At 37.5% G+C, this 69131-nt stretch overlaps 5 protein-coding genes across 5 annotated transcripts; 3 read left to right on the top strand and 2 right to left on the bottom strand.

Annotated features, from left to right (window-relative positions):
- Positions 1 to 11600: 11600 nt before the first annotated feature.
- On the bottom strand, positions 11601 to 12819 carry Smp_184780 (hypothetical protein; the record flags this gene model as incomplete). The annotated part of the gene is made up of 1 exon (XM_018790764.1): positions 11601 to 12819. Exon 1 carries the CDS (start codon positions 12255 to 12257, stop codon positions 11601 to 11603), a length of 657 nt encoding a protein of 218 aa, XP_018646003.1. The 5' UTR covers positions 12258 to 12819.
- Positions 12820 to 26168: 13349 nt separating this feature from the next.
- Smp_112910 (hypothetical protein) lies at positions 26169 to 26906 on the top strand (the record flags this gene model as incomplete). Its single annotated transcript, XM_018790766.1, has 1 exon — positions 26169 to 26906. One exon carries the CDS (start codon positions 26169 to 26171, stop codon positions 26904 to 26906), a length of 738 nt encoding a protein of 245 aa, XP_018646004.1.
- Positions 26907 to 28319: 1413 nt separating this feature from the next.
- Positions 28320 to 28640, top strand: Smp_109320 (hypothetical protein; the record flags this gene model as incomplete). Its single annotated transcript, XM_018790767.1, has 1 exon — positions 28320 to 28640. The coding sequence occupies one exon, from the start codon at positions 28320 to 28322 to the stop codon at positions 28638 to 28640; it is 321 nt and encodes a 106-aa protein (XP_018646005.1).
- Positions 28641 to 29420: 780 nt separating this feature from the next.
- On the top strand, positions 29421 to 30216 carry Smp_108600 (hypothetical protein; the record flags this gene model as incomplete). Its single annotated transcript, XM_018790768.1, has 1 exon — positions 29421 to 30216. The coding sequence occupies one exon, from the start codon at positions 29421 to 29423 to the stop codon at positions 29841 to 29843; it is 423 nt and encodes a 140-aa protein (XP_018646006.1). The 3' UTR covers positions 29844 to 30216.
- Positions 30217 to 52816: 22600 nt separating this feature from the next.
- Smp_110040 (hypothetical protein) lies at positions 52817 to 53872 on the bottom strand (the record flags this gene model as incomplete). Its single annotated transcript, XM_018790769.1, has 1 exon — positions 52817 to 53872. One exon carries the CDS (start codon positions 53870 to 53872, stop codon positions 52817 to 52819), a length of 1056 nt encoding a protein of 351 aa, XP_018646007.1.
- Positions 53873 to 69131: the final 15259 nt, after the last annotated feature.

Raw genomic sequence — 69131 nt, forward strand, 5'->3', positions numbered from 1 at the left:
GTGTTCCTTTATGTTGTACACAACAACGGGTTAGACTGAATACAGTCACAGTGTGGCGTGTGCTACAGATTCAAGCAGCGAGTCCTTGTTTCAAATATAAGGTGGATATGCTGGAACGAGATTTAACTACCACAGTGTTACAAGCTGCAATGATTAATGGCTAAATGTCAATACACCTCCTATCCTTATTACTGATGATTGGAAGACAGCATCAGATAATCACAGTGAAGGAGGTCAAGAGAATAGAACGAAACCAAACTGATCGGAGAAGTCAAGTGTGCCAACTCAACCTAATCAAGCGTTCCTCAATTTTTATGTCACACCTAAAATAAGTAACAATATATAATGAATAGGATAAGCGATCAGCACACGCACACACACACACATACGATTATTTAAAAACAGTCAGAGTTAATAAGCCAATAAGTGACAAGGTCAAAATATGTGATTTGAGAAGAATGAATAGATTGGTCTGTTCAGAAACTACAACAGTTCACGTGTGCAGCAGGAAATTTGTGTGAGATAATTAATGGGTCATGCATGCTATGTATGTTGACGAACAGGAACAAATGGTGAAACGACAATTTTACAGGCAAAAATGGTATTGTACAAATTGTATTGAATTGATGAAAAGTGCAAATAGTAAGAAAACTAATTACAAAATAAACAGAGGCGTAACCAAAAGTGGTTTCATAAAAAGCAACCTATCCAATGGAATATAGATTATGTTTTATCATCGGAGTACGAGATCGTCTATTTGACATATTTTACTATATTGCATATCGTTTCAATTGGAATTACTAGGTGAAAGTGATCTAGGTCAGGTGTACTATTCAATGAGGAATCACACAGTATCTCAGAATGTTTGGAAAATTTTCTTATTGAAAATATTACATCTCAGATGAAGACGCTGAAGGCTGACATAGATTACAATTCTCTTCATAATAATGAAGGATGAAGAATGAGTTTCTATAGACTATCGTCAATGTGAGGGATATAAGCTTACACAGTGTTCACAATAACTGATAGAAATAGTCAGTGAGATCTATCAAGAATCTCCAGAAAACAGAATATTCGAAAATATCTTCCCCTGTGATGATGTTCAGGTTGATTTTTGCTGCCTACAACAAAAGTCGAAGCATTATTGATGTTGGAGATAAAGCGGTGTCAACAGGAGCTGCACTAATTCCACAACCCTAATCATATGATCTAAAAGTAGTATATTACAGCAGGAAGTATTCTACCGGTGATTTCAGTTTAAACATTCCCTATAAAATTTACATAAATGAAACAGAATAGTCAATACTAGATTTGGAATTTTCGGGAAGGCTGAAAGTGTAAACGTCATTATTAGCTTCCAAAGAAGAATGTGATGCTTTACTTAAAAATTTGATAGCTGCGTGTGCTACCAGTGCTACCAGTCACATTGTTTGCCAATATATGAATAGTGGAGATTTGGAATAAAGCACAGAAACACCAAGGGGAGTCGCATACAAATTAACTCGAATTACACGTCTGACGATTGTTTGTCGCATTATTTTTATCATCATATTTACAGACTAAATCAAAGGTCAATCAATTAATCTACAGCTAATTGATTAGCATTCAATTCAATTGTATCGATCGTGTAAATTCAAATGTAAATTAAATGTATTAATAAGCATGCAACAATCAGAAAAATCAGTTGAGTGTTGGATACGCAGGAGACGGCTGTTATTTGTCTTCTGCGAATTTCATTGAAAATATTACAATAATGCTGTTCATCATAATCATTATTACTCTTTTGGTTATGCTGACACTGTTTAGGACACTGATTGACGAAATTATTACAAATATAATGATGAATATGTTCTATGCTGCTGTTGCTGTTGCTGATGCTGATGCTGATGCAAATGCTGATGCTGCTGCTGCTGCTGATGATGATGATGCTGCCGCTGCTTATGATGATGATGATGATGATGATGATGATGATGATGATGATGATGATGATGATGATGATGATGATGATGATGATGATGATGCTGCTAATGCTGCTGCTGCTGCTGCTGCTGATGATGATGATGATGAGTTTTGTGACGATGACGATGATGTAGCTGATGTTGAAGAAAGAGATGATAAAGATTTTGGACATGATGTGTTTTGTGACGAAGAAGGGGAAGCGGATGATGATGATTATGGACATGATGAGTTATGTGAGGATATGATAAGGTTTGTGATGACAAGGATGTTGATGATGATGAGGAGGATGAAGTTGAAGAAAGGGATGATAAAGATTTTGGACATGATGCATTTTGTGTCGATGACGATGATGATGATGTAGCTGATGGCATTTTGTGTCGATGACGATGATGTAGCTGATGATGAATATAAGGGATATGATGAGTTATGTAAGGAGTTATGTAAGGATATTGATGATGATAATGGTGAAGATGATGAAGTGGATGATGAAGATTTCGGATACGATGAGGTTTATTATGATAATAATAATAATAATAATAATAATGAAGCGAATGATGAAGATTGCAAATTTTGTGTGAAGATTGTGATGATGATAATGATGATGAAAATGAAGCGGATGATGATGAAGATGATGGAGAGGATAAAGTAGATTACGGATATCATGAGCAGTGTAACGGTGACGATAATGAAAATGATGAGGCGGATGACGATGATGATGATGATGTGTATGGGACTGATAAATATAATCCTGATAATGTGGATGATGTTGATGTTGTGAATGATGATGTTAATAATAATAATTGTATTATTTATGATAATAATTTGTTTAATCTAACTAATCGTTTCAATGCGATTTGATAATAATTCTTATTTTTATTTTCTATCAATTCTCCTTTGATTGGTATAGGATGATGGTATTCAAAGAAGGAGAATACTAGAATGGAACAATGAAGAAGAATGTGATTTTGATTGTGTACAAATTTGATTTTACATTGTATAATATAATCTTAAAATAATGCACATTTGTGTTTTCATTGTGTTAATCGGTAGATAGTGAATGTGGGCAGCTTAGAGCGTACTAGTTAAAGTCTGACCACTGTGTAAGTTCAGTGAAGTGTACGAGTTGCTCGGTTGTGTAGCTGTGGTAATTGTACTAATTGATGATTCCTTCGTACGTGATTGCGCTCTGATCACGAATTGCGAATATAATACGTTCATTTGTGCTCACCTAGTTCTGACTTAACTGCGCCTGTAGCTCTTCTAGAGTTACTGCCGGTCCCAAGCCCGAGTAACGGAGGAGGGTTGGGCATGAGGTTAGCGACCCCATCCCGTAGAAAAGCTAACTCGCTAAAAAACGCTAATCAGAAAAATTAATTCAAACCATTTAAACTCTGCCTTGGGAGTTGAATGAATATTTATGACGTCTCATGATGAAAGCCGAAATTCTTCGGAAGTCACGAGACCGATGCACCTTCTAACAACCAGAGCAACACTCTTTATAGGTACATGGAACGTCCGGACAATGTGGGAGACAGGAAAGACCAGCCAAATAGCAATGGAATTGAGGAGATACAACTTGGCACTACTCGGAATCAGCGAAACCCATTGGACACAAACTGGACAACAAAGGCTAGGTACAGGAGAGATGCTGCTGTACTCCGGTCACGAAGGGGAAAACGCTCCACACACTCAGGGAGTTGCTCTAATGCTGTCCAAAGAAGCACGAAATGCACTTGTTGGATGGGAATCTCATGGACCCAGGATAATCAAAGCATCATTCAGAATAAAGAAGCAAGGGATCACAATGAACGTTATCCAATGTTATGCACCCACCAATGATAGCAACGACGATGATAAACATCAGTTCTATGAAAGGCTTCAATCAATTATAGAGAAGTGCTCACGAAAGGACCTCACCATCCTGATGGGAGATCTAAATGCTAAAGTTGGAGTGGACAACACAGGATATGAAGATGTAATTGGACGACATGGATTAGCAGAGAGAAATGAAAATGGGGAGAGGCTTGCAAACCTATGTGCATTCAACAAATTGGTTATAGGCGGCACAACATTCCCAAACAAACGTATACACAAAGCTACATGGATCTCACCGGACCACACCACAGAGAACCAGATAGATCACATCTGTATCAACGAAAAATTCCGAAGATCAATGGAAGATGTGAGAACCCGGAGAGGAGCTGACATAGCTTCAGATCACCACTGGCTGGTTGTGGCCAAGATCAGACTGAAGCTTAAGAAACACTGGAAAACTGGACAGCGTGGACAGGAGAACATTATGGAAACTTCTTCGACACTATGGAGTTCCTGAAAAGATTGTCAACATTATCCAAAACTCATACGATGGACTACAGTGCAAAGTGGTGCATGGAGGACAGCTGACAGATGCATTTCCAGTAAGGACCGGAGTCAGACAAGGCTGTCTACTCTCCCCATTCCTCTTCCTTCTGGTGATTGACTGGATTATGAAGAATTCGACATCTGACGGGAAATACGGAATACAATGGACAGCTCAGAATCAATTAGATGATTTGGACTTCGCAGATGACCTAGCCCTCCTCTCTCATACACACGAACAAATGCAGATGAAGACAGCAAATGTAGCAGCAGCCTCCGCATCCATAGGCCTCCACATTCACAAAGGAAAAAGCAAGATTCTCAAATGCAACACGGAGAACACCAACCCAATCACACTTGATGGCGAAACTCTGGAAGAGGTGGAAACATTCAAGTACCTGGGGAGCATCGTTGATAAACAAGGAGGATCGGATGCAGATGTAAAGGCGAGGATTGGCAAAGCAAGGGCAGCATTTCTACAATTGAAGAACATATGGAACTCAAAACAACTCTCAACCAATTTCAAGGTCAGAATCTTTAATACGAAAGCCACGTGAATCTTTATTTTTATCAGATAGATTAATTGGCAAAACTCTGTGGTCTGTCCAATATACTTTCTTATAACAAGGTACCGACATCGTATTCTTAATTGTATTGTTAATAGCCTTCACGCTGGAACTTGATAATTAGGTATGGGTTTCTAATGTTACACGGAAAGATATCGGATGAATATCTCAAATAATAATAATAATAATATATTCTGAAAATAATATTTACAGAATTCACACCAGTTTACAGGCATGATCAGATTGTTATAAAAATCAACATTTAATGTAGAGAACAAACATGAAATATAAGAAAGTTTTATGTTTGCTGGTTTAGTAATTGATAATTAGCTTAAATATGGCATATGTCACGGCAAGCCAATGCAACACCAGGGAACTTGTCATTTTTTATTAAGTGGATAGCCTGATGATTGATCAACATTGTTCTGTAAGGTTATTTCCAGTGCCAGAGCAAGTTATTATTAATTATCTACAACTAGAGAAAGTAAGATTAAAGCAAAGAGCACGGAACAACAAAACAATGATAGCAAGTAAGAGGTTAAACATTTAAAGTTCCTATAATCTCACTTGTGGAGTAAGATACACTTGCATGCGCTAGAGCATTTAATGCATTTTCAGAGGAACAGAAAACAATAATTGAGCGAACAAACAATGGGAGAGAGTTTAACATACGGATAGTTTGGGGTAAATTATTCCAGAGCATAGAAAACTCACAGGTAAAGTAATTCATGTAGAGAGAAGATCTAGAATATGTTTGTTTCGCTAAAGACAAGGAGTTACGAATGTCGTAATGTGGGGCTTTAGCATATTGAATCTCCTGACTGGATGTGAAGGAGAGTTTGTTAAGTATTTTGAAAAAGAAGATAAGATTAAGTTTGAGTCTCCTCATCCATAAAGGGTCAAGCCCTAGTTTACTACACCTCGAATTATATGTCAAGACACTATCAGTTCCAAGAGTACGAAATATAAATCGTCTCTGTACTGATTCCAGTCTTAATTTATCCTTTATGCGCGTGCTAATAAGGAGAAACGCGCAGTATTCGAGGAGTGGTCGAACACAGACTTTGTACATTAGAATACGAGATTCGCTGTTATGAAGGTTTCGAGTTATGAAACCTATAAGGCGTTGAGACTTGGACGTTTGTTTCATTATCTGTTCAGTAAACGACAAGTCGTCGGAGTACCTAAGTCCTAGATCTACTACTGTGTGTAACCTAGATAACATTTCCCCATTTATGGTAAGATTGAGGTTGAGTGATGTATCACCGAAGCATAACCAACCACATTTAGCTGTATTGAGCTCCAGTTGCCATTCCGAGCACCACTGTGCTACCTTGTTAAGCTCCGTGCTGATACAATTTCGAATATTGCTCAGCTCATGTGGAGAAAGTGAGTACACCACCTTAAGATCGTCTGCAAACAAAAGGGACTTACCCACACTAAAACACTCACAAATATCATTAATGAAAACTAAAAAGAGCAAAGGACCTAAGACACAACCCTGAATTACCCCACTTCTAACAGGGACTGAGTTCGACAATGAAGAGTTGATTTTAACTATTTGATGTCGATCGCTGAGGAAGGAATCAAACCAGGCTAGTAACGGGTTTTCGACCCCATAAGATGCGAGTTTACCTATGAGAAGTTGGTGGTTGACCATGTCGAAGGCCTTAGAAATGTCCAGGTATAGCACTAATACTAGATATCCTTGGCTACGAAGCGAATAGACTAAATTAAAGAAGTCAAAATGACATGTCATACAGGATCGATTTTTAAGAAATCCATGTTGCGAATCATCAATAAATTGTTCAGTCAATAAATAGTTGGGCAGTTCGTCACTAATAATTTTTTCCATAATCCTAGAGATAACTGGAGTAATATTTATTGGCCGATAGTTGTTCATGTCAGTCTTATCTCCGGATTTGTAACGTGGTATGATGTACGCGGTTTTCCAACGGTCAGGATAAGAGCCTGATTCCATAGAGAGAGTAAACAGCTTAAGGAGAAGAAGTTGGATATCTGGACCACCATATTTGTAGAGAAATGATGAAATCCCGTCTGCACCGTGACCTTTCGAAACCTTGAGCTTATTTGTAACCTTACTAATTTTCAGACATGTGAAGGAGATAGATTTAATTGAGTTACCAGTCAAGCATATAACTCTAGAAACAAAGCTATTTAAGGATTCTTTCAGGACACAGTGTGACCTACTGTAGCCCTGGTAGAGAAAAAGCCTGTCTACATCACCTTACCATTTAGAGGTGATTCAAATAGTCTTTCATTGAAACAAAGGCTTAATTCTGTCTTTCATCAACAAAACGTATTGTTCAGTGAAGGTCATAATCAAAGAAAGAACGAGCTCCATGCTTCATTCAAAACCTAGACGACATGAAAACGATTGTGTCACATCCCACTGCATTTACCAGTTTGTTCTCTCCTTAAACCTATCCTGGTAATATATGCTTATTATCCAGAGTGACTAGGTGTCAAATTGTTTTCACATTATTTTTATCATTACTATCCTTGTCTACTTTTACCCCCACCACCACCACTTATTTCCAGTCTAGTTGACCTTCTACTTTTTATATATATAAATGTTCTTAACAAGTATATTATGTGTGATCAGATTGTTCGAAATGTATTGCACTAATATTGCACTATCACATAGTTCTGATGATAATCTTCGTCTTCTTATTACATTATCGAAACAATCTTATAGTAAGGAATACTACTACTTCTGAAATTATAACGTTATTCTGTATTCATATAAAGGATACATAAATGACACACAATATAATGGGAAATCGAACAGAATTACATACGATGTGATTGAGCAACACTCTCCTCCTGTGTATTTATGGGAGCTGAGAGAAAAGCAACAACACACCTGAATCAAGTATGCTTAAGCAAAGTGTGGAAAACCTATCTACAAAGCAGTTATCGTTTGTGTGTGCATCTACGAAACTCGTAAATTTGACGGTACCCAATTTTAATTGTGTTCCTTTATGTTGTACACAACAACGGGTTAGACTGAATACAGTCACAGTGTGGCGTGTGCTACAGATTCAAGCAGCGAGTCCTTGTTTCAAATATAAGGTGGATATGCTGGAACGAGATTTAACTACCACAGTGTTACAAGCTGCAATGATTAATGGCTAAATGTCAATACACCTCCTATCCTTATTACTGATGATTGGAAGACAGCATCAGATAATCACAGTGAAGGAGGTCAAGAGAATAGAACGAAACCAAACTGATCGGAGAAGTCAAGTGTGCCAACTCAACCTAATCAAGCGTTCCTCAATTTTTATGTCACACCTAAAATAAGTAACAATATATAATGAATAGGATAAGCGATCAGCAAACGCACACAGTTAATAAGCCAATAAGTGACAAGGTCAAAATATGTGATTTGAGAAGAATGAATAGATTGGTCTGTTCAGAAACTACAACAGTTCACGTGTGCAGCAGGAAATTTGTGTGAGATAATTAATGGGTCATGCATGCTATGTATGTTGACGAACAGGAACAAATGGTGAAAGGTTATGCTTTTTAAACGACAATTTTACAGGCAAAAATGGTATTGTACAAATTGTATTGAATTGATGAAAAGTGCAAATAGTAAGAAAACTAATTACAAAATAAACAGAGGCGTAACCAAAAGTGGTTTCATAAAAAGCAACCTATCCAATGGAATATAGATTATGTTTTATCATCGGAGTACGAGATCGTCTATTTGACATATTTGACATACACTTGCAGGCGCTAGAGCATTTAATGCATTTTCAGAGGAGCAAAAAGCATTAATTGAGCGAACAAACAATGGGAGAGAGTTTAACATACGGATAGTTTGGGGTAAATTATTCCAGAGCATAGAAAACTCACAGGTAAAGTAATTCATGTAGAGAGAAGATCTAGAATATGTTTGTTTCGCTAAAGACAAGGAGTTACGAACGTCGTAATGTGGGGCTTTAGCATATTGAATCTCCTGACTGGATGTGAAGGAGAGTTTGTTAAGTATTTTGAAAAAGAAGATAAGGTTAAGTTTGAGTCTCCTCATCCATAAAGGGTCAAGCCCTAGTTTACTACACCTCGAATTATATGTCAAGACACTATCAGTTCCAAGAGTACGAAATATAAATCGTCTCTGTACTGATTCCAGTCTTAATTTATCCTTTATGCGCGTGCTAATAAGGAGAAACGCGCAGTATTCGAGGAGTGGTCGAACACAGACTTTGTACATTAGAATACGAGATTCGCTGTTATGAAGGTTTCGAGTTATGAAACCTATAAGGCGTTGAGACTTGGACGTTTGTTTCATTATCTGTTCAGTAAACGACAAGTCGTCGGAGTACCTAAGTCCTAGATCTACTACTGTGTGTAACCTAGATAACATTTCCCCATTTATGGTAAGATTGAGGTTGAGTGATGTATCACCGAAGCATAACCAACCACATTTAGCTGTATTGAGCTCCAGTTGCCATTCCGAGCACCACTGTGCTACCTTGTTAAGCTCCGTGCTGATACAATTTCGAATATTGCTCAGCTCATGTGGAGAAAATGAGTACACCACCTTAAGATCGTCTGCAAACAAAAGGGACTTACCCACACTAAAACACTCACAAATATCATTAATGAAAACTAAAAAGAGCAAAGGACCTAAGACACAACCCTGAATTACCCCACTTCTAACAGGGACTGAGTTCGACAATGAAGAGTTGATTTTAACTATTTGATGTCGATCGCTGAGGAAGGAATCAAACCAGGCTAGTAACGGGTTTTCGACCCCATAAGATGCGAGTTTACCTATGAGAAGTTGGTGGTTGACCATGTCGAAGGCCTTAGAAATGTCCAGGTATAGCACTAATACTAGATATCCTTGGCTACGAAGCGAATAGACTAAATTAAAGAAGTCAAAATGACATGTCATACAGGATCGATTTTTAAGAAATCCATGTTGCGAATCATCAATAAATTGTTCAGTCAATAAATAGTTGGGTAGTTCGTCACTAATAATTTTTTCCATAATCCTAGAGATAACTGGAGTAATATTTATTGGCCGATAGTTGTTCATGTCAGTCTTATCTCCGGATTTGTAACGTGGTATGATGTACGCGGTTTTCCAACGGTCAGGATAAGAGCCTGATTCCATAGAGAGAGTAAACAGCTTAAGGAGAAGAAGTTGGATATCTGGACCACCATATTTGTAGAGAAATGATGAAATCCCGTCTGCACCGTGACCTTTCGAAACCTTGAGCTTATTTGTAACCTTACTAATTTTCAGACATGTGAAGGAGATAGATTTAATTGAGTTACCAGTCAAGCATATAACTCTAGAAACAAAGTCATTTAAGGATTCTTTGCTATTTGCAAAATTACCACTGAAAAGGTCTGCTATAGTTTTTGGGTCATATATAAAACTATTATTATGCAGGATGCATGGTATATCAACATTTTGAGTTGATTTAGCACGTTTATTGTAAATGTGGATTAGGTTTTGCACTTTTGAGCTAGTACGTAGTGCTAATAGCTCTTCATTGATGGCTTTTAACCTATGTTTCTCTTTAATTTGGTTAAAAATTATTGTTATTTGTGTGACTGCCGTGAAGTCGTTAGATTTAAAATAACGTTTCTTTAGGCGTCTTAGTTTATTACGATATTTAGCTGGTATATATAATTCGTGATGTTTACTAATCCTGTAAATCTTAATTGGTGCACAGGAGTCTAGACAAGAGTTAACAATCAAACAGAATATGTTGATGGCATCTGTCAGACTATTACATGAGAAGAATTCATCCCAGTCTGAGAGTTTGATCAGTGAGCGCAAGAGGTCCCAGTCTGCATGCTTATAGTCTCTATAATTGCAGGTTCTTTGAATTGGTCGGTTGTAGGAGGGATAGATGGGGAGAGCACAAGCTACCATCCTATGATCACTGCTTTCAACTCGTTGTATACTTGTACAGATAGGGGAATGGTATCTCTACTAAATATTAGATCAAGTGTATTATCACCCCTTGTTGGGGTACGAACCCACTGTGACCAGCAGTACAGATTAAGGATTGATAAAAATTCATCATTGCTAGACTGACAGCTACCGGTACTCCAGTTAATCTCAGGATAATTGAAATCACCAGTGATAATCTTAGCGCTGAAGTTTAGAGTAGATGCGTGTATAAATGCATTGATTATACGATCATTCAAATTATCAGTACTATCAGGAGCTCTATATATACAACCTAGGAGTAGACTATGGTTTAGGGTATTGATTGATATCCAGATCGATTCTGGTAAACTATTCAAGATACTATCTTCAACTTTGTTAGTTGTCAAGGTATCCTAAGCAAATATAAGACAACCGCCTCCTCGCTTAGTTTCTCTGTCACAGCGATAGAGTCGATAGTTTTGGATATTTAATTCGGAATCGGCCACTGCTGGATAACAACACGTTTCAGTGATAAGTATAAAAGAAGGCTTGGCTTGAAAGGCTAAGGTTCTCAAGGCTGAAATTTTGTTCAGAAGTGAACGTGCGTTAATAAGTAATAAGTTTAAAAAGGGAGAGTGTAGTGTAAAAAAAACCGAGAGCATCTTTATCGAGGGTATGAGTTCTAGCTATGCCTGGACTATGGTTTAATGTGTTTTCCGGATCGCATGGGCTATAGCATGAGCGAATTGTAGTGCTAGTGGAACAAGGGATCTCTGGAGGCCGAAAAAAAATCCTTATTTTGGTGGACAATTAAGACAGGTGCCTGTATGTTGGGGTTGCGTTGATGGTGCATAACCTAGTATACCATCTTCCCCACTGCAAGAGTGATGATAAGAGTTACATCTTGCAGGTTTATTATCTATAACATTTGGGGGAAACCATGCGGCACGTTGGTTCATTCCCGTCTGTCTAATAGTAGGCCTGCTTACATGATGATTGTAGTGGCCGTCTCGTGTAACGTTTGAACGAAATGTGTCCTTATAACCTCCCTTACGGTGAGTAGGGTTAAGCATGGTTTCAGAAATTAAACTTTTGTTTGGTAAGGCCGTTGAAATATTTTTGGTATTCGGTCTAGAACCAGAAGGTTTTTTATTTACTTTCTTCTTAATTGGTATATTCTTTTTAGGTTTAGCAGTGTTTTTATGAGCCTTCACAATAGAATCAGGTGTTCGATCCTTGGCTTCCGATATTACACTGGAAAGAATGACATTAGAGTCTACATCAGATATGTCCTGGTTATCTAGGGCCACTATGAGTATGAGAGGCAAACTAGCACACTGCATTGGTATATCAGTACACCGACTAACATGAGATAGATTAGCTGTACCAGTGGGCTCAGCTTCTGGCGCGATCACATTTGTTGTGACCTCAACAATGTTATTTTCGTTCATGGTACGCTTTTGTGTTAGTCTTTGATTGGTGGTTTTGTCTGAGACTATACGAGCGTTTTTAAACTTCGTATGCGCACAGACTAGCTGTTCAGATTCTTTCAAACGTTCCGCTAATAAATGGGAATCAAATCTAAACACGATAGGGCACGGGTATTTTTGATGCTTTTTGTTAAGTCGGATACATTGGCATGGATTGTCCTGGAGATTAACTGCCTTTAGTATCGAGTTTCTTACAGTTTTAATGGCAACTTTGTCAGGTATATTATATATAACCACATTATTTCGAGAGATTATTCGCTTGGTGACTTCACTAGCTATCAAGTCAATAACGGATTCTACTTTGATCCTGTCTTCGAATTCAGAAGTAACTATATCCTTGGACAACAGTAGTCGAAGGGGTGACAGTGTCTTTAGTTCAAATTTAAGATCATCATGCTTAATAAAGAGCCCGCAAGTGACTCCACTTAATTGCTTAAAGACAGAGGCTAATTCGCTCTTAATAAGATCGATACCATCTGTTCGTGAGTTAGAACTCATTATTAAGTTAGACATGGAGTCATCCAGCAACATGTGTGGAATAAGTCCACTCCCACTATTATCTAGTGCAACAGGAGTTGCAGAGCATGGGGTATAGATAAGACCAGAGTTGTTAATATCTGAAGAAATAGGACTTTTTCAAGCTCGTTTTTGTGTCAGTCAAACCACTTTTCTTCAAGGGTTAACTGAATGTTATTATTGATTTTTAAACTGTGGTTTAACGATATATAAGGACTTTGTAATAAATACCGTGTGATCGTAACGCAAACTCCAAACGTACCGCAATAGTTCCTTAGCTTTATGTAGTGAGGATACAGACATATCTTCAAGATAACGATAACTGAACTCATTTGATACTAGATGAGTGATAATTACAGTGTTTATGCATATCTGATGCAAGGCCATCTATGAGTACACATGAAAACTGTTTGTTTAAACTTCAATTAAAGAGTGGTTTGTATTAGATATCGGAACGTTCTGAACTATGGTTTAAGCGCTTTGTGGCGTTAAAAGAATCAATGAATTTTTCGCAACCGCAAATGAAATTATTTTCATGCATGGGTTCAATTCAGTTGATAAGACAATGTTTGTCAGACAAGCTGCCTATTATCTGTGGTCACACATGACCTGAAAAATGAGAGAACTGATCAATTTTGTTTGTCCCTTCGACATATACATACATAAACACATATTTGTAATATCAGAAACATTCCGAAAGAGTGATCTATTACTGTGAAGTTCCGTCCATAACTCGTATTAAACTACAATTCACATTCTGTCAACATGACCTTTTTCACATGTTTGATAGCATTTGAAATGGATTGGAGTGAATCTATTTTTGCTGCAAAACTAACGATTCTTCATAAAAAACTTTAATGATTGTCTGGAAGACCAAGACAAACTGCAGTTGTAAATGGTTCAGTGTTGACTCAAAAGTATGTAAGCTATGAAAAGCTGGAATTCAATATACAAAGCAGGAATCTTATCTCACGAAAACAATTGATGTATGCAACCACCAAATCTTGATTCAAAGAATGCGGAACGAGTGTGATGTCGGTGAAGATAACTGTGGTTTAGATCATTCTTAAGACAAAGCTTTGAAGGAAACCATTGACCCTACTCTACACATATCAACAAAAAGATCATAGTAGAAAACCTAATCAGTCTTGATGACACCTTTTTAACCATAGTTTGTCAATCATCATTTACTAACGAAATATGGAAGTGTTTAACTAGGTATTGATAAAATGTTTCGACAGATCACTCTATCAAATTTAGCATTCACACGGAACTCATAGTTGACTACAATGATCACAATATCACTTATGTGCACTACTATTTATCTACGAGTTATTATGAGCCTCTCTAATCTTGTCGAATTCTTTACATTGAAGACTATTACATCGACTATTTAGTTATGAATGAGTGCATAAGTGTCTGTGACAATTCATATACAGATATTAGGTATATCATCGATCGAGATCTTAAGATTTAGCAGTTTTTTACTAAATGTCAAACATTTATCAGGTGTTCTTCTGCTTCCTTCCACTTCTTTGTTTATTGTTTTATACTACTTATTCATATTCAGTAAGAAGTTGTATACTTAACAATTTCCACATTTACATTGTAACGCAAGTTGTACTGTAACATTCGGAAACGTTCCCATATACTTATAATGTTTATTGTACTTATCATTGTATTTGTCATTGTAATTACTGTACTTTAATTACTGTAACGGTTATCCACAGTTGCGGATTTGTTTAAACACAACAGTTTCCATATTGTTTGCTCTTGGTTCGAGTTTCGATTGTTCATAAACTGTTGTCCGATTTCGACACAGCCATCGGCTGTCTTTGTACTATGGAAGCCTTTACTATTCCATTCTTGAACGACGCGTTAAACGCCTAGACACCTCACAAGTTGAGGTTTGTAATTAAACTTTGTGTTTATATAATAATAGAACCGCTTTTGTAGACAAATCGTTGTTTTGGAACTTCGATTTTGCGCGTATCTCAATCGGGTCATTTGGACGCTTTGATAGAATTAACACTAACCTAAAATTCAGTGGTCCGCAAATGTGTTTTTCATCAAAACGCGTTGACTTCAGCTTGAACTGGAAGTAATCGAAATCATGGTCACTCATCAATTTGCCATAATAATGACGATTTAGGATGATAATGATGATTATGATAAAGTATATGAGACTGATGAATATTATCATGATAATGTGGATGATGTTGATGTTGTGAATGATGATGTTAATAATAATAATTGTATTATTTATGATAATAATTTGTTTAATCTAACTAATCGTTTCAATGCGATTTGATAATAATTCTTATTTTTATTTTCTATCAATTCTCCTTTGATTGGTATAGGATGATGGTATTCAAAGAAGGAGAATACTAGAATGGAACAACGAAGAAGAATGTGATTTTGGTTGTGTACAAATTTGATTTTACATTGTATAATATAATCTTAAAATAATGCACATTTGTGTTTTCATTGTGTTAATCGGTAGATAGTGAATGTGGGCAGCTTAGAGCGTACTAGTTAAAGTCTGACCACTGTGTAAGTTCAGTGAAGTGTACGAGTTGCTCGGTTGTGTAGCTGTGGTAATTGTACTAATTGATGATTCCTTCGTACGTGATTGCGCTCTGATCACGAATTGCGAATATAATACGTTCATTTGTGCTCACCTAGTTCTGACTTCATGGTCGGTTGATTGCTAATGTGAATATTCTCAACTTACAAGCAAAATTAATTCACAAACATATACTTTCATTCCGAGAAATTAAAATAGTATGTAGTAACTATGGTGCAGTGAATGAGCTTGATTTCCAGTCAAGTCTATTTCCGGAAACGAGATGAGTTATCCACTACTCCCGATGGTATTTTGTGGTCAAGTGATGGCGTTGTTATTCTTCATCCATTACGTAAATCTGTCCTTCAAGATCTTCATAGTGGACATTTGTTGGTTGAGAATATGAAATTGCTAACAAGGCTCACGTGTTCGTGGTCGGAAATAAATCCAGATATATATGGTAGAGAAAACAATTGTGGAAGATGTCATAAGTCGGAGAGTCGTACTTCGAAGTGTACTCCATGACAAGTATCGTCTGAGTACTGGAGAAGAATTCATGCAGACTATTGTGGTTTATTTATTATTGTGGTTTAATTTGTAGGTGGATTACATGTATAATATAGTAGTGGTGTTCCAGTGTCTGCTAGGGATCCCACAAATTTCCAACATCAAGTGAGTTCAAATGCGATTTAATTGTATATGGGAAAACCAGTGCTTTTCTGTGTGTTAATAACAGTAGTAATAACAATAATGATAGCATTCTCAAGTTAGGAAGCTCTGTTGAATACCTTGTCAAGACCACCGAAGTTGAGCATCAGGAGTGGGTAACAGACACAAACTGTCATGGCTTCTCCTTAGATATATTGTTCTGCAAAAAACAATCGTTCACCTGAATAAAACTCACATTCATGGTGTTCAACACAGCACGAACTGCAAAGTGTCAGTTCAGACAAATGGAAAACTGACCAATCCATATGGTTGAACCAGTAGGGAATACATTAAGCAATCAATAACTGATTAGTTAGAGATCAATCAGTGAAATACACTAAGAGAATTGTGCAACTCACTTCTAGTTACTCGTAAGTAGTGTGTGTAGATGTCATACACAAATCTCTCAAATTGTAGTCCTTCATACAAATCGTTCACATTCACAAATAAATCATGCACAAACTAACTATACATTCGTACATCTGTCTTTCATTATTTTGACTCAGTTTACTATAGATACTCTCCATTGATTCTTCAATTTCATTCGAATTATTATTATTATTAGTAGTAGTAGTATTAGTAGTAGTAGTATTATCATTTTTATAGTAGTATTATCATTTTTATAGCACTGGACATTTGGGGAAGTTAGTTTCGAGATCCTCAGGTTACCTTCCACTGATCGAATCATCCCGTGTCGATTGTAATGCGGTAGTATTTCGTTTGCAAAGTATTTATTTCACTGTGATATGTAGACATAGTTATTTATGCAAACGACTCAGTTGATAAATCGATCACGCGAATTCGATCAGTGTTATGGACTAGGACAAAGATAACAGTGGGCACTGCTATGTGACCAATCAATTGTTTGAATTTTCGTATGGCTAAGCCTTCAATAAACCTCAGTATACGCCCCTCTTTTACACTTTTAAACAACACAACAAAAGCCGAGTTAAGATCAATCTTATGACCTGTTTCGATTATATGTTTGGCAATAGAGGATGATGGATGTTTATCCTCTACTCTTTTTGGGTCATTCGACTCTATTTGTTTTTTCAACCATTATGGTACATGTTCACCCACACTAATTTTCAGATCACCATTGCTCCTCCCTATGTATGTGTGACCACACACACATTTAAATTGGTAAACGCAGTGGGATGTGACACAATCAATAGGCAGTTTATATTTTCCTTTCTTTCACCGATCACTAAGATATCATCCACATATCTCTTGTAAAGTGACATGTTTCCAATTAAGTCTTCAGACAAATTTTCCACATGTGCCATAAACACATCTGCTAGTAATGGTCCTAACGGACTAACCATAGCAACCCCATCAATCTGACCAAAGTATTCGCCTTCAAAACTCAACTCAATTGAACTTTATCAGTACATAAAAGTAATAAATCTTTAAGAATTTTTAAGGTGATAGGTAATTTAAGGTTGTTTGAAAATATATAGTCACATAAAATGTCAATAGTCTTTATTAAAGGTACATTTGACGTGAATAAGGAATTCACGTGAAATGAGCACATAGTTTTTCCTTTGATATTAATGTCACCGAAATGATCGATCAATTGAAAAGAATCCTTTACAGAATACTTACATAAACGTCTTCGAATAGGATGGAATAATTTTGTTAGCCATTTGGCTAGGTTATGTGTGGGTGATCGGCACATTGATAAAATTGGATGTAAAGGAGTATTTAATTGATCAATTTTGGATAGTTCAGATATAAATGAGGATACTCAGAACCCATAGGTTTTAACAAATTAAATTCCTCTTTATCAATAATATTCATGTGTAACCATTTTTCCAGGTTTGAATTTACTCTTCCCTATGAGTTTGTTAATACCTCCCAATTGAACATCAAGCATGAATTTACTTTCATCACTGAGGATGGATAACATTATATTATAACATTATATTCACATTTGTTCATGATAACCACGCCTGATCCTTTATCAGGCTTCAACAAGACAATATCAGTGTTTGTTCGTGGTTCTTTTAGTGATTTAAAATGTTGAGAAGTTAACATGCTTCTCTGCTTTGGTCCAACATTATGAAATTGGTGTGCTATATCCACCAGTTTAGCTTTACACCAAGACATTAATCGGGAATGGTTGTCCTCGTAAATTTATCAATAGATGGAAATTTCAGGACACAGTGTGACCTACTGTAGCCTTGGTAGAGAAAAAGCCTGTCTACATCACCTTACCATTTAGAGGTGATTCAAATAGTCTTTCATTGAAACAAAGGCTTAATTCTGTCTTTCATCAACAAAACGTATTGTTCAGTGAAGGTCATAATCAAAGAAAGAACGAGCTCCATGCTTCATTCAAAACCTAGACGACATGAAAACGATTGTGTCACATCCCACTGCATTTACCAGTTTGTTCTCTCCTTAAACCTATCCTGGTAATATATGCTTATTATCCAGAGTGACTAGGTGTCAAATTGTTTTCACATTATTTTTATCATTACTATCCTTGTCTACTTTTACCCCTACCACCACCACCACCACCACCACCACCACCACCACCACCACTGACCTTCTACTTTTTATATATATAAATGTTCTTAACAAGTATATTATGTGTTCGAAATGTATTGCACTAATATTGCACTATCACATAGTTCTGATGATAATCTTGCACTATCACATAGTTCTGATGATAATCTTCGTCTTCTTATTACATTATCGAAACAAATTATAACGTTATTCTGTATTCATATAAAGGATACATAAATGACACACAATATAATGGGAAATCAATGACACACAATATAATGGGAAATCGAACAGAATTACATACGATGTGATTGAGCAACACTCTCCTCCTGTGTATTTATGGGAGCTGAGAGAGAAGCAACAACATACCTGAATCAAGTATGCTTAAGCAAAGTGTGGAAAACCTATCTACAAAGCAGTTATCGTTTGTGTGTGCATCTACGAAACTCGTAAATTTGACGGTACCCAATTTTAATTGTGTTCCTTTATGTTGTACACAACAACGGGTTAGACTGAATACAGTCACAGTGTGGCGTGTGCTACAGATTCAAGCAGCGAGTCCTTGTTTCAAATATAAGGTGGATATGCTGGAACGATATTTAACTACCACAGTGTTACAAGCTGCAATGATTAATGGCTAAATGTCAATACACCTCCTATCCTTATTACTGATGATTGGAAGACAGCATCAGATAATCACAGTGAAGGAGGTCAAGAGAATAGAACGAAACCAAACTGATCGGAGAAGTTAAGTGTGCCAACTCAACCTAATCAAGCGTTCCTCAATTTTTATGTCACACCTAAAATAAGTAACAATATATAATGAATAGGATAAGCGATCAGCACACACACACACATACGATTATTTAAAAACAGTCAGAGTTAATAAGCCAATAAGTGACAAGGTCAAAATATGTGATTTGAGAAGAATGAATAGATTGGTCTGTTCAGAAACTACAACAGTTCACGTGTGCAGCAGGAAATTTGTGTGAGATAATTAATGGGTCATGCATGCTATGTATGTTGACGAACAGGAACAAATGGTGAAAGATTATGCTTTTTAAACGACAATTTTACAGGCAAAAATGGTATTGTACAAATTGTATTGAATTGATGAAAAGTGCAAATAGTAAGAAAACTAATTACAAAATAAACAGAGGCGTAACCAAAAGTGGTTTCATAAAAAGCAACCTATCCAATGGAATATAGATTATGTTTTATCATCGGAGTACGAGATCGTCTATTTGACATATTTGACATACACTTGCAGGCGCTAGAGCATTTAATGCATTTTCAGGGGAGCAAAAAGCATTAATTGAGCGAACAAACAATGGGAGAGAGTTTAACATACGGATAGTTTGGGGTAAATTATTCCAGAGCATAGAAAACTCACAGGTAAAGTAATTCATGTAGAGAGAAGATCTAGAATATGTTTGTTTCGCTAAAGACAAGGAGTTACGAATGTCGTAATGTGGGGCTTTAGCATATTGAATCTCCTGACTGGATGTGAAGGAGAGTTTGTTAAGTATTTTGAAAAAGATAAGGTTAAGTTTGAGTCTCCTCATCCATAAAGGGTCAAGCCCTAGTTTACTACACCTCGAATTATATGTCAAGACACTATCAGTTCCAAGAGTACGAAATATAAATCGTCTCTGTACTGATTCCAGTCTTAATTTATCCTTTATGCGCGTGCTAATAAGGAGAAACGCGCAGTATTCGAGGAGTGGTCGAACACAGACTTTGTACATTAGAATACGAGATTCGCTGTTATGAAGGTTTCGAGTTATGAAACCTATAAGGCGTTGAGACTTGGACGTTTGTTTCATTATCTGTTCAGTAAACGACAAGTCGTCGGAGTACCTAAGTCCTAGATCTACTACTGTGTGTAACCTAGATAACATTTCCCCATTTATGGTAAGATTGAGGTTGAGTGATGTATCACCGAAGCATAACCAACCACATTTAGCTGTATTGAGCTCCAGTTGCCATTCCGAGCACCACTGTGCTACCTTGTTAAGCTCCGTGCTGATACAATTTCGAATATTGCTCAGCTCATGTGGAGAAAATGAGTACACCACCTTAAGATCGTCTGCAAACAAAAGGGACTTACCCACACTAAAACACTCACAAATATCATTAATGAAAACTAAAAAGAGCAAAGGACCTAAGACACAACCCTGAATTACCCCACTTCTAACAGGGACTGAGTTCGACAATGAAGAGTTGATTTTAACTATTTGATGTCGATCGCTGAGGAAGGAATCAAACCAGGCTAGTAACGGGTTTTCGACCCCATAAGATGCGAGTTTACCTATGAGAAGTTGGTGGTTGACCATGTCGAAGGCCTTAGAAATGTCCAGGTATAGCACTAATACTAGATATCCTTGGCTACGAAGCGAATAGACTAAATTAAAGAAGTCAAAATGACATGTCATACAGGATCGATTTTTAAGAAATCCATGTTGCGAATCATCAATAAATTGTTCAGTCAATAAATAGTTGGGTAGTTCGTCACTAATAATTTTTTCCATAATCCTAGAGATAACTGGAGTAATATTTATTGGCCGATAGTTGTTCATGTCAGTCTTATCTCCGGATTTGTAACGTGGTATGATGTACGCGGTTTTCCAACGGTCAGGATAAGAGCCTGATTCCATAGAGAGAGTAAACAGCTTAAGGAGAAGAAGTTGGATATCTGGACCACCATATTTGTAGAGAAATGATGAAATCCCGTCTGCACCGTGACCTTTCGAAACCTTGAGCTTATTTGTAACCTTACTAATTTTCAGACATGTGAAGGAGATAGATTTAATTGAGTTACCAGTCAAGCATATAACTCTAGAAACAAAGTCATTTAAGGATTCTTTGCTATTTGCAAAATTACCACTGAAAAGGTCTGCTATAGTTTTTGGGTCATATATAAAACTATTATTATGCAGGGTGCATGGTATATCAACATTTTGAGTTGATTTAGCACGTTTATTGTAAATGTGGATTAGGTTTTGCACTTTTGAGCTAGTACGTAGTGCTAATAGCTCTTCATTGATGGCTTTTAACCTATGTTTCTCTTTAATTTGGTTAAAAATTATTGTTGTTTGTGTGACTGCCGTGAAGTCGTTAGATTTAAAATAACGTTTCTTTAGGCGTCTTAGTTTATTACGATATTTAGCTGGTATATATAATTCGTGATGTTTACTAATCCTGTAAATCTTAATTGGTGCACAGGAGTCTAGACAAGAGTTAACAATCAAATAGAATATGTTGATGGCATCTGTCAGACTATTACATGAGAAGAATTCATCCCAGTCTGAGAGTTTGATCAGTGAGCGCAAGAGGTCCCAGTCTGCATGCTTATAGTCTCTATAATTGCAGGTTCTTTGAATTGGTCGGTTGTAGGAGGGATAGATGGGGAGAGCACAAGCTACCATCCTATGATCACTGCTTTCAAACTCGTTGTATACTTGTACAGATAGGGGAATGGTATCTCTACCAAATATTAGATCAAGTGTATTATCACCCCTTGTTGGGGTACGAACCCACTGTGACCAGCAGTACAGATTAAGGATTGATAAAAATTCATCATTGCTAGACTGACAGCTACCGGTACTCCAGTTAATCTCAGGATAATTGAAATCACCAGTGATAATCTTAGCGCTGAAGTTTAGAGTAGATGCGTGTATAAATGCATTGATTATACGATCATTCAAATTATCAGTACTATCAGGAGCTCTATATATACAACCTAGGAGTAGACTATGGTTTAGGGTATTGATTGATATCCAGATCGATTCTGGTAAACTATTCAAGATACTATCTTCAACTTTGTTAGTTGTCAAGGTATCCTAAGCAAATATAAGACAACCGCCTCCTCGCTTAGTTTCTCTGTCACAGCGATAGAGTCGATAGTTTTGGATATTTAATTCGGAATCGGCCACTGCTGGATAACAACACGTTTCAGTGATAAGTATAAAAGAAGGCTTGGCTAGAAAGGCTAAGGTTCTCAAGGCTGAAATTTTGTTCAGAAGTGAACGTGCGTTAATAAGTAATAAGTTTAAAAAGGGAGAGTGTAGTGTAAAAAAAACCGAGAGCATCTTTATCGAGGGTATGAGTTCTAGCTATGCCTGGACTATGGTTTAATGTGTTTTCCGGATCGCATGGGCTATAGCATGAGCGAATTGTAGTGCTAGGCCGAAAAAAATCCTTATTTTGGTAAGGTTGTACTTATTTTGGTAAGGTTGTACTTGTTTTGGTGGACAATTAAGACAGGTGCCTGTATGTTGGGGTTGCGTTGATGGTGCATAACCTAGTATACCATCAGAGTTACATCTTGCAGGTTTATTATTTATAACATTTGGGGGAAACCATGCGGCACGTTGGTTCATTCCCGTCTGTCTAATAGTAGGCCTGCTTACATGATGATTGTAGTGGCCGTCTCGTGTAACGTTTGAACGAAATGTGTCCTTATAACCTCCCTTACGGTGAGTAGGGTTAAGCATGGTTTCAGAAATTAAACTTTTGTTTGGTAAGGCCGTTGAAATATTTTTGGTATTCGGTCTAGAACCAGAAGGTTTTTTATTTACTTTCTTCTTAATTGGTATATTCTTTTTAGGTTTAGCAGTGTTTTTATGAGCCTTCACAATAGAATCAGGTGTTCGATCCTTGGCTTCCGATATTACACTGGAAAGAATGACATTAGAGTCTACATCAGATATGTCCTGGTTATCTAGGGCCACTATGAGTGGCAAACTAGCACACTGCATTGGTATATCAGTACACTGACTAACATGAGATAGATTAGCTGTACCAGTGGGTTCAGCTTCTGGCGCGATCACATTTGTTGTGACCTCAACAATGTTATTTTCGTTCATGGTACGCTTTTGTGTTAGTCTTTGATTGGTGGTTTTGTCTGAGACTATACGAGCGTTTTTAAACTTCGTATGCGCACAGACTAGCTGTTCAGATTCTTTCAAACGTTCCGCTAATAAATGGGAATCAAATCTAAACACGATAGGGCACGAGTATTTTTGATGCTTTTTGTTAAGTCGGATACATTGGCATGGATTGTCCTGGAGATTAACTGCCTTTAGTATCGAGTTTCTTACAGTTTTAATGGCAACTTTGTCAGGTATATTATATATAACCACATTATTTCGAGAGATTATTCGCTTGGTGACTTCACTAGCTATCAAGTCAATAACGGATTCTACTTTGATCCTGTCTTCGAATTCAGAAGTAACTATATCCTTGGACAACAGTAGTCGAAGGGGTGACAGTGTCTTTAGTTCAAATTTAAGATCATCATGCTTTAATAAAGAGCCCGCAAGTGACTCCACTTAATTGCTTAAAGACAGAGGCTAATTCGCTCTTAATAAGATCGATACCATCTGTTCGTGAGTTAGAACTCATTATTAAGTTAGACATGGAGTCATCCAGCAACATGTGTGGAATAAGTCCACTCCCACTATTATCTGGTGCAACAGGAGTTGCAGAGCATGGGGTATAGGTAAGACCAGAGTTGTTAATATCTGAAGAAATAGGACTTTTTCAAGCTCGTTTTTGTGTCAGTCAAACCACTTTTCTTCAAGGGTTAACTGAATGTTATTATTGATTTTTAAACTGTGGTTTAACGATATATAAGGACTTTGTAATAAATACCGTGTGATCGTAACGCAAACTCCAAACGTACCGCAATAGTTCCTTAGCTTTATGTAGTGAGGATACAGACATATCTTCAAGATAACGATAACTGAACTCATTTGATACTAGATGAGTGATAATTACAGTGTTTATGCATATCTGATGCAAGGCCATCTATGAGTACACATGAAAACTGTTTGTTTAAACTTCAATTAAAGAGTGGTTTGTATTAGATATCGGAACGTTCTGAACTATGGTTTAAGCGCTTTGTGGCGTTAAAAGAATCAATGAATTTTTCGCAACCGCAAATGAAATTATTTTCATGCATGGGTTCAATTCAGTTGATAAGACAATGTTTGTCAGACAAGTTGCCTATTATCTGTGGTCACACATGACCTGAAAAATGAGAGAACTGATCAATTTTGTTTGTCCCTTCGACATATACATACATAAACACATATTTGTAATATCAGAAACATTCCGAAAGAGTGATCTATTACTGTGAAGTTCCGTCCATAACTCGTATTAAACTACAATTCACATTCTGTCAACATGACCTTTTTCACATGTTTGATAGCATTTGAAATGGATTGGAGTGAATCTATTTTTGCTGCAAAACTAACTTACGATTCTTCATAAAAACTTTAATGATTGTCTGAAAGACCAAGACAAACTGCAGTTGTAAATGGTTCAGTGTTGACTCAAAAGTATGTAAGCTATGAAAAGCTGGAATTCAATATACAAAGCAGGAATCTTATCTCACGAAAACAATTGATGTATGCAACCACCAAATCTTGATTCAAAGAATGCGGAACGAGTGTGATGTCGGTGAAGATAACTGTGGTTTAGATCATTCTTAAGACAAAGCTTTGAAGGAAACCATTGACCCTATTCTACACATATCAACAAAAAGATCATAGTAGAAAACCTAATCAGTCTTGATGACACCTTTTTAACCATAGTTTGTCAATCATCATTTACTAACGAAATATGGAAGTGTTTAACTAGGTATTGATAAAATGTTTCGACAGATCACTCTATCAAATTTAGCATTCACACGGAACTCATAGTTGACTACAATGATCACAATATCACTTATGTGCACTACTATTTATCTACGAGTTATTATGAGCCTCTCTAATCTTGTCGAATTCTTTACATTGAAGACTATTACATCGACTATTTAGTTATGAATGAGTGCATAAGTGTCTGTGACAATTCATATACAGATATTAGGTATATCATCGATCGAGATCTTAAGATTTAGCAGTTTTTTACTAAATGTCAAACATTTATCAGGTGTTCTTCTGCTTCCTTCCACTTCTTTGTTTGTTTTATACTACTTATTCATATTCAGTAAGAAGTTGTATACTTAACAATTTTCACATTTACATTGTAACGCAAGTTGTACTGTAACATTCGGAAACGTTCCCATATACTTATAATGTTTATTGTACTTATCATTGTATTTGTCATTGTAATTACTGTACTTTAATTACTGTAACGGTTATCCACAGTTGCGGATTTGTTTAAACACAACAGTTTCCATATTGTTTGCTCTTGGTTCGAGTTTCGATTGTTCATAAACTGTTGTCCGATTTCGACACAGCCATCGGCTGTCTTTGTACTATGGAAGCCTTTACTATTCCATTCTTGAACGACGCGTTAAACGCCTAGACACCTCACAAGTTGAGGTTTGTAATTAAACTTTGTGTTTATATAATAATAGAACCGCTTTTGTAGACAAATCGTTGTTTTGGAACTTCGATTTTGCGCGTATCTCAATCGGGTCATTTGGACGCTTTGATAGACTTAACAGTTCTCAACTTTGGTCTCATTGGTGTGGATACAGTTCTGAACTTTGGTCCTAATTGGTAAAGATACTTGCTGTAACTAATTTGGTCGGAATCGAGTCTGGTTCATACATCCCAACGATGACGAAAACGAGAAGGATGAAGTACAACGATGACAGTTCCCAAGACACAGACAATTCTAATGCTGAGAATATTATTCCTTCAGTTTCTAAGGTGAATTCACCTATTTCTTTAAATCTTGCTCTTGATAATGTTTTACTTAACCCCAAAGACAGCTGTTCTGTAAGGGACAACTATGTAGAGACTAGATGTAGCATAGAAGACGGAGTTGTTTCTAGGGAAAAGGAAGTAGAAAAGATTGAGTTAGAGATTAGGGAACTTCAACTACGCAAACGATTGTCAGAGTTAACCCCGAACTCTTTAAGCCAAGTGAGAAAAGCAAGAGAGATCAACGAGTCATTGGGGTCTCGATCTGGGGACGTAACACCAGCAGCCTCGTTAAGGCGCCAATACACTACTGCACATTTGAGCGAAGCGGTGAAACTCAAAGCACAAGCGGATAGTATCAAGTCACTAGTTATGACAGCCAGTTTACCTAAGATAGAGGTTATGAGATTTGATGGAAGTCCTTTGGAATTTTGGACGTTCATAAAGGGATTCAAGGCTAACATTGCCGACAGAGTAGAGGATGATACTCAGAAATTAATGTACCTGATACATTATTGTGAAGGCGCAGCTAAGGACGCTATCGAGCACTGTGTTTTATTACCAGAAAGAGAAGGTTATACCAAAGCTATTAGCATTTTACACGAACAGTTTGGCAAACCACATGACATAGTAGAAGCGTTCTTAACATAATTGTTAAATGGAACGCCACTAAATCAAGACGATGTATCGGGACTACGGAAATTAACAAGACTCATGACTAACTGTAAGATAGCCTTGACACAGATGGGCAGAAATGCCGATCTGAATTGAACAACCGGTCCGCTTCTATTAGAGCTACGATCCATACATGGTCGAGTAAAGGAAAAGTTCATTGTGTAATTTGCTGTGATACCCACGAAGTCGTATCTTGCCCACAACTGCTAGCAGTAAGACACAACGAAAGGCTAGAATTACTGAAGAAGTTTAAACTTTGCTTTAATTGCTTAAAACCCAATCATCGAGCAAAAGACTCGGCAATCCGTGTTGTGTGAAATTGATGGCTGCAAGCGACGTCATCATAGAATTCTTCACAACGCAGAACCTGATGCTAAACAAACATGCTGTAATTCTACTTATTCTGCTGGAACGTATTTAGGATTTGTGCCAGTCAGGTTACATGGTCCCACAGGACATGTGGATACCTATGCATTATTGGATAATGGCTCAGACTCGACACTAATGCTTAGTGATGTGGCAAAGCAGGTAGGAATTTCAGGTACAGTGACAAGATTGAACATATCTTCTGCAATTGGAGCGTCATCTCAGAACTCTGAACTTATTAATTTCGAAATCGAATCTTTAGACAAGACTAATCGAATCAAAATCGAAGGTGCATATGCTATAAACAACCTACCTATTAAAAGGGCAGAAATCCCACCAACGGACTTCCAAGAAAGATGGAAACACTTGAAAGGTGTACAGCTACCCACCATAGCTTGTGACAAGGTTGGTTTGTTACTTGGTGTTGACGTTCCAGAGGCCCACTGGGTTATCGATCAGCGTATCGGGAAACCTAAACAACCCTACGCATCACTAACTATGTTAGGATGGGCTTTATTTGGACCGACAGGTCAACTTGATAAAACTTCAGCCTTCATAAACTGTTTAGAAGCAAAAGGTTCCGTCGAGGAGGCTATTCTCAAATTAGTTGAACATGAATTTTCTGAAAATAAGTACTCTGATAAAGTTGCCATGTCCCTATGTGATAAGACCATTATGGAAATTACTGACAAACAAACAGTATTGCTTGATGGACATTATCAAGTGCCGATGCCCTGGAAAGTGGATTGGGACTCACTTCCAAGGAGTAGATGTAGTTTCATCATAAGCAAGTCTAGAATAGCACCCCTGAAATTTGTCAGTGTTTCTCGTCTTGAACTACAAGCCTCAGTACTGGCAGTGAAGTTGATGAGGCAAATAGTAGAGGAAATAAAGCTAAAGGACATGACTGAAATCTACTTCTGGACTGATTTTATAATAGAATTAAATTACATACTTAATACGACGTCACGTTTCAAGTATGTAGCATCATCCATCAATCCTGCTGATCTAGCTTCCAGAGGAATGTGTAAGTATGACCCTAACCGTATTAAAGCTTGGCCTTCAGGTCGCGAGTTCCTAACGACTGAGAAAGATAAGTGGCCTGAGTATAGACGAGAAGAAATATTAAAACTCCCAGTCAAGCTAGAGTTAAAGAACGCCACAACCTTGGACACCATGACTACAGTTTTTCCCCTTGATAAATTTATATCCCATTTTTCGTCATGGATTAAACTCAAACAAGGCACAGCTTGGCTCATCAGATTCAAATGTCACCTCTACAATAAAACGATCGTAAGGGGACCCTTTACGCCTAACGAATTGGATAATGCCGAGACTTATTAAAATACATAAAAGCGCAAGACTTTGAGGAAATTAGACAATGGATTAAACGACACAAGCATTCTGATAACATCCTGTCCAAAATTCATGTTATTGATAAGTTACGTCCAATCTTGATTGACAACCTGATTCGCGTAGGAGGACGTTTGAACTGTAGTGATCTCCCGTTAGAGCAAAAACATCCGATTATTCTACCTAGCAAACACCCTATAACGGAGCTTATCATTCGTCACCACCATCAAGCTGACGGACACATGGGGGTGTACTACACACTAGCCTCCTTGCGCAAAGGGTTTTGGATCTTAAAGGGAACTACTGCAATTAAGAGGATCATACAAAAATGTATAGGCTGCTGTATTAGATCAGCCAGGCCGATGTCACAACTGATGGGAGACTTGCCACCTACGCGGATAACAACCGACTTCCCGTTCGCAACGACAGGAGTAGACTATTTAGACTCAATCATGATTAAGGAGGGACGCAAACCTCGAAAGTGTTACGGATGACTGAACAGTAGAGGATAGAGAGACTCTTCAGAGTGACTGTGTCTAGAGTAAATTGTACCATTGTCACCTCTGAATGTTTTTACGTTAGTCCTCAATCAGCGAAAGTAAGGAAAGACATGCTGTCTTTGGGGGGCAGTGTTAAGTTTGTCTTACATTGTTCCTAATCGCTCTCCTTCCACTTCTTTGTTTATTGTTTTATACTACTTATTCATATTCAGTAAGCCCCCAAAAGCCCTGGTACGGCCGAGAGTGGGGAGAGTCTACTCTCCCTCTCGAAATGCTCGCACATGGCCAGCGAATATATAGCCTCTGCCAGGGAAGTCCTACTCACTGCCTTCTCGTGGCGGGGGTGTTGTTTACGAAAGTGAGGGGACGAAAAGCGAATGTCCGGCGCTTTTTGTTAAGTCGGATACATTGGCATGGATTGTCCTGGAGATTAACTGCCTTTAGTATCGAGTTTCTTACAGTTTTAATGGCAACTTTGTCAGGTATATTATATATAACCACATTATTTCGAGAGATTATTCGCTTGGTGACTTCACTAGCTATCAAGTCAATAACGGATTCTACTTTGATCCTGTCTTCGAATTCAGAAGTAACTATATCCTTGGACAACAGTAGTCGAAGGGGTGACAGTGTCTTTAGTTCAAATTTAAGATCATCATGCTTTAATAAAGAGCCCGCAAGTGACTCCACTTAATTGCTTAAAGACAGAGGCTAATTCGCTCTTAATAAGATCGATACCATCTGTTCGTGAGTTAGAACTCATTATTAAGTTAGACATGGAGTCATCCAGCAACATGTGTGGAATAAGTCCACTCCCACTATTATCTGGTGCAACAGGAGTTGCAGAGCATGGGGTATAGGTAAGACCAGAGTTGTTAATATCTGAAGAAATAGGACTTTTTCAAGCTCGTTTTTGTGTCAGTCAAACCACTTTTCTTCAAGGGTTAACTGAATGTTATTATTGATTTTTAAACTGTGGTTTAACGATATATAAGGACTTTGTAATAAATACCGTGTGATCGTAACGCAAACTCCAAACGTACCGCAATAGTTCCTTAGCTTTATGTAGTGAGGATACAGACATATCTTCAAGATAACGATAACTGAACTCATTTGATACTAGATGAGTGATAATTACAGTGTTTATGCATATCTGATGCAAGGCCATCTATGAGTACACATGAAAACTGTTTGTTTAAACTTCAATTAAAGAGTGGTTTGTATTAGATATCGGAACGTTCTGAACTATGGTTTAAGCGCTTTGTGGCGTTAAAAGAATCAATGAATTTTTCGCAACCGCAAATGAAATTATTTTCATGCATGGGTTCAATTCAGTTGATAAGACAATGTTTGTCAGACAAGCTGCCTATTATCTGTGGTCACACATGACCTGAAAAATGAGAGAACTGATCAATTTTGTTTGTCCCTTCGACATATACATACATAAACACATATTTGTAATATCAGAAACATTCCGAAAGAGTGATCTATTACTGTGAAGTTCCGTCCATAACTCGTATTAAACTACAATTCACATTCTGTCAACATGACCTTTTTCACATGTTTGATAGCATTTGAAATGGATTGGAGTGAATCTATTTTTGCTGCAAAACTAACTTACGATTCTTCATAAAAACTTTAATGATTGTCTGAAAGACCAAGACAAACTGCAGTTGTAAATGGTTCAGTGTTGACTCAAAAGTATGTAAGCTATGAAAAGCTGGAATTCAATATACAAAGCAGGAATCTTATCTCACGAAAACAATTGATGTATGCAACCACCAAATCTTGATTCAAAGAATGCGGAACGAGTGTGATGTCGGTGAAGATAACTGTGGTTTAGATCATTCTTAAGACAAAGCTTTGAAGGAAACCATTGACCCTATTCTACACATATCAACAGAAAGATCATAGTAGAAAACCTAATCAGTCTTGATGACACCTTTTTAACCATAGTTTGTCAATCATCATTTACTAACGAAATATGGAAGTGTTTAACTAGGTATTGATAAAATGTTTCGACAGATCACTCTATCAAATTTAGCATTCACACGGAACTCATAGTTGACTACAATGATCACAATATCACTTATGTGCACTACTATTTATCTACGAGTTATTATGAGCCTCTCTAATCTTGTCGAATTCTTTACATTGAAGACTATTACATCGACTATTTAGTTATGAATGAGTGCATAAGTGTCTGTGACAATTCATATACAGATATTAGGTATATCATCGATCGAGATCTTAAGATTTAGCAGTTTTTTACTAAATGTCAAACATTTATCAGGTGTTCTTCTGCTTCCTTCCACTTCTTTGTTTATTGTTTTATACTACTTATTCATATTCAGTAAGAAGTTGTATACTTAACAATTTCCACATTTACATTGTAACGCAAGTTGTACTGTAACATTTGGAAACGTTCCCATATACTTATAATGTTTATTGTACTTATCATTGTATTTGTCATTGTAATTACTGTACTTTAATTACTGTAACGGTTATCCACAGTTGCGGATTTGTTTAAACACAACAGTTTCCATATTGTTTGCTCTTGGTTCGAGTTTCGATTGTTCATAAACTGTTGTCCGATTTCGACACAGCCATCGGCTGTCTTTGTACAATGGAAGCCTTTACTATTCCATTCTTGAACGACGCGTTAAACGCCTAGACACCTCACAAGTTGAGGTTTGTAATTAAACTTTGTGTTTATATAATAATAGAACCGCTTTTGTAGACAAATCGTTGTTTTGGAACTTCGATTTTGCGCGTATCTCAATCGGGTCATTTGGACGCTTTGATAGACTTAACAGTTCTCAACTTTGGTCTCATTGGTGTGGATACAGTTCTGAACTTTGGTCCTAATTGGTAAAGATACTTGCTGTAACTAATTTGGTCGGAATCGAGTCTGGTTCATTCATCCCAACGATGACGAAAACGAGAAGGATGAAGTACAACGATGACAGTTCCCAAGACACAGACAATTCTAATGCTGAAAATATTATTCCTTCAGTTTCTAAGGTGAATTCACCTATTTCTTTAAATCTTGCTCTTGATAATGTTTTACTTAACCCCAAAGACAGCTGTTCTGTAAGGGACAACTATGTAGAGACTAGATGTAGCATAGAAGACGGAGTTGTTTCTAGGGAAAAGGAAGTAGAAAAGATTGAGTTAGAGATTAGAGAACTTCAACTACGCAAACGATTGTCAGAGTTAACCCCGAACTCTTTAAGCCAAGTGAGAAAAGCAAGAGAGATCAACGAGTCATTGGGGTCTCGATCTGGGGACGTAACACCAGCAGCCTCGTTAAGGCGCCAATACACTACTGCACATTTGAGCGAAGCGGTGCAACTCAAAGCACAAGCGGATAGTATCAAGTCACTAGTTATGACAGCCAGTTTACCTAAGATAGAGGTTATGAAATTTGATGGAAGTCCTTTGAAATTTTGGACGTTCATAAAGGGATTCAAGGCTAACATTGCCGACAGAGTAGAGGATGATACTCAGAAATTAATGTACCTGATACATTATTGTGAAGGCGCAGCTAAGGACGCTATCGAGCACTGTGTTTTATTACCAGAAAGAGGTTATACCAAAGCTATTAGCATTTTACACGAACAGTTTGGCAAACCACATGACATAGTAGAAGCGTTCTTAACATAATTGTTAAATGGAACGCCACTAAATCAAGACGATGTATCGGGACTACGGAAATTAACAAGACTCATGACTAACTGTAAGATAGCCTTGACACAGATGGGCAGAAATGCCGATCTGAATTGAACAACCGGTCCGCTTCTATTAGAGCTACGATCCATACATGGTTGAGTAAAGGAAAAGTTCATTGTGTAATTTGCTGTGATACCCACGAAGTCGTATCTTGCCCACAACTGCTAGCAGTAAGACACAACGAAAGGCTAGAATTACTGAAGAAGTTTAAACTTTGCTTTAATTGCTTAAAACCCAATCATCGAGCAAAAGACTGTCGGCAATCCGTGTTGTGTGAAATTGATGGCTGCAAGCGACGTCATCATAGAATTCTTCACAACGCAGAACCTGATGCTAAACAAACATGCTGTAATTCTACTTATTCTGCTGGAACGTATTTAGGATTTGTGCCAGTCAGGTTACATGGTCCCACAGGACATGTGGATACCTATGCATTATTGGATAATGATTCAGACTCGACACTAATGCTTAGTGATGTGGCAAAGCAGGTAGGAATTTCAGGTACAGTGACAAGATTGAACATATCTTCTGCAATTGGAGCGTCATCTCAGAACTCTGAACTTATTAATTTCGAAATCGAATCTTTAGACAAGACTAATCGAATCAAAATCGAAGGTGCATATGCTATAAACAACCTACCTATTAAAAGGGCAGAAATCCCACCAACGGACTTCCAAGAAAGATGGAAACACTTGAAAGGTGTACAGCTACCCACCATAGCTTGTGACAAGGTTGGTTTGTTACTTGGTGTTGACGTTCCAGAGGCCCACTGGGTTATCGATCAGCGTATCGGGAAACCTAAACAACCCTACGCATCACTAACTATGTTAGGATGGGCTTTATTTGGACCGACAGGTCAACTTGATAAAACTTCAGCCTTCATAAACTGTTTAGAAGCAAAAGGTTCCGTCGAGGAGGCTATTCTCAAATTAGTTGAACATGAATTTTCTGAAAATAAGTACTCTGATAAAGTTGCCATGTCCCTATGTGATAAGACCATTATAGAAATTACTGACAAACAAACAGTATTGCTTGATAGACATTATCAAGTGCCGATGCCCTGGAAAGTGGATTGGGACTCACTTCCAAGGAGTAGATGTAGTTTCATCATAAGCAAGTCTAGAATAGCACCCCTGAAATTTGTCAGTGTTTCTCGTCTTGAACTACAAGCCTCAGTAATGGCAGTGAAGTTGATGAGGCAAATAGTAGAAGAAATAAAGCTAAAGGACATGACTGAAATCTACTTCTGGACTGATTTTATAATAGAATTAAATTACATACTTAATACGACGTCACGTTTCAAGTATGTAGCATCATCCATCAATCCTGCTGATCTAGCTTCCAGAGGAATGTGTAAGTATGACCCTAACCGTATTAAAGCTTGGCCTTCATGTCGCGAGTTCCTAACGACTGAGAAAGATAAGTGGCCTGAGTATAGACGAGAAGAAATATTAAAACTCCCAGTACATATGCGCCACACTATTTGTGTGTGTGGGCTGTGATACTGCCCGGGTGCCCAAACCGAAGCAGGTGGTTTTCTTAGGGGGCCACACCCCGAGCCTTTGATCAAAAGGTCTGATCCACAAGGCAATGGAGCATCGTGAGGAGATGCAGTCCCATGGTAGCCGTTGACCAATGACAGGTTCGTCCGTCATTCGTTCCATCAGGATACTGGAGCCCATGTGCACCATTGGTTTGGAATCAGGGTTTTCCAACTCCCCTAGGTGCACCCTCCGTGTCCACCAACCCGGTTAAAGCGCCGGACATTCGCTTCTCGTCCTCTCACTTTCGTAAACAACACCCCCGCCACGAGAAGGCAGTGAGTAGGACTTCCCTGGCAGAGGCTATATATTCGCTGGCCATGTGCGAGCATTTCGAGAGGGAGAGTAGACTCTCCCCACTCTCGGCCGTACCAGGGCATTTGGGGGCTTACTGAATATGAATAAGTAGTATAAAACAATAAACAAAGAAGTGGAAGGAGAGCGATTAGGAACAATGTAAGACAAACTTAACACTGCCCCCCAAAGACAGCATGTCTTTCCTTACTTTCGCTGATTGAGGACTAACGTAAAAACATTCAGAGGTGACAATGGTACAATTTACTCTAGACACAGTCACTCTGAAGAGTCTCTCTATCCTCTACTGTTCAGTCATCCGTAACACTTTCGAGGTTTGCGTCCCTCCTTAATCATGATTGAGTCTAAATAGTCTACTCCTGTCGTTGCGAACGGGAAGTCGGTTGTTATCCGCGTAGGTGGCAAGTCTCCCATCAGTTGTGACATCGGCCTGGCTGATCTAATACAGCAGCCTATACATTTTTGTATGATCCTCTTAATTGCAGTAGTTCCCTTTAAGATCCAAAACCCTTTGCGCAAGGAGGCTAGTGTGTAGTACACCCCCATGTGTCCGTCAGCTTGATGGTGGTGACGAATGATAAGCTCCGTTATAGGGTGTTTGCTAGGTAGAATAATCGGATGTTTTTGCTCTAACGGGAGATCACTACAGTTCAAACGTCCTCCTACGCGAATCAGGTTGTCAATCAAGATTGGACGTAACTTATCAATAACATGAATTTTGGACAGGATGTTATCAGAATGCTTGTATCGTTTAATCCATTGTCTAATTTCCTCAAAGTCTTGCGCTTTTATGTATTTTAATGAGTCTCGGCATTATCCAATTCGTTAGGCGTAAAGGGTCCCCTTACGATCATTTTATTGTAGAGGTGACATTTGAATCTGATGAGTCAAGCTGTGCCTTGTTTGAATTTAATCCATGACGAAAAATGGGATATAAATTTATCAAGGGGAAAAACTGTAGTCATGGTGTCCAAGGTTGTGGCGTTCTTTAACTCTAGCTTGACTGGGAGTTTTAATATTTCTTCTCGTCTATACTCAGGCCACTTATCTTTCTCAGTCGTTAGGAATTCGCGACCTGAAGGCCAAGCTTTAATACGGTTAGGGTCATACTTACACATTCCTCTGGAAGCTAGATCAGCAGGATTGATGGATGATGCTACATACTTGAAACGTGACGTCGTATTAAGTATGTAATAGTATTAAATTATATACTGGAAAACCCTGATTCCAAACCAATGGTGCACATGGGCTCCAGTATCCTGATGGAACGAATGGCGGACGAACCTGTCATTGGTCAACGGCTACCATGGGACTGCATCTCCTCATGCCCTTTTGTACCAATATATATGTGTTTAAATAAATAAATAAAATTCAGTAAGCAGTTGTATACTTAACAATTTTCACATTTACATTGTAACGCAAGTTGTACTGTAACATTCGGAAACGTTCCCATATACTTATAATGTTTATTGTACTTATCATTGTATTTGTCATTGTAATTACTGTACTTTAATTACTGTAACGGTTATCCACAGTTGCGGATTTGTTTAAACACAACAGTTTCCATATTGTTTGCTCTTGGTTCGAGTTTCGATTGTTCATAAACTGTTGTCCGATTTCGACACAGCCATCGGCTGTCTTGGAACTTCGATTTTGCGCGTATTCCATTCTTGAACGACGCGTTAAACGCCTAGACACCTCACAAGTTGAGGTTTGTAATTAAACTTTTGTTCATAAACTGTTGTCCGATTTCGACACAGCCATCGGCTGTCTTGGAACTTCGATTTTGCGCGTATCTCAATCGGGTCATTTGGACGCTTTGATAGAATTAACACTAACCTAAAATTCAGTGGTCCGCAAATGTGTTTTTCATCAAAAACGCGTTGACTTCAGTTTGAACTGGAAGTAATCGAAATCATGGTCACTCATCAATTTGCCATAATAATGACGATTTAGGATGATAATGATGATTATGATAAAGTATATGAGACTGATGAATATTATATCACACTGCATTGGTATATCAGTACACTGAATAACATGAGATAGATTAGCTGTACCAGTGGGTTCAGCTTCTGGCGCGATCACATTTGTTGTGACCTCAACAATGTTATTTTCGTTCATGGTACGCTTTTGTGTTAGTCTTTGATTGGTGGTTTTGTCTGAGACTATACGAGCGTTTTTAAACTTCGTATGCGCACAGACTAGCTGTTCAGATTCTTTCAAACGTTCCGCTAATAAATGGGAATCAAATCTAAACACGATAGGGCACGGGTATTTTTGATGCTTTTTGTTAAGTCGGATACATTGGCATGGATTGTCCTGGAGATTAACTGCCTTTAGTATCGAGTTTCTTACAGTTTTAATGGCAACTTTGTCAGGTATATTATATATAACCACATTATTTCGAGAGATTATTCGCTTGGTGACTTCACTAGCTATCAAGTCAATAACGGATTCTACTTTGATCCTGTCTTCGAATTCAGAAGTAACTATATCCTTGGACAACAGTAGTCGAAGGGGTGACAGTGTCTTTAGTTCAAATTTAAGATCATCATGCTTTAATAAAGAGCCCGCAAGTGACTCCACTTAATTACTTAAAGACAGAGGCTAATTCGCTCTTAATAAGATCGATACCATCTGTTCGTGAGTTAGAACTCATTATTAAGTTAGACATGCAGTCATCCAGCAACATGTGTGGAATAAGTCCACTCCCACTATTATCTGGTGCAACAGGAGTTGCAGAGCATGGGGTATAGGTAAGACCAGAGTTGTCAATATCTGAAGAAATAGGACTTTTTCAAGCTCGTTTTTGTGTCAGTCAAACCACTTTTCTTCAAGGGTTAACTGAATGTTATTATTGATTTTTAAACTGTGGTTTAACGATATATAAGGACTTTGTAATAAATACCGTGTGATCGTAACGCAAACTCCAAACGTACCGCAATAGTTCCTTAGCTTTATGTAGTGAGGATACAGACATATCTTCAAGATAACGATAACTGAACTCATTTGATACTAGATGAGTGATAATTACAGTGTTTATGCATATCTGATGCAAGGCCATCTATGAGTACACATGAAAACTGTTTGTTTAAACTTCAATTAAAGAGTGGTTTGTATTAGATATCGGAACGTTCTGAACTATGGTTTAAGCGCTTTGTGGCGTTAAAAGAATCAATGAATTTTTCGCAACCGCAAATGAAATTATTTTCATGCATGGGTTCAATTCAGTTGATAAGACAATGTTTGTCAGACAAGTTGCCTATTATCTGTGGTCACACATGACCTGAAAAATGAGAGAACTGATCAATTTTGTTTGTCCCTTCGACATATACATACATAAACACATATTTGTAATATCAGAAACATTCCGAAAGAGTGATCTATTACTGTGAAGTTCCGTCCATAACTCGTATTAAACTACAATTCACATTCTGTCAACATGACCTTTTTCACATGTTTGATAGCATTTGAAATGGATTGGAGTGAATCTATTTTTGCTGCAAAACTAACGATTCTTCATAAAAAACTTTAATGATTGTCTGAAAGACCAAGACAAACTGCAGTTGTAAATGGTTCAGTGTTGACTCAAAAGTATGTAAGCTATGAAAAGCTGGAATTCAATATACAAAGCAGGAATCTTATCTCACGAAAACAATTGATGTATGCAACCACCAAATCTTGATTCAAAGAATGCGGAACGAGTGTGATGTCGGTGAAGATAACTGTGGTTTAGATCATTCTTAAGACAAAGCTTTGAAGGAAACCATTGACCCTATTCTACACATATCAACAAAAAGATCATAGTAGAAAACCTAATCAGTCTTGATGACACCTTTTTAACCATAGTTTGTCAATCATCATTTACTAACGAAATATGGAAGTGTTTAACTAGGTATTGATAAAATGTTTCGACAGATCACTCTATCAAATTTAGCATTCACACGGAACTCATAGTTGACTACAATGATCACAATATCACTTATGTGCACTACTATTTATCTACGAGTTATTATGAGCCTCTCTAATCTTGTCGAATTCTTTACATTGAAGACTATTACATCGACTATTTAGTTATGAATGAGTGGATAAGTGTCTGTGACAATTCATATACAGATATTAGGTATATCATCGATCGAGATCTTAAGATTTAGCAGTTTTTTACTAAATGTCAAACATTTATCAGGTGTTCTTCTGCTTCCTTCCACTTCTTTGTTTATTGTTTTATACTACTTATTCATATTCAGTAAGAAGTTGTATACTTAACAATTTCCACATTTACATTGTAACGCAAGTTGTACTGTAACATTCGGAAACGTTCCCATATACTTATAATGTTTATTGTACTTATCATTGTATTTGTCATTGTAATTACTGTACTTTAATTACTGTAACGGTTATCCACAGTTGCGGATTTGTTTAAACACAACAGTTTCCATATTGTTTGCTCTTGGTTCGAGTTTCGATTGTTCATAAACTGTTGTCCGATTTCGACACAGCCATCGGCTGTCTTTGTACTATGGAAGCCTTTACTATTCCATTCTTGAACGACGCGTTAAACGCCTAGACACCTCACAAGTTGAGGTTTGTAATTAAACTTTGTGTTTATATAATAATAGAACCGCTTTTGTAGACAAATCGTTGTTTTGGAACTTCGATTTTGCGCGTATCTCAATCGGGTCATTTGGACGCTTTGATAGAATTAACACTAACCTAAAATTCAGTGGTCCGCAAATGTGTTTTTCATCAAAAACGCGTTGACTTCAGCTTGAACTGGAAGTAATCGAAATCATGGTCACTCATCAATTTGCCATAATAATGACGATTTAGAATGATAATGACGATTTAGGATGATAATGATGATTATGATAAAGTATATGAGACTGATGAATATTATCATTGTGAATGATGATGTTAATAATAATAATTGTATTATTTATGATAATAATTTGTTTAATCTAACTAATCGTTTCAATGCGATTTGATAATAATTCTTATTTTTATTTTCTATCAATTCTCCTTTGATTGGTATAGGATGATGGTATTCAAAGAAGGAGAATACTAGAATGGAACAATGAAGAAGAATGTGATTTTGATTGTGTACAAATTTGATTTTACATTGTATAATATAATCTTAAAATAATGCACATTTGTGTTTTCATTGTGTTAATCGGTAGATAGTGAATGTGGGCAGCTTAGAGCGTACTAGTTAAAGTCTGACCACTGTGTAAGTTCAGTGAAGTGTACGAGTTGCTCGGTTGTGTAGCTGTGGTAATTGTACTAATTGATGATTCCTTCGTACGTGATTGCGCTCTGATCACGAATTGCGAATATAATACGTTCATTTGTGCTCACCTAGTTCTGACTTCATGGTCGGTTAATTGCTAATGTGAATATTCTCAACTTACAAGCAAAATTAATTCACAAACATATACATTCATTCCGAGAAATTAAAATAGTATGTAGTAACTATGGTGCAGTGAATGAGCTTGATTTCCAGTCAAGTCTATTTCCGGAAACGAGATGAGTTATCCACTACTCCCGATGGTATTTTGTAGTCAAGTGATTGCGTTGTTATTCTTCATCCATTACGTAAATCTGTCCTTCAAGATCTTCATAGTGGACATTTGTTGGTTGAGAATATGAAATTGCTAACAAGGCTCACGTGTTCGTGGTCGGAAATAAATCCAGATATATATGGTAGAGAAAACAATTGTGGAAGATGTCATAAGTCGGAGAGTCGTACTTCGAAGTGTACTCCATGACAAGTATCGTCTGAGTACTGGGGAAGAATTCATGCAGACTATTGTGGTTTATTTATTATTGTGGTTTAATTTGTAGGTGGATTACATGTATAATATAGTAGTGGTGTTCCAGTGTCTGCTAGGGATCCCACAAATTTCCAACATCAAGTGAGTTCAAATGTGATTTAATTGTATATGAGAAAACCAATGCTTTTCTGTGTGTTAATAACAGTAGTAATAACAATAACAATAATGATAGCATTCTCAAGTTAGGAAGCTCTGTTGAATACCTTGTCAAGACCACCGAAGTTGAGCATCAGGAGTGGGTAACAGACACAAACTGTCATGGCTTCTCCTTAGATATATTGTTCTGCAAAAAACAATCGTTCACCTGAATAAAACTCACATTCATGGTGTTCAACACAGCACGAACTGCAAAGTGTCAGTTCAGACAAATGGAAAACTGACCAATCCATATGGTTGAACCAGTAGGGAATACATTAAGCAATCAATAACTGATTAGTTAGAGATCAATCAGTGAAATACACTAAGAGAATTGTGCAACTCACTTCTAGTTACTCGTAAGTAGTGTGTGTAGATGTCATACACAAATCTCTCAAATTGTAGTCCTTCATACAAATCGTTCACATTCACAAATAAATCATGCACAAACTAACTATACATTCGTACATCTGTCTTTCATTATTTGACTCAGTTTACTATAGATACTCTCCATTGATTCTTCAATTTCATTCGAATTATTATTATTATTATTATTAGTAGTAGTAGTAGTAGTAGTATTAATAGCACTGGACATTTGGGGAAGTTAAGATCCTCAGGTTACCTTCCACTGATCGAATCGAATCATCCCGTGTCGATTGTAATGCGGTAGTATTTCGTTTGCGTTTGCAAAGTATTTATTTCACTGTGATATGTAGACATAGTTATTTATGCAAACGACTCAGTTGATAAATCGATCACGCGAATTCGATCAGTGTTATGGACTAGGACAAAGATAACAGTGGGCACTGCTATGTGACCAATCAATTGTTTGAATTTTCGTATGGCTAAGCCTTCAATAAACCTCAGTATACGCCCCTCTTTTACACTTTTAAACAACACAACAAAAGCCGAGTTAAGATCAATCTTATGACCTGTTTCGATTATATGTTTGGCAATAGAGGATGATGGATGTTTATCCTCTACTCTTTTTGGGTCATTCGACTCTATTTGTTTTTTCAACCATTATGGTACATGTTCACCCACACTAATTTTCAGATCACCATTGCTCCTCCCTATGTATGTGTGACCACACACACATTTAAATTGGTAAACGCAGTGGGATGTGACACAATCAATAGGCAGTTTATATTTTCCTTTCTTTCACCGATCACTAAGATATCATCCACATATCTCTTGTAAAGTGACATGTTTCCAATTAAGTCTTCAGACAAATTTTCCACATGTGCCATAAACACATCTGCTAGTAATGGTCCTAACGGACTAACCATAGCAACCCCATCAATCTGACCAAAGTATTCGCCTTCAAAACTCAACTCAATTGAACTTTATCAGTACATAAAAGTAATAAATCTTTAAGAATTTTTAAGGTGATAGGTAATTTAAGGTTGTTTGAAAATATATAGTCACATAAAATGTCAATAGTCTTTATTAAAGGTACATTTGACGTGAATAAGGAATTCACGTGAAATGAGCACATAGTTTTTCCTTTGATATTAATGTCACCGAAATGATCGATCAATTGAAAAGAATCCTTTACAGAATACTTACATAAACGTCTTCGAATAGGATGGAATAATTTTGTTAGCCATTTGGCTAGGTTATGTGTGGGTGATCGGCACATTGATAAAATTGGATGTAAAGGAGTATTTAATTGATCAATTTTGGATAGTTCAGATATAAATGAGGATACTCAGAACCCATAGGTTTTAACAAATTAAATTCCTCTTTATCAATAATATTCATGTGTAACCATTTTTCCAGGTTTGAATTTACTCTTCCCTATGAGTTTGTTAATACCTCCCAATTGAACATCAAGCATGAATTTACTTTCATCACTGAGGATGGATAACATTATATTATAACATTATATTCACATTTGTTCATGATAACCACGCCTGATCCTTTATCAGGCTTCAACAAGACAATATCAGTGTTTGTTCGTAGTTCTTTTAGTGATTTAAAATGTTGAGAAGTTAACATGCTTCTCTGCTTTGGTCCAACATTATGAAATTGGTGTGCTATATCCACCAGTTTAGCTTTACACCAAGACATTAATCGGGAATGGTTGTCCTCGTAAATTTATCAATAGATGGAAATTTCAGGACACAGTGTGACCTACTGTAGCCTTGGTAGAGAAAAAGCCCGTCTACATCACCTTACCATTTAGAGGTGATTCAAATAGTCTTTCATTGAAACAAAGGCTTAATTCTGTCTTTCATCAACAAAACGTATTGTTCAGTGAAGGTCATAATCAAAGAAAGAACGAGCTCCATGCTTCATTCAAAACCTAGACGACATGAAAACGATTGTGTCACATCCCACTGCATTTACCAGTTTGTTCTCTCCTTAAACCTATCCTGGTAACCTATCCTGGTAATATATGCTTATTATCCAGAGTGACTAGGTGTCAAATTGTTTTCACATTATTTTTATCATTACTATCCTTGTCTACTTTTACCCCCACCACCACCACCACTTATTTCCAGTCTAGTTGACCTTCTACTTTTTATAAATGTTCTTAACAAGTATATTATGTGTGATCAGATTGTTCGATATTGCACTATCACATAGTTCTGATGATAATCTTCGTCTTCTTATTACATTATCGACTTATTACATTATCGAAACAATCTTATAGTAAGGAATACTACTACTTCTGAAATTATAACGTTATTCTGTATTCATATAAAGGATACATAAATGACACACAATATAATGGGAAATCGAACAGAATTACATACGATGTGATTGAGCAACACTCTCCTCCTGTGTATTTATGGGAGCTGAGAGAGAAGCAACAACATACCTGAATCAAGTATGCTTAAGCAAAGTGTGGAAAACCTATCTACAAAGCAGTTATCGTTTGTGTGTGCATCTACGAAACTCGTAAATTTGACGGTACCCAATTTTAATTGTGTTCCTTTATGTTGTACACAACAACGGGTTAGACTGAATACAGTCACAGTGTGGCGTGTGCTACAGATTCAAGCAGCGAGTCCTTGTTTCAAATATAAGGTGGATATGCTGGAACGAGATTTAACTACCACAGTGTTACAAGCTGCAATGATTAATGGCTAAATGTCAATACACCTCCTATCCTTATTACTGATGATTGGAAGACAGCATCAGATAATCACAGTGAAGGAGGTCAAGAGAATAGAACGAAACCAAACTGATCGGAGAAGTCAAGTGTGCCAACTCAACCTAATCAAGCGTTCCTCAATTTTTATGTCACACCTAAAATAAGTAACAATATATAATGAATAGGATAAGCGATCACAATATATAATGAATACGATTATTTAAAAACAGTCAGAGTTAATAAGCCAATAAGTGACAAGGTCAAAATATGTGATTTGAGAAGAATGAATAGATTGGTCTGTTCAGAAACTACAACAGTTCACGTGTGCAGCAGGAAATTTGTGTGAGATAATTAATGGGTCATGCATGCTATGTATGTTGACGAACAGGACAAATGGTGTTTAAACGACAATTTTACAGGCAAAAATGGTATTGTACAAATTGTATTGAATTGATGAAAAGTGCAAATAGTAAGAAAACTAATTACAAAATAAACAGAGGCGTAACCAAAAGTGGTTTCATAAAAAGCAACCTATCCAATGGAATATAGATTATGTTTTATCATCGGAATACGAGATCGTCTATTTGACATATTTTACTATATTGCATATCGTTTCAATTGGAAGTACTAGGTGAAAGTGATCTAGGTCAGGTGTACTATTCAATGAGGAATCACACAGTATCTCAGAATGTTTGGAAAATTTTCTTATTGAAAATATTACATCTCGGATGAAGACGCTGAAGGCTGACATAGATTACAATTCTCTTCATAATAATGAAGGATGAAGAATGAGTTTCTATAGACTATCGTCAATGTGAGGGATATAAGCTTACACAGAGTGTTCACAATAACTGATAGAAATAGTCAGTGAGATCTATCAAGAATCTCCAGAAAACAGAATATTCGAAAATATCTTCCCCTGTGATGATGTTCAGGTTGATTTTTGCTGCCTACAACAAAAGTCGAAGCATTATTGATGTTGGAGATAAAGTGGTGTCAACAGGAGCTGCACTAATTCCACAACCCTAATCATATGATCTAAAAGTAGTATATTACAGCAGGAAGTATTCTACCGGTGATTTCAGTTTAAACATTCCCTATAAAATTTACATAAATGAAACAGAATAGTCAATACTAGATTTGGAATTTTCGGGAAGGCTGAAAGTGTAAACGTCATTATTAGCTTCCAAAGAAGAATGTGATGCTTTACTTAAAAATTTGATAGCTGCGTGTGCTACCAGTGCTACCAGTCACATTGTTTGCCAATATATGAATAGTGGAGATTTGGAATAAAGCACAGAAACACCAAGGGGAGTCGCATACAAATTAACTCGAATTACACGTCTGACGATTGTTTGTCGCATTATTTTTATCATCATATTTACAGACTAAATCAAAGGTCAATCAATTAATCTACAGCTAATTGATTAGCATTCAATTCAATTGTATCGATCGTGTAAATTCAAATGTAAATTAAATGTATTAATAAGCATGCAACAATCAGAAAAATCAGTTGAGTGTTGGATACGCAGGAGACGGCTGTTATTTGTCTTCTGCGAATTTCATTGAAAATATTACAATAATGCTGTTCATCATAATCATTATTACTCTTTTGGTTATGCTGACACTGTTTAGGACACTGATTGACGAAATTATTACAAATATAATGATGAATATGTTCTATGCTGCTGTTGCTGTTGCTGCTGCTGATGCTGCTGCTGATGCTAATGCTGCTGCTAATGCTGATGCTGCTGCTGCTGATGATGATGATGATGCTGCCGCTGCTTCTGCTGCTGCTGATGATGATGATGATGATGATGATGATGCTGCTGCTGCTGCTGCTGCTGATGATGATGATGTGCTGCTGATGATGATGATGATGATGATAAGGATGATAAGGATGATGTGGATGAGTTATGTGACAATAATGATAATGATGTTGATGATGATGATGATGATGATGATGATGATGAAGCTGATGATGAAGATAAGGGATATGATGATGAAGCTTATGATGAGGACTATGGATATGATAAGGTTAGCGGATGATGATGATTATGGACATGATGAGTTATGTGAGGATGTTGATGATGATGAAGCTTATGATGAGGACTATGGATATGATAAGGTTTGTGATGACAAGGATGTTGATGATGATGAGGAGGATGAAGTTGAAGAAAGGGATGATAAAGATTTTGGACATGATGCATTTTGTGTCGATGACGATGATGATGATGTAAGGGATATGATGAGTTATGTAAGGATATTGATGATGATAATGGTGAAGATGATGAAGTGGATGATGAAGTGGATGATGAAGATTTCGGATACGATGTGGTTTGTGACGATGATGTATTATTATGATAATAATAATAATAATGAAGCGAATGATGAAGATTGTGGATGTGACAAATGTTGTGTGAAGATAGTGATGATAATAATGATGATGAAAATGAAGCGGATGATGATGAAGATGATGGAGAGGATAAAGTAGATTACGGATATCATGAGCAGTGTAACGGTGACGATAATGAAAATGATGAGGCGGATGACGATGATGATGTGTATGGGACTGATAAATATAATCCTGATAATGTGGATGATGTTGTGAATGATGATGTTAATAATAATAATTGTATTATTTATGATAATAATTTGTTTAATCTAACTAATCGTTTCAATGCGATTTGATAATAATTCTTATTTTTATTTTCTATCAATTCTCCTTTGATTGGTATAGGATGATGGTATTCAAAGAAGGAGAATACTAGAATGGAACAATGAAGAAGAATGTGATTTTGATTGTGTACAAATTTGATTTTACATTGTATAATATAATCTTAAAATAATGCACATTTGTGTTTTCGTTGTGTTAATCGGTAGATAGTGAATGTGGGCAGCTTAGAGCGTACTAGTTAAAGTCTGACCACTGTGTAAGTTCAGTGAAGTGTACGAGTTGCTCGGTTGTGTAGCTGTGGTAATTGTACTAATTGATGATTCCTTCGTACGTGATTGCGCTCTGATCACGAATTGCGAATATAATACGTTCATTTGTGCTCACCTAGTTCTGACTTAACTGCGCCTGTAGCTCTTCTAGAGTTACTGCCGGTCCCAAGCCCGAGTAAAGGAGGAGGGTTGGGCATGAGGTTAGCGACCCCATCCCGTAGAAAAGCTAACTCGCTAAAAAACGCTAATCAGAAAAATTAATTCAAACCATTTAAACTCTGCCTTGGGAGTTGAATGAATATTTATGACGTCTCATGATGAAAGCCGAAATTCTTCGGAAGTCACGAGACCGATGCACCTTCTAACAACCAGAGCAACACTATTTATAGGTACATGGAACGTCCGGACAATGTGGGAGACAGGAAAGACCAGCCAAATAGCAATGGAATTGAGGAGATACAACTTGGCACTACTCGGAATCAGCGAAACCCATTGGACACAAACTGGACAACAAAGGCTAGGTACAGGAGAGATGCTGCTGTACTCCGGTCACGAAGGGGAAAACGCTCCACACTCAGGGAGTTGCTCTAATGCTGTCCAAAGAAGCACGAAATGCACTTGTTGGATGGGAATCTCATGGACCCAGGATAATCAAAGCATCATTCAGAACAAAGAAGCAAGGGATCACAATGAACGTTATCCAATGTTATGCACCCACCAATGATAGCAACGACGATGATAAACATCAGTTCTATGAAAGGCTTCAATCAATTATAGAGAAGTGCTCACGAAAGGACCTCACCATCCTGATGGGAGATCTAAATGCTAAAGTTGGAGTGGACAACACAGGATATGAAGATGTAATTGGACGACATGGATTAGCAGAGAGAAATGAAAATGGGGAGAGGCTTGCAAACCTATGTGCATTCAACAAATTGGTTATAGGCGGCACAACATTCCCAAACAAACGTATACACAAAGCTACATGGATCTCACCGGACCACACCACAGAGAACCAGATAGATCACATCTGTATCAACGAAAAATTCCGAAGATCAATGGAAGATGTGAGAACCCGGAGAGGAGCTGACATAGCTTCAGATCACCACTGGCTGGTTGTGGCCAAGATCAGACTGAAGCTTAAGAAACACTGGAAAACTGGACAAACAGCACTACAAAGGCTCAATACAGCCTTCCTTCGAGATACTGACAAGCTCCATGAATTCAAGATTACTCTCAACAACAGGTTCCAAGCTCTACAGGATCTACTGAAAGAACAAGAAACTACTTTAGAGGACAACTGGAAAGGGATAAAAAAAGCACTAACTTCAACGTGTCAGGAGGTTCTTGGTCCTAAAAAGCATCATCACAAGGAATGCATCTCTATGGGAACCCTGGACAAAATTCAAGAAGGGAAGAACAAGAAACTAGCAATTAACAACAGCCGAACACGAGCAGAGAAAGTCAAAGCACAAGCAGACTACGCAGAAGCTAACAGGGAAGTGAAGAAAAGCATTAAAGACGACAAGCAGAAATACATAGGAGAACATGGGAGCAACGGCGGCGGTAAAAGCTGCAAGAGAAGGCAATATGAAACAACTATATGATACAACGAAGAAATTGGCAGGGAGATATAGCAAACCAGAGAGACCAGTCAAGGACAAAGAAGGAAAGACAATCACTGAGATTCAAGAATAGAGGAAAAGATGGGCAGAATACTTCGAGGAACTGCTGAACAGACCAGCCCCATTGACCCCACCGAACATCGCCCACACTGACCTTCCAATAGATGTCACTCCACCAACGATCGAAGAAGTCAAGATGGCCATCAGACAAATCAAAAGTGGGAAGGAGGCAGGACCTGACAATATACCAGCAGAAGCACTGAAGTCAGACATTGAAATAACTGCAAACATGCTTCACCTTCTATTCAAGAAGATTTGGAAGAGGAACAAGTGCCAACGGACTGGAAAGAAGGATATCTCATCAAGATACCAAAGAAAGGAGATCTGAGCCAATGTGAGAACTACAGAGGTATCAGTTTGTTATCAGTACCAGGAAAAGTTTTCAACAGAGTGCTGCTGAATCGGATGAAAGACTCAGTAGACGCCGAACTTCGGGATCATCAGGCTGGATTCCGTAAGGATCGGTCGTGCACAGACCAGATTGCGACACTACGGATCATCGTTGAACAATCAGTTGAGTGGAACTCATCACTATACGTCAACTTTATTGACTATGAGAAGGCGTTTGACAGCGTGGACAGGAGAACATTATGGAAACTTCTTCGACACTATGGAGTTCCTGAAAAGATTGTCAACATTATCCAAAACTCATACGATGGACTACAGTGCAAAGTGGTGCATGGAGGACAGCTGACAGATGCATTTCCAGTAAGGACCGGAGTCAGACAAGGCTGTCTACTCTCCCCATTCCTCTTCCTTCTGGTGATTGACTGGATTATGAAGAATTCGACATCTGACGGGAAATACGGAATACAATGGACAGCTCAGAATCAATTAGATGATTGGACTTCGCAGATGACCTAGCCCTCCTCTCTCATACACACGAACAAATGCAGATGAAGACAGCAAATGTAGCAGCAGCCTCCGCATCCATAGGCCTCCACATTCACAAAGGAAAAAGCAAGATTCTCAAATGCAACACGGAGAACACCAACCCAATCACACTTGATGGCGAAACTCTGGAAGAGGTGGAAACATTCAAGTACCTGGGGAGCATCGTTGATAAACAAGGAGGATCGGATGCAGATGTAAAGGCGAGGATTGGCAAAGCAAGGGCAGCATTTCTACAATTGAAGAACATATGGAACTCAAAACAACTCTCAACCAATTTCAAGGTCAGAATCTTTAATACGAAAGCCACGTGAATCTTTATTTTTATCAGATAGATTAATTGGCAAAACTCTGTGGTCTGTCCAATATACTTTCTTATAACAAGGTACCGACATCGTATTCTTAATTGTATTGTTAATAGCCTTCACGCTGGAACTTGATAATTAGGTATGGGTTTCTAATGTTACACGGAAAGATATCGGATGAATATCTCAAATAATAATAATAATAATATATTCTGAAAATAATATTTACAGAATTCACACCAGTTTACAGGCATGATCAGATTGTTATAAAAATCAACATTTAATGTAGAGAACAAACATGAAATATAAGAAAGTTTTATGTTTGCTGGTTTAGTAATTGATAATTAGCTTAAATATGGCATATGTCACGGCAAGCCAATGCAACACCAGGGAACTTGTCATTTTTTATTAAGTGGATAGCCTGATGATTGATCAACATTGTTCTGTAAGGTTATTTCCAGTGCCAGAGCAAGTTATTATTAATTATCTACAACTAGAGAAAGTAAGATTAAAGCAAAGAGCACGGAACAACAAAACAATGATAGCAAGTAAGAGGTTAAACATTTAAAGTTCCTATAATCTCACTTGTGGAGTAAGATACACTTGCATGCGCTAGAGCATTTAATGCATTTTCAGAGGAGCAAAAAGCATTAATTGAGCGAACAAACAATGGGAGAGAGTTTAACATACGGATAGTTTGGGGTAAATTATTCCAGAGCATAGAAAACTCACAGGTAAAGTAATTCATGTAGAGAGAAGATCTAGAATATGTTTGTTTCGCTAAAGACAAGGAGTTACGAATGTCGTAATGTGGGGCTTTAGCATATTGAATCTCCTGACTGGATGTGAAGGAGAGTTTGTTAAGTATTTTGAAAAAGATAAGGTTAAGTTTGAGTCTCCTCATCCATAAAGGGTCAAGCCCTAGTTTACTACACCTCGAATTATATGTCAAGACACTATCAGTTCCAAGAGTACGAAATATAAATCGTCTCTGTACTGATTCCAGTCTTAATTTATCCTTTATGCGCGTGCTAATAAGGAGAAACGCGCAGTATTCGAGGAGTGGTCGAACACAGACTTTGTACATTAGAATACGAGATTCGCTGTTATGAAGGTTTCGAGTTATGAAACCTATAAGGCGTTGAGACTTGGACGTTTGTTTCATTATCTGTTCAGTAAACGACAAGTCGTCGGAGTACCTAAGTCCTAGATCTACTACTGTGTGTAACCTAGATAACATTTCCCCATTTATGGTAAGATTGAGGTTGAGTGATGTATCACCGAAGCATAACCAACCACATTTAGCTGTATGAGCTCCAGTTGCCATTCCGAGCACCACTGTGCTACCTTGTTAAGCTCCGTGCTGATACAATTTCGAATATTGCTCAGCTCATGTGGAGAAAATGAGTACACCACCTTAAGATCGTCTGCAAACAAAAGGGACTTACCCACACTAAAACACTCACAAATATCATTAATGAAAACTAAAAAGAGCAAAGGACCTAAGACACAACCCTGAATTACCCCACTTCTAACAGGGACTGAGTTCGACAATGAAGAGTTGATTTTAACTATTTGATGTCGATCGCTGAGGAAGGAATCAAACCAGGCTAGTAACGGGTTTTCGACCCCATAAGATGCGAGTTTACCTATGAGAAGTTGGTGGTTGACCATGTCGAAGGCCTTAGAAATGTCCAGGTATAGCACTAATACTAGATATCCTTGGCTACGAAGCGAATAGACTAAATTAAAGAAGTCAAAATGACATGTCATACAGGATCGATTTTTAAGAAATCCATGTTGCGAATCATCAATAAATTGTTCAGTCAATAAATAGTTGGGTAGTTCGTCACTAATAATTTTTTCCATAATCCTAGAGATAACTGGAGTAATATTTATTGGCCGATAGTTGTTCATGTCAGTCTTATCTCCGGATTTGTAACATGGTATGATGTACGCGGTTTTCCAACGGTCAGGATAAGAGCCTGATTCCATAGAGAGAGTAAACAGCTTAAGGAGAAGAAGTTGGATATCTGGACCACCATATTTGTAGAGAAATGATGAAATCCCGTCTGCACCGTGACCTTTCGAAACCTTGAGCTTATTTGTAACCTTACTAATTTTCAGACATGTGAAGGAGATAGATTTAATTGAGTTACCAGTCAAGCATATAACTCTAGAAACAAAGTCATTTAAGGATTCTTTGCTATTTGCAAAATTACCACTGAAAAGGTCTGCTATAGTTTTTGGGTCATATATAAAACTATTATTATGCAGGATGCATGGTATATCAACATTTTGAGTTGATTTAGCACGTTTATTGTAAATGTGGATTAGGTTTTGCACTTTTGAGCTAGTACGTAGTGCTAATAGCTCTTCATTGATGGCTTTTAACCTATGTTTCTCTTTAATTTGGTTAAAAATTATTGTTATTTGTGTGACTGCCGTGAAGTCGTTAGATTTAAAATAACGTTTCTTTAGGCGTCTTAGTTTATTACGATATTTAGCTGGTATATATAATTCGTGATGTTTACTAATCCTGTAAATCTTAATTGGTGCACAGGAGTCTAGACAAGAGTTAACAATCAAATAGAATATGTTGATGGCATCTGTCAGACTATTACATGAGAAGAATTCATCCCAGTCTGAGAGTTTGATCAGTGAGCGCAAGAGGTCCCAGTCTGCATGCTTATAGTCTCTATAATTGCAGGTTCTTTGAATTGGTCGGTTGTAGGAGGGATAGATGGGGAGAGCACAAGCTACCATCCTATGATCACTGCTTTCAAACTCGTTGTATACTTGTACAGATAGGGGAATGGTATCTCTACTAAATATTAGATCAAGTGTATTATCACCCCTTGTTGGGGTACGAACCCACTGTGACCAGCAGTACAGATTAAGGATTGATAAAAATTCATCATTGCTAGACTGACAGCTACCGGTACTCCAGTTAATCTCAGGATAATTGAAATCACCAGTGATAATCTTAGCGCTGAAGTTTAGAGTAGATGCGTGTATAAATGCATTGATTATACGATCATTCAAATTATCAGTACTATCAGGAGCTCTATATATACAACCTAGGAGTAGACTATGGTTTAGGGTATTGATTGATATCCAGATCGATTCTGGTAAACTATTCAAGATACTATCTTCAACTTTGTTAGTTGTCAAGGTATCCTAAGCAAATATAAGACAACCGCCTCCTCGCTTAGTTTCTCTGTCACAGCGATAGAGTCGATAGTTTTGGATATTTAATTCGGAATCGGCCACTGCTGGATAACAACACGTTTCAGTGATAAGTATAAAAGAAGGCTTGGCTAGAAAGGCTAAGGTTCTCAAGGCTGAAATTTTGTTCAGAAGTGAACGTGCGTTAATAAGTAATAGGTTTAAAAAGGGAGAGTGTAGTGTATAAAAACCGAGAGCATCTTTATCGAGGGTATGAGTTCTAGCTATGCCTGGACTATGGTTTAATGTGTTTTCCGGATCGCATGGGCTATAGCATGAGCGAATTGTAGTGCTAGTGGAACAAGGGATCTCTGGAGGCCGAAAAAAATCCTTATTTTGGTAAGGTTGTACTTGTTTTGGTGGACAATTAAGACAGGTGCCTGTATGTTGGGGTTGCGTTGATGGTGCATAACCTAGTATACCATCTTCCCCACTGCAAGAGTGATGATAAGAGTTACATCTTGCAGGTTTATTATTTATAACATTTGGGGGAAACCATGCGGCACGTTGGTTCATTCCCGTCTGTCTAATAGTAGGCCTGCTTACATGATGATTGTAGTGGCCGTCTCGTGTAACGTTTGAACGAAATGTGTCCTTATAACCTCCCTTACGGTGAGTAGGGTTAAGCATGGTTTCAGAAATTAAACTTTTGTTTGGTAAGGCCGTTGAAATATTTTTGGTATTCGGTCTAGAACCAGAAGGTTTTTTATTTACTTTCTTCTTAATTGGTATATTCTTTTTAGGTTTAGCAGTGTTTTTATGAGCCTTCACAATAGAATCAGGTGTTCGATCCTTGGCTTCCGATATTACACTGGAAAGAATGACATTAGAGTCTACATCAGATATGTCCTGGTTATCTAGGGCCACTATGAGTATGAGTGGCAAACTAGCACACTGCATTGGTATATCAGTACACTGACTAACATGAGATAGATTAGCTGTACCAGTGGGCTCAGCTTCTGGCGCGATCACATTTGTTGTGACCTCAACAATGTTATTTTCGTTCATGGTACGCTTTTGTGTTAGTCTTTGATTGGTGGTTTTGTCTGAGACTATACGAGCGTTTTTAAACTTCGTATGCGCACAGACTAGCTGTTCAGATTCTTTCAAACGTTCCGCTAATAAATGGGAATCAAATCTAAACACGATAGGGCACGAGTATTTTTGATGCTTTTTGTTAAGTCGGATACATTGGCATGGATTGTCCTGGAGATTAACTGCCTTTGGTATCGAGTTTCTTACAGTTTTAATGGCAACTTTGTCAGGTATATTATATATAACCACATTATTTCGAGAGATTATTCGCTTGGTGACTTCACTAGCTATCAAGTCAATAACGGATTCTACTTTGATCCTGTCTTCGAATTCAGAAGTAACTATATCCTTGGACAACAGTAGTCGAAGGGGTGACAGTGTCTTTAGTTCAAATTTAAGATCATCATGCTTTAATAAAGAGCCCGCAAGTGACTCCACTTAATTGCTTAAAGACAGAGGCTAATTCGCTCTTAATAAGATCGATACCATCTGTTCGTGAGTTAGAACTCATTATTAAGTTAGACATGGAGTCATCCAGCAACATGTGTGGAATAAGTCCACTCCCACTATTATCTGGTGCAACAGGAGTTGCAGAGCATGGGGTATAGGTAAGACCAGAGTTGTTAATATCTGAAGAAATAGGACTTTTTCAAGCTCGTTTTTGTGTCAGTCAAACCACTTTTCTTCAAGGGTTAACTGAATGTTATTATTGATTTTTAAACTGTGGTTTAACGATATATAAGGACTTTGTAATAAATACCGTGTGATCGTAACGCAAACTCCAAACGTACCGCAATAGTTCCTTAGCTTTATGTAGTGAGGATACAGACATATCTTCAAGATAACGATAACTGAACTCATTTGATACTAGATGAGTGATAATTACAGTGTTTATGCATATCTGATGCAAGGCCATCTATGAGTACACATGAAAACTGTTTGTTTAAACTTCAATTAAAGAGTGGTTTGTATTAGATATCGGAACGTTCTGAACTATGGTTTAAGCGCTTTGTGGCGTTAAAAGAATCAATGAATTTTTCGCAACCGCAAATGAAATTATTTTCATGCATGGGTTCAACTCAGTTGATAAGACAATGTTTGTCAGACAAGCTGCCTATTATCCGTGGTCACACATGACCTGAAAAATGAGAGAACTGATCAATTTTGTTTGTCCCTTCGACATATACATACATAAACACATATTTGTAATATCAGAAACATTCCGAAAGAGTGATCTATTACTGTGAAGTTCCGTCCATAACTCGTATTAAACTACAATTCACATTCTGTCAACATGACCTTTTTCACATGTTTGATAGCATTTGAAATGGATTGGAGTGAATCTATTTTTGCTGCAAAACTAACTTACGATTCTTCATAAAAAACTTTAATAATTGTCTTGTAGGGTCGGTGAAATGTCACTGAACATTCGTCCTGTGAACATTCGTTGCTTCATATCAATGTTGATTAGTATTTCAACTGAAATAATTAGTTCAATCGATAGAACTAACCAATCAATTACGACTATAGTCGACTATCGTGGTTCTTTAACAAGCATTAGCGGCATGTAAATGCTCCCGTGTAATATGTCTGTTAAAATACCAACCACTCGTAAGTATAGCCTAAAGGCAACACGAACGCTTATCTGTTTGCAACTTATCCACTTGTATAACCAATACAGGGTTAACTGTCGATTATAAGTTCATCTTTCTGCTTAATCACTATCAACTAACTACTATCAGAAACTATCTACTAGAATATTTTACTTTCTTGACCACTGCCTGCCTAATTTCCAATTGCTGAGTTCCACGGCGAATCAGAGGATACAAATGCTACAAATTTACGGTGAGTTTGAATCATAAATTTCCTGCAATGTTAGATCTTGTTTAGACTGTTTCGCCAGACAATGCTACGTGTTTGGCTCAAATTAAATTTGGACTTATACCAATTCAGTCTACAACGCTACGTTAATCTACGAAAATAATCAACAAATTTCAATTACTTTGGAGCAAGAGTAACCCAGGCGAGTTTCATAATTGAGTTAGTTAATTTCGTATAATGTTTATGATGTCTAATAACATTTCGCGGCTACTTTCACCTAGAGTAGTCATACATTCTGTCACTGCCGTCAAATTTTAGTCGAAACTATGTACATTTATGACTCGTAAGTCAACATACTCCGAAAAAACGTATTTCATGTACACGAGCAATCTTAGTCCATGTCTTAATGAGACACTTCGTTGTACTTGATGTCACTTAGCGCTAGATAATGTTTTTTTACGAAACGATCACGTTATCTAAACCTAAACTTTAGTTACATTGGTGGTTACCATTTAAATTAATGTTTACTATGCGCTTTGTATTTGCTGTTGTCTCACACAGTAAATCATGGCTCGATTTCCTTATTGCACGAAAGTCACTTTAATTCCGTCTTCGTCTTATTCACATGCAATACGGGTTTGGAAAATAACTAAACGTCCTCTGAAATTCTCCACGAACCCCACGATAGTCTTCGTATATGTTTACTACTGCACATCCAATTGCTACATAAACAATGCCCAAACGAACGTTCAGTACAATTGTCAGTATACGAAATGATGTTACTTCGATGTGACATTACAACACATCCGAACTATTGTAGTTATTCAATTTCGACGTCGTATTTTTTTCATCCTATGAAGTATTGTTTCCGCTTGGCTGTTATCTAATAGATGATTTCGGTACATCAATCGGCTGTTCAACTACTCAACGATCTAAAGCCTGTCCAGTTCAATTGGTGGTTTTACGACACATTCACGCGAATCTTCAATTTACGCAGTCGAGCGAATCTCCTGCAAACTGACAACGATATTGTCGTCACTACCCCAACACTGACAGCATTTTTCACTGATATCATTGACATGAGTCCAGAGTGACACTCTTGGTTTGTTATGTTCTTTTCGACATTTTTCGGTTCACTCATCAAACACATGTGCAGCACTCACCGCTTATCATCTTTTAGAGATTTCATCGTGCCACCTTCGCTTTCGCTCTGTATTCTTCGACCCTTATTGATTTTCACAGCAGTTATCAGTTTTTCCAAACTGACTGCAAGTTGATCAGAAGCTTTGCACAAGGGAACCACGACTTATCTTCACGGTTATACTTCTGTACTTACAGTTAGTCTGTTAAATATAGATATAACTAGAAATCGACGCTTACGAACAGTCGTCAACGACACCTACTGACTTTCTACTCTGTAACGAGGGCAGTACAAACATCGGCATCGATTGATAATACACTTATCGTACTATCACTGTGACATCACTACTCTTGCGGCAAACTTAACTTTTCTCATCTGAGGAACTCAACCACTTGTCATAGCTATATTTTTCAACGCGACTTGATAGAACTCTAAAATGTCATGTTTCTTTTTCTATTATTTCTATGGTTGATCGCTTAACATTCAACCAACGTCCTTGTTACGTGTTATTACTCGTTGTTTCCCGATCAGTTTCTGCAGCCTCCTTTCCATTATCTCTTACAGCTCGGCAATACCCGGCGGATTCATATTAATCGTCTGGCAACCTCCGGCGCGCGACTACTCCCAACATGTTTGGTATCGATTCAAACGGCCGTTGAATCTGGTGGGGGAGTATTGTAGGGTCGGTGAAATGTCACTGAATATCGAACAGATCATTGATCCCTGTCAAGGTCAAGAATAGTCTACGGGCATCAATCAAAATTATATGCCATGGAGTGGCCCATGCGGCAGTGGTTGTTTCTCCTACTTCTGCACCTTCGTGTTTTACCTTAACTAATATATTCTTGTAATAACGTCCTTTGTGTTGTACAGTCTCAATAGCGTCCATGATCCTTTGATGCGTCGATAGTTCAATCCACGTAAGGGCTGGTCGCGAGGTGTGACTTCAGCGTTAGTTGGTTTGTCACCATTCTCGTCTAACTATAGTAGGCCCCCAATCATTTCGACATAGAACATCAACGTTGATGTTCTACAGTCTGAAAGACCAAGACAAACTGCAGTTGTAAATGGTTCAGTGTTGACTCAAAAGTATGTAAGCTATGAAAAGCTGGAATTCAATATACAAAGCAGGAATCTTATCTCACGAAAACAATTGATGTATGCAACCACCAAATCTTGATTCAAAGAATGCGGAACGAGTGTGATGTCGGTGAAGATAACTGTGGTTTAGATCATTCTTAAGACAAAGCTTTGAAGGAAACCATTGACCCTACTCTACACATATCAACAAAAAGATCATAGTAGAAAACCTAATCAGTCTTGATGACACCTTTTTAACCATAGTTTGTCAATCATCATTTACTAACGAAATATGGAAGTGTTTAACTAGGTATTGATAAAATGTTTCGACAGATCACTCTATCAAATTTAGCATTCACACGGAACTCATAGTTGACTACAATGATCACAATATCACTTATGTGCACTACTATTTATCTACGAGTTATTATGAGCCTCTCTAATCTTGTCGAATTCTTTACATTGAAGACTATTACATCGACTATTTAGTTATGAATGAGTGCATAAGTGTCTGTGACAATTCATATACAGATATTAGGTATATCATCGATCGAGATCTTAAGATTTAGCAGTTTTTTACTAAATGTCAAACATTTATCAGGTGTTCTTCTGCTCCCTTCCACTTCTTTGTTTATTGTTTTATACTACTTATTCATATTCAGTAAGAAGTTGTATACTTAACAATTTCCACATTTACATTGTAACGCAAGTTGTACTGTAACATTCGGAAACGTTCCCATATACTTATAATGTTTATTGTACTTATCATTGTATTTGTCATTGTAATTACTGTACTTTAATTACTGTAACGGATTTGTTTAAACACAACAGTTTCCATATTGTTTGCTCTTGGTTCGAGTTTCGATTGTTCATAAACTGTTGTCCGATTTCGACACAGCCATCGGCTGTCTTTGTACTATGGAAGCCTTTACTATTCCATTCTATTCCATTCTTGAACGACGCGTTAAACGCCTAGACACCTCACAAGTTGAGGTTTGTAATTAAACTTTGTGTTTATATAATAATAGAACCGCTTTTGTAGACAAATCGTTGTTTTGGAACTTCGATTTTGCGCGTATCTCAATCGGGTCATTTGGACGCTTTGATAGAATTAACACTAACCTAAAATTCAGTGGTCCGCAAATGTGTTTTTCATCAAAAACGCGTTGACTTCAGCTTGAACTGGAAGTAATCGAAATCATGGTCACTCATCAATTTGCCATAATAATGACGATTTAGGATGATAATGATGATTATGATAAAGTATATGAGACTGATGAATATTATCATGATAATGTGGATGATGTTGATGTTGTGAATGATGATGTTAATAATAATAATTGTATTATTTATGATAATAATTTGTTTAATCTAACTAATCGTTTCAATGCGATTTGATAATAATTCTTATTTTTATTTTCTATCAATTCTCCTTTGATTGGTATAGGATGATGGTATTCAAAGAAGGAGAATACTAGAATGGAACAATGAAGAAGAATGTGATTTTGATTGTGTACAAATTTGATTTTACATTGTATAATATAATCTTAAAATAATGCACATTTGTGTTTTCATTGTGTTAATCGGTAGATAGTGAATGTGGGCAGCTTGGAGCGTACTAGTTAAAGTCTGACCACTGTGTAAGTTCAGTGAAGTGTACGAGTTGCTCGGTTGTGTAGCTGTGGTAATTGTACTAATTGATGATTCCTTCGTACGTGATTGCGCTCTGATCACGAATTGCGAATATAATACGTTCATTTGTGCTCACCTAGTTCTGACTTCATGGTCGGTTGATTGCTAATGTGAATATTCTCAACTTACAAGCAAAATTAATTCACAAACATATACTTTCATTCCGAGAAATTAAAATAGTATGTAGTAACTATGGTGCAGTGAATGAGCTTGATTTCCAGTCAAGTCTATTTCCGGAAACGAGATGAGTTATCCACTACTCCCGATGGTATTTTGTAGTCAAGTGATGGCGTTGTTATTCTTCATCCATTATGTAAATCTGTCCTTCAAGATCTTCATAGTGGACATTTGTTGGTTGAGAATATGAAATTGCTAACAAGGCTCACGTGTTCGTGGTCGGAAACAAATCCAGATATATATGGTAGAGAAAACAATTGTGGAAGATGTCATAAGTCGGAGAGTCGTACTTCGAAGTGTACTCCATGACAAGTATCGTCTGAGTACTGGAGAAGAATTCATGCAGACTATTGTGGTTTATTTATTATTGTGGTTTAATTTGTAGGTGGATTACATGTATAATATAGTAGTGGTGTTCCAGTGTCTGCTAGGGATCCCACAAATTTCCAACATCAAGTGAGTTCAAATGCGATTTAATTGTATATGGGAAAACCAGTGCTTTTCTGTGTGTTAATAACAGTAGTAATAACAATAATGATAGCATTCTCAAATTAGGAAGCTCTGTTGAATACCTTGTCAAGACCACCGAAGTTGAGCATCAGGAGTGGGTAACAGACACAAACTGTCATGGCTTCTCCTTAGATATATTGTTCTGCAAAAAACAATCGTTCACCTGAATAAAACTCACATTCATGGTGTTCAACACAGCACGAACTGCAAAGTGTCAGTTCAGACAAATGGAAAACTGACCAATCCATATGGTTGAACCAGTAGGGAATACATTAAGCAATCAATAACTGATTAGTTAGAGATCAATCAGTGAAATACAGTTAGAGATCAATCAGTGAAATACACTAAGAGAATTGTGCAACTCACTTCTAGTTACTCGTAAGTAGTGTGTGTAGATGTCATACACAAATCTCTCAAATTGTAGTCACTATACATTCGTACATCTGTCTTTCATTATTTTGACTCAGTTTACTTTGACTCAGTTTACTATAGATACTCTCCATTGATTCTTCAATTTCATTCGAATTATTATTATTATTATTATTATTATTAGTAGTAGTAGTAGTATTAGTAGTAGTAGTATTATCAGTTTTATAGCACTCCTCAGGTTACCTTCCACTGATCGAATCCCTTCCACTGATCGAATCATCCCGTGTCGATTGTAATGCGGTAGTATTTCGTTTGCGTTTGCAAAGTATTTATTTCACTGTGATATGTAGACATAGTTATTTATGCAAACGACTCAGTTGATAAATCGATCACGCGAATTCGATCAGTGTTATGGACTAGGACAAAGATAACAGTGGGCACTGCTATGTGACCAATCAATTGTTTGAATTTTCGTATGGCTAAGCCCTCAATAAACCTCAGTATACGCCCCTCTTTTACACTTTTAAACAACACAACAAAAGCCGAGTTAAGATCAATCTTATGACCTGTTTCGATTATATGTTTGGCAATAGAGGATGATGGATGTTTATCCTCTACTCTTTTTGGGTCATTCGACTCTATTTGTTTTTTCAACCATTATGGTACATGTTCACCCACACTAATTTTCAGATCACCATTGCTCCTCCCTATGTATGTGTGACCACACACACATTTAAATTGGTAAACGCAGTGGGATGTGACACAATCAATAGGCAGTTTATATTTTCCTTTCTTTCACCGATCACTAAGATATCATCCACATATCTCTTGTAAAGTGACATGTTTCCAATTAAGTCTTCAGACAAATTTTCCACATGTGCCATAAACACATCTGCTAGTAATGGTCCTAACGGACTAACCATAGCAACCCCATCAATCTGACCAAAGTATTCGCCTTCAAAACTCAACTCAATTGAACTTTATCAGTACATAAAAGTAATAAATCTTTAAGAATTTTTAAGGTGATAGGTAATTTAAGGTTGTTTGAAAATATATAGTCACATAAAATGTCAATAGTCTTTATTAAAGGTACATTTGACGTGAATAAGGAATTCACGTGAAATGAGCACATAGTTTTTCCTTTGATATTAATGTCACCGAAATGATCGATCAATTGAAAAGAATCCTTTACAGAATACTTACATAAACGTCTTCGAATAGGATGGAATAATTTTGTTAGCCATTTGGCTAGGTTATGTGTGGGTGATCGGCACATTGATAAAATTGGATGTAAAGGAGTATTTAATTGATCAATTTTGGATAGTTCAGATATAAATGAGGATACTCAGAACCCATAGGTTTTAACAAATTAAATTCCTCTTTATCAATAATATTCATGTGTAACCATTTTTCCAGGTTTGAATTTACTCTTCCCTATGAGTTTGTTAATACCTCCCAATTGAACATCAAGCATGAATTTACTTTCATCACTGAGGATGGATAACATTATATTATAACATTATATTCACATTTGTTCATGATAACCACGCCTGATCCTTTATCAGGCTTCAACAAGACAATATCAGTGTTTGTTCGTAGTTCTTTTAGTGATTTAAAATGTTGAGAAGTTAACATGCTTCTCTGCTTTGGTCCAACATTATGAAATTGGTGTGCTATATCCACCAGTTTAGCTTTACACCAAGACATTAATCGGGAATGGTTGTCCTCGTAAATTTATCAATAGATGGAAATTTCAGGACACAGTGTGACCTACTGTAGCCTTGGTAGAGAAAAAGCCTGTCTACATCACCTTACCATTTAGAGGTGATTCAAATAGTCTTTCATTGAAACAAAGGCTTAATTCTGTCTTTCATCAACAAAACGTATTGTTCAGTGAAGGTCATAATCAAAGAAAGAACGAGCTCCATGCTTCATTCAAAACCTAGACGACAGAAAACGATTGTGTCACATCCCACTGCATTTACCAGTTTGTTCTCTCCTTAAACCTATCCTGGTAATATATGCTTATTATCCAGAGTGACTAGGTGTCAAATTGTTTTCACATTATTTTTATCATTACTATCCTTGTCTACTTTTACCCCCACCACCACCACCACCACCACCACCACTTATTTCCAGTCTAGTTGTTATATATATAAATGTTCTTAACAAGTATATTATGTGTGATCAGATTGTTCGAAATGTATTGCACTAATATTGCACTATCACATAGTTCTGATGATAATCTTCGTCTTCTTATTACATTATCGAAACAATCTTATAGTAAGGAATACTACTACTTCTGAAATTATAACGTTATTCTGTATTCATATAAAGGATACATAAATGACACACAATATAATGGGAAATCGAACAGAATTACATACGATGTGATTGAGCAACACTCTCCTCCTGTGTATTTATGGGAGCTGAGAGAAAAGTAACAACATACCTGAATCAAGTATGCTTAAGCAAAGTGTGGAAAACCTATCTACAAAGCAGTTATCGTTTGTGTGTGCATCTACGAAACTCGTAAATTTGACGGTACCCAATTTTAATTGTGTTCCTTTATGTTGTACACAACAACGGGTTAGACTGAATACAGTCACAGTGTGGCGTGTGCTACAGATTCAAGCAGCGAGTCCTTGTTTCAAATATAAGGTGGATATGCTGGAACGATATTTAACTACAACAGTGTTACAAGCTGCAATGATTAATGGCTAAATGTCAATACACCTCCTATCCTTATTACTGATGATTGGAAGACAGCATCAGATAATCACAGTGAAGGAGGTCAAGAGAATAGAACGAAACCAAACTGATCGGAGAAGTCAAGTGTGCCAACTCAACCTAATCAAGCGTTCCTCAATTTTTATGTCACACCTAAAATAAGTAACAATATATAATGAATAGGATAAGCGATCAGCACACGCACACACACACACACACAATAAGTGACAAGGTCAAAATATGTGATTTGAGAAGAATGAATAGATTGGTCTGTTCAGAAACTACAACAGTTCACGTGTGCAGCAGGAAATTTGTGTGAGATAATTAATGGGTCATGCATGCTATGTATGTTGACGAACAGGAACAAATGGTGAAACGAACAGGAACAAATGGTGAAAGATTATGCTTTTTAAACGACAATTTTACAGGCAAAAATGGTATTGTACAAATTGTATTGAATTGATGAAAAGTGCAAATAGTAAGAAAACTAATTACAAAATAAACAGAGGCGTAACCAAAAGTGGTTTCATAAAAAGCAACCTATCCAATGGAATATAGATTATGTTTTATCATCGGAGTACGAGATCGTCTATTTGACATATTTGACATACACTTGCAGGCGCTTGCTGCAAAACTAACTTACGATTCTTCATAAAAAACTTTAATGATTGTCTGAAAGACCAAGACAAACTGCAGTTGTAAATGGTTCAGTGTTGACTCAAAAGTATGTAAGCTATGAAAAGCTGGAATTCAATATACAAAGCAGGAATCTTATCTCACGAAAACAATTGATGTATGCAACCACCAAATCTTGATTCAAAGAATGCGGAACGAGTGTGATGTCGGTGAAGATAACTGTGGTTTAGATCATTCTTAAGACAAAGCTTTGAAGGAAACCATTGACCCTACTCTACACATATCAACAAAAAGATCATAGTAGAAAACCTAATCAGTCTTGATGACACCTTTTTAACCATAGTTTGTCAATCATCATTTACTAACGAAATATGGAAGTGTTTAACTAGGTATTGATAAAATGTTTCGACAGATCACTCTATCAAATTTAGCATTCACACGGAACTCATAGTTGACTACAATGATCACAATATCACTTATGTGCACTACTATTTATCTACGAGTTATTATGAGCCTCTCTAATCTTGTCGAATTCTTTACATTGAAGACTATTACATCGACTATTTAGTTGTGAATGAGTGCATAAGTGTCTGTGACAATTCATATACAGATATTAGGTATATCATCGATCGAGATCTTAAGATTTAGCAGTTTTTTACTAAATGTCAAACATTTATCAGGTGTTCTTCTGCTTCCTTCCACTTCTTTGTTTATTGTTTTATACTACTTATTCATATTCAGTAAGAAGTTGTATACTTAACAATTTCCACATTTACATTGTAACGCAAGTTGTACTGTAACATTCGGAAACGTTCCCATATACTTATAATGTTTATTGTACTTATCATTGTATTTGTCATTGTAATTACTGTACTTTAATTACTGTAACGGTTATCCACAGTTGCGGATTTGTTTAAACACAACAGTTTCCATATTGTTTGCTCTTGGTTCGAGTTTCGATTGTTCATAAACTGTTGTCCGATTTCGACACAGCCATCGGTTGTCTTTGTACTATGGAAGCCTTTACTATTCCATTCTTGAACGACGCGTTAAACGCCTAGACACCTCACAAGTTGAGGTTTGTAATTAAACTTTGTGTTTATATAATAATAGAACCGCTTTTGTAGACAAATCGTTGTTTTGGAACTTCGATTTTGCGCGTATCTCAATCGGGTCATTTGGACGCTTTGATAGACTTAACAGTTCTCAACTTTTGTCTCATTGGTGTGGATACAGTTCTGAACTTTGGTCCTAATTGGTAAAGATACTTGCTGTAACTAATTTGGTCGGAATCGAGTCTGGTTCATTCATCCCAACGATGACGAAAACGAGAAGGATGAAGTACAACGATGACAGTTCCCAAGACACAGACAATTCTAATGCTGAAAATATTATTCCTTCAGTTTCTAAGGTGAATTCACCTATTTCTTTAAATCTTGCTCTTGATAATGTTTTACTTAACCCCAAAGACAGCTGTTCTGTAAGGGACAACTATGTAGAGACTAGATGTAGCATAGAAGACGGAGTTGTTTCTAGGGAAAAGGAAGTAGAAAAGATTGAGTTAGAGATTAGAGAACTTCAACTACGCAAACGACTGTCAGAGTTAACCCCGAACTCTTTAAGCCAAGTGAGAAAAGCAAGAGAGATCAACGAGTCATTGGGGTCTCGATCTGGGGACGTAACACCAGCAGCCTCGTTAAGGCGCCAATACACTACTGCACATTTGAGCGGAGCGGTGCAACTCAAAGCACAAGCGGATAGTATTGAAGATGCAACGGATATTCTAGTTTTACAACTGGATACCAGTAGCACCTTCTATGTTCGATCGTTCCCAGTCAGATAGAAATCAGAAGTCAGACGAGAAGAGGCAGGAAAGATATATTTGATTCGTTACCAATATATCGAGGACCTTTTCTATAAGCTGGCTAATGAAACGTAGGAGCTGTGTCCCACGCTGTGTTGAAACGTGATCTGGTGCGGATGCATGACCGAAAGCCTTCAGCTAAACAAGTCCACTTAAACAACGTGGTCAGCATCCAATGTCGAACACTTAATGAGCTATTGATTTTGGGGAATTATTTACAGCTACAGATCACTCCCCCCCTAGTGAGGTAGTGATGCCCCTAAGACGTGACCAGCCAGAAGTTTAAACCCAACGAGTTTGTCGTTGGTAAACACTCTTCTGATAGCTTGCTTCGTTTAGCAGCGTCTGGTCGTCTTTCCTTAAACTATGGGACCAAAATGTACAACGTAGCAATAAAGAAATATAGTACAATGAAAATTTCGGTTCCTTGCGAAACTTCGTCGTTCTTTTCCAGCCGTCCTGGAAAAGAGGAAAAATAGAACGTGTGAGTGCATGTCGAAAATACACTCGTACTTGCGTAAGGACACAAGATGAGCGGAAAAAAATAAACTGATACACTTACAAACAGCGTAAAAGCGATCGGGAAAAAAAGATTTTCTTTTGGGTTTTTTTATGTATAAAAATATATATATACGCTCAAAAAAAAATAAAAATATTTTTTTTTATATAAATAAAAAAATGAGCATATTAAAAAATTTTATAATGAACTATGAAAGGGTAATTCAAGATAAAGCTTATGTCCTACGTGCAATATTCGTTAAGATGTTCTGGAAATCTTACTCGTCTTCCAGAACGCGTTGTTTTAGGTTTTTCTATCGACGTTGACGAAGTATCAAGTTGTGTGTCGGTTGTCGTGTAGGGTACTACGAGTGTAGTAGCTGTGTCGTTTGCTTGTACCGAAGGAAAATCGACGTAGATAGGGTTTCCTTCTAGGTACGCAGCTTTGAGTCGATCGATACTGATGCTATCTTTCGTACCGTTCTTATCGACTACATAGTACTTAGGTTCGCGTTGAAGAACTTTGAAGGGTCCTTCGTATGCTGATTCGAGGGGTCGTCGATGTGAGTCTCGACGAACGAAGACGTGTGTACTATGTCGTAATTCGGGTTGAACGAAAACATCAGTTGATTGAGGTCGAGTGTGAGCAGGTTTAACTGAACGCATAGCGTTTGTAAGCCTACTCGTGTAAGAGTTTAGATCCATGTTCAATGAAGAAGCTGAAGGATCCACGAATTCTCCTGGGAGTCGGAGTGTCGTTCCGTAAACGAGTTGAGATGCCGTGTATCCAATGTCAGCTTTCACTGCATTGCGGATACCTAGCAAGACGAGTGGAAGAGCGTCTGTCCACTGTGAAACGTTTGAAGCTGATAATGAAGCTTTTAGTTGTCGATGAAACGTTCTACCAACCCGTTTGCTTGTGGGTGGTAGGCGGTCGTTCGGAAGCGCGTGATTCCTAATAGTGAGGTCAGACAACGGAAAAGTCCAGATTCGAATTGGCGTCCGCGGTCTGTAGTGATTGTGGAAGGGCAGCCGAAATTTGCTACCCATCGTTCGACGAAAGCACGGGCCACGGTTTCAGCAGTAATGTCCTTAATCGGTACTGCTTCTGGCCATCGCGTGAAACGGTCTACGCATGTTAGGAGATATGAGTATCCGTTCGAGCCGGGTAAGGGTCCTACTAAATCTATATGGACGTGGTCGAAACGAGCGTCAGGGGTTTGAAAGAGCCTAAGGGACATTTGTTGTGTCTGATCACCTTAGATTTCTGACAGCTTACACAGGAGCGTGCCCACTCCCTCACGTCTTTATTCATGCCAGGCCAACAAAATCGTTCGGCTATAAGTTCGATTGTTGCACGAGCACCTGGATGAGAAAGATTGTGCAACGTATTGAAGACGTTGCGGCGATAATGTTTTGGTACAATTGGACGATCCCTACCTGTAGATGTGTCACAGAGTAAGGTTTCCTTACCTGTTCCCATCTGCCTAATACTTAGTTTAAGAGTTGTCGAGGATAACTCATGCTGAAGATCAATGTCTTCTTTTTGAAGCTGAGCGAGTTTAAGAAGGTCGATTCCTTGGAAACTTCAAGGAGCTAATTCGAGACAAGGCGTCTGCGACTACATTGTTTGCTCCAGAAATGTGTTGTATGTCTGAGGTAAACTGCGAAATGTAGTCGAGACTCTCGCGGTGAGTACTTGTCTGAAGATGAATTTAAAGAGAAGGTAAGAGGTTTGTGATCGGTAAAAAGCGTGAATTCTCTTCCTTCGATGGAATGTTGAAAATGCCGTACAGCACAATACATAGCTAGGAGTTCCCTACCGAACGTGCTGTACCTAGATTCCGCGTCTAACAACCGTCTCGAGAAAAATCCTAGAGGTTGCCATGAGTTGTTAACCCATTGTTGTAAGACTGCTCCGATTGCTGAGTCGGATGCGTCTACTGCGATACTAATGGGCGCTTGAGTGTCCTGATGAGCAAGCAGGGTTGCTTTAGCGATGTGTTCCTTAACTGTGGAGAATGCTTTACGGGCTATGTCGTCTAAACTAATTGATTTCGCATTTCCACGAAGCTGATCGGTTAACGGTTTCATAAGGGACGCGCATTTAGGTATGAACCGTCTATAGAAACTTACAAGTCCGTTAAAAGTTCGTAAGTGCTTGATCGTGATCGGTTCTGGGTAATCCAGAATGGCCGCCACTTTGCTCCTAAGGGGTCGGATGCCTTGGGCATCAATAGTGTGTCCTAAGAAGTCTAAGGAGTTAGTTGCGATTTGGCATTTCTGAATGTTGACAGTAATGCCATGCCTTTGGAGTCGATCGAAAACAATGTCCAGATGCTTGAGATGTGATTCTCTGTCCGGACTTGCTATCAGACAGTCATCAACATACGCATGTACGAAGTTGAGACCTCGGAAGACGTCGTCTATAAACCTTTGGAAGGTTTGAGCCGCATTTCTTAAACCAAAAGGCATTCGTAGAAATTCGTAAAGACCGAAGGGAGTGATGATGGCGGTTTTAGGAATGTCGTCAGGTGCCATCGGGATTTGGTTATAAGCTTTAACCAAGTCGATTTTCGAAAAGACAGTTGTACCTTTCAAGGTAGCTGTCAAATCGTGAATATGAGGCAGCGGGTAACGATCGGGAATGGTTTTAGCATTCAGACGCCGATAATCACCAGTTGGCCGCCAATCATTGCTGTCCTTTTTAGGGA

The sequence above is a fragment of the Schistosoma mansoni genome (genome assembly GCF_000237925.1).
Source record: "Schistosoma mansoni, WGS project CABG00000000 data, supercontig 0037, strain Puerto Rico, whole genome shotgun sequence".
In the NCBI taxonomy this organism is placed as follows: Eukaryota; Metazoa; Platyhelminthes; class Trematoda; order Strigeidida; family Schistosomatidae; genus Schistosoma; species Schistosoma mansoni.